The sequence below is a fragment of the Argiope bruennichi genome, chromosome 7 (assembly GCF_947563725.1).
Source record: "Argiope bruennichi chromosome 7, qqArgBrue1.1, whole genome shotgun sequence".
NCBI lineage: Eukaryota > Metazoa > Arthropoda > Arachnida > Araneae > Araneidae > Argiope > Argiope bruennichi.
In genome coordinates this window covers 106,413,959-106,486,047 of record NC_079157.1, presented here as the reverse complement: position 1 = coordinate 106,486,047, position 72,089 = coordinate 106,413,959, and the positions used below count along the sequence as shown (strand labels likewise).

Sequence of the window (72,089 nt, the reverse complement as noted above, 5' to 3'; positions counted from 1 at the left end):
AGAGGCAAATGAAGTTGCTATTAAGAAACTGAATGTTCAGATTATGTCCTGACACTCACGACATAATCTGAAATTTCCCCAAAAAGAACAGTGCAGTCCTTTATGTTGAGAAATGTATTTTAACCCTCTATCAGGAAATTATAATGGATTGTTGCAAAAGTTACATATGATAATTCAAGGAATGCTCAAACTTAAAAGGAAAATTTATGTTCAATTTTTTAAAAATTTTAAACACCCACTTTGAGTTATATTAATTCATTATGAGTTAGAGTTAACCATTTCATTATATACTATTCAAGAAAAGAATAATTAAATAGTATATTGCTTTATAATTTTCAAGAATAAAAACAAATTCAACTTTTATCAAAATTGTCATCTCGTGCGGATTTCAAAATTACCTTGTTTCAGTACTAGGATAAGATGGTATATAAAAGAGCATTTTTGTATTATCACTTTAATGTGGCAAAATAATATGAAATATATTAAAGTAAAAATTGATCCATATAGGTAAAATACAAAAAAAGTCATTCCAATAATATATGCAAAGAAAAATAATTTAATTCAAAAGCTAAATTTATTTAAAATAACTAAGTATTAACACCGTCATCTTATCCAATCGTCATCTTGTTTTCTCTACTATCATTTGGGATAAAGAAATGCAGTTTCATACAAGTTGTTTGATATTACTGAATTAATACTAATATTATGGTATACTAAAAGCTAGTAGCCAAAAGAAAAATTATAACATTTTGTTTTTCCAAATTGTTGTGAAAAGTGAATGTCAAATGCCTTCTAAGTAGCAGTGAAAAGTAATGTAAAGAACTCAGTATAAGACAATAAAAAATTTAATATCTTTTGCGAATCTAGAGCTGAGTAAAGAATAAACACGTTTTAAATGTATATTAATAACAAATATCTAACAAACAAATATTGATGCTGCCTAAGACTTCATTCGTGTCTAATTTTACAATGGTCGTTAAAAGAAATTCAAAGATTTCAATGCTGATCTTCGTCCAATCGGAATAGTTGATTATAATTCATGAAAAATTATTAATTTTCATAAATTAATAAATACGAAATTATATCATGCATGTCTTTTTTTGTTGTTATTGTTTCAGCTTAAAATTAATAATATTGAAAACCAGCGGAATAGGTCCCTCCGAAATTTTCTCGCATTCTCTTTAGTAAAGCGAAATCTCTCATCCTCTAGCATAAAATTGTGGACATTGGATGAATTAGAACGCCATGAATGCTCACATATTCATTCTCAAAGCCCTTGCATTAAGTTTTATTCTTTACAGTAAAGGAACGAAAACCGAGAATACGTTTTGGAAACATTTTTTTTCTTTTGACCGAATAAACCAAAATTGGATCAGAACAACAATTTTAGTTAAAGATCACATACCAAATTTCGTTTGACTAAGTCGCTTCATTTTTGATTTATACTTTTACATACAGGCTGATGAACAGGTTGACGGACGGTCATCCCGCTAACGGGTTGGAACCAAATTTTAGATGTTAAAACGATGCGCCCCATTTTATTCATCTAAATCATTCCATTTTGTAGTTCTCGACTCGATTATTAAGAGAGAAAGACAAAATTTCACTGAACAACTTCCATTAAAAATTTAATAGAAATCTAAAAATTTGATGTTAAAACCTCATATTGAATTTCATCCTTTTAGATTAAAAAGGATTTTTTTTTTTATTTATTGGATTCAGAAACAGGCAGACATAATTCAAAAATTGTTTTTCATGCTCAAGGAGATCAGAAACGCAAAAATTCATCAAAATCTCAAGACATGAATTTTTTTCTTTCTTTCTTTTTTTAATGATTACAATATTATCTCTTTTTATATTTCATATTCGAGATAATAAAAATAAAATGTAAAATCAAATATGAATAGAATGTAATAGAATAAAAAATCAAAAATGAATCTTACAAATAACATTAAATTAATTTAAGTTTGGCTGTCATTTAATCTCAACTTATAACATTATTAATAAAAAAATTTAATCTAAGGAATTTTCTGAGTAATAAAGATTTTTCAAACCATTCTTAAAACTCTTATTTTACATTTTTAGCTAATTAAACGCTGTACCCATTTTTTTCCCTCTAATATCTACAATTCTTAAATTACCGTTTATATTTTCCAGATCCTTTAAAAAAAATTTTCAATTTAGTTTACCTTTTTCCTATAAATTTATTTAACATACTTTAAAAATTTTTCATTATCAAGGAAAATATTTTTTTTTCTTTTATTAGAACTATTTGAATTTTTAAAAAAAGCATCATAATAAAAAAATGCAAAAAATAAATGATTTGTTTGAACTTTTAGAAATAAGTGAATTTTTTCAACGACATTCTGCTTATTTGAAAAAGCTAATTATCGCAAAAATAACTTCGTCGTTTTTTCGATATTATAAAGTAATGAATATAATAAAATAATCTTAAAATCCAAAACCATTCTTTGCAGTATAGTTAGCATAAAGTAAGACAATTTTCATGGCAATATTAAAAATGTAATATGAAGACTCCAAAATTATTTCTAATGAACATTTTCATACAAATACACAGTGTTAATTTTGCTATTTTCATATCAAGCTCAAAATATAAGAAGGACCAAATAAGCAAAATAAATGACGTATGGCCCACTGACATTCAATGAATAAATATACATTTATCAGACATTTATTGATGTGTGAATAATATTTGTTATAATTTTATAATATTTTACACATCAGAGAAAAAAAAATCAAAATCAAACAATCAAAATAATATTAATGAACATACACTTTTACTGTTTCGCATGTGTGAGTATGCAAAGTATATAAAAAATATATTGTAATCGTCAAAAAAAAAAACTCAAATTCGAGATTTTGACGAATTTCCACATTTCAGACATCTTTGAGTGCGAAAGATACATTTTTTAAACACCTATCAAACCATTTACAGAAAACTGTAAAGCTGTCTGGTATTACTTGCTCCACTTATTAATGGAAAAAAATCAAACTTCGAAGATAAGATTAACAATAGTGACCTATCATTGTAGAAGGTGAATTTGAGAAATTTTTTTGAATACATTTAAGGTAATACTCATTTTTTTAAAAAAATTATTTACTTAGTAAACAGCGGGAGGGATTTCCCTGAAACTCTCTTGCATAAAGATACTATCATTCCTTTATATGGAATAAAAACTGAAGACTTTGAGCAACACCATGAACGTCAAAAGAGCTCATATTCTTATTTTTTGAGTCCCGCATATAAACTTTTTTTTATTCGTTATATAACAAAGAAAAGAAGAGTATGAATTAGGACCCTTTTTCAATAACTGGTTGAAACTGAAATTTAACACCGAATTTAGATTTTAGCAACAAATTCTCATGCAAATTTTAATCATCTGTTTCTTTTAGGGTTATTACATTTATATGCATGCGAAATAAAAGGTCGATAAATGGTTAAATTTTAGACGAATCTGAATTAAAATATAGTACGAATCTACAAATTCTAAAAACTAAATATCAAACTTTTTTCGTCTGGCTCTCACCATTTTGTAGTCAGTATATTTATACATCAAACAGACAATCGAATGTATATCATTCAAAATTTGATGTAAATCTACAAATTTCATCCGTCTAGCTGAATGCTTTCTTGATTTATCGGGTTCATAGACAGACAGACATAATTTAAAAAAAATCTCCTTGAATTGAAACAAGATTTTCGATTCAGAAGGCCTGAAATGCGAAAGATTCGCCAAAATTTGAATTCATATTTTTTTGACGATTACGATACTTTCTATTTGTGTATTTCGTATAAGAGAAAGCAAAAAAAAAAGACACTTGTATATTCATTCTTATCGAATGTTATAAGTGACATTTTTACATAAAAATATGAGAAAAATGGCCGAAAAAGTTTAGAATAGAATACAGCTGTTATTTATTTTGATGAACTCGATGTATGATCAGCTGCTCTTAAATTAAAACCCCTTTATTGGTTATTTCAAGGAAAGGGAAAAGCATGATTTTTCTGTGTGTTTAAGGTAAAATTCAATTCTTTTGAATGTCAATCGTTTCTTCATATAATAGAATGAAGCGAATTTTCAGATGTAGTAAACTAAAAAATTGATTTACGTAACTAAAAATTTGATTACGTACATCTATCTATTATGTCTAGATAGATGTATATAAACATCTATCTAGACATATTTCTAAAAAGGATATAGTAAATAAAAATTTGATTTACAATTGCATATGAACCTCTATGTAGACATACTTCTAAAAAAATCGATTTTATAATAAAATTCAGCGATTTTCAGACATAGTAAACTAAAAAGTCGATTTACATAAGCCTATGAACATATATGCAGACATATTTACATTCTAAATTATTGATTTTTAATTTCTTTAAGCATTCAGAATAAATACCTAAATTCTAAATCTGCTCTAAATATCTTTCATTCCTTTAAAATAGATATTAAAGATTAATTTATATGCATCTACTATTTTATTTTTAAAATTTTAAAAGTATGTTTTTTTTAAGTTGACACATTGAATTAGAATTGAAATTTAGCTTGTCATCTGGTTATGCAGCTTATTTACAATAAGATCGGAATCTTTATGACGTATATATTCGTCATACTGGTGATGGGTGCTCTTGTCTTGGATGTGACACAGTAATGTTATATAGTTCTGTTAATACATGGGCTAAATAATGGGAAAATGGCTCTTTTTTTATATTAAATAACCACCAATGGCTAACTAGAAAAATATAAAAGCCTAAGTTTGTATTTCTCTGCATATTTTCATAAAGTTAAAAAAATATAGGGAAATTGCATATGCGTAAAAAAAATATATAGGTAATTACAGGGTTATACATAATTTTCAAGCACTGATAGAAATTTTAACCTTCGAGTACAGCAAATATTTCAAAATGCTTAACATTTCCTTTAGTAGATTGCTTTTTTAAGACTAAATTTATGTTAAGAATTATAACAAATATATTGTTACTCCTTTATTTTATATTTTAAATTTAAATTAAACTAAATATTGCCCTCATTTTTAATATTTTTATTACATGTAGAAAAAAACATTTACACAAATGCAGCTTCATGAATATTTTTAGCGCTTTAGAAATCGTCTGTTAAAAGAAATGCCAATATTATATATTATTAATTCCTTCTATTCACGTTAAATCTATTTCAATATTCCAAATAATTTAATAATCTTATTTGACTCAAGAATTATCTAAACTTCTTAATTAAGGACAGACAAAATAATAACTTCAAAATTCCAACATAATTCTAATGTCAATACCCTCTTAAACTCAAACCCGTTATAAAGACAAAAAAGAATAATATAAGACTTAAACTTTCCCCATAAAGTTAAAAGATCAGACGAATTATATATATAAAACCGTAAATAAATTTTATTACCAAATGATTTCCGACCCTGAAACTGCGAGGAGAGGATGCGGCACGTGATGGAGACCGGCCACGTGATCCACGGAGGCAGAGAAGACATGCAACAGGCTGCTGGGCGCAACAGGTGGTTTCTGCCGGGGCTTTTCCGTCAGGTTGGAGGGCTGAGGCGTTTCTGGAGCGGTTCGGGAAGAGGGGCGGCCCTTTCAAAACCTTTTAACGCATGCGCTTTTCAGACATTGTAAGGGAGAGGGGGGAGATTTAATGATGAAAACAACCCTCCCAAGGTTCCGGGGAAAGGTACTTCCTTCCTAATCAGTATCGTTTTACCTAGGTTGCAGACGATCGTTGAAAATACGGCAGTATCCGATTCGATTGAGGAGAGTGTTTCATTTGAGGGCTCTGCATTTAAACCATAAAAGTTTTTATCTCTCTTAATTGAAACGCTAGACTCTTCAATTATATTATAAAAGAGTAGGGTTTCGCTGCTGGTTTTGGATAAGATCACGCAGCGTTTTTGTCGGAATTGGATTTTGAGTCAGTATTTAATAATTCAAGATGAGATGCGTTTTCGAGAAAATGTGATCGCCGTTATTAACGTAACGAGCACCTTAATGATCAAAATGCTCAGATTTTCAAAAATATGGTGAGTGAAATAATAATGTTTACAATCTTCTCTTTAATAGCGGGGTTTCAAATAACCCTCGTAGAAGGTAAAGGAATAACAAGGGCAATACAAGGTCACCGGCAAATGTTTAAGTTGAGAACTTTTAAAATTAAAACCCATCAATATCATTAATTACATTAATACTTAATAAGCATTTTTTTTTGTTAAGAATTTAACAAATTGTGTGACATTTGCATACTAGTGGTCATTTTCATTTTCTTCATTCGGATTGTGTGACCACCGGTGGACATTTTGCATCGTTTATTGAGTGCACATTTTCATATGTTAATTGATTATTCACTCCTGGTCATATTATCTTCCATGCAGACTGGGCTGATAAATTTATTTTTCTACTTTTTGAAATTTTTATAAAACTTAGATATGAAATAAATGGTTTTATGCTGCTTAAATATTTTACTTATTTATTTATTTATTAATAATCAAGTAAGAAAAAATAAATAAATAATGCTTTTACTCTAATCTTTATGAACTGGTTACTACATGTAACGAAGAAAAACTCTTGCATTTGGTTTCAAACGAAATATACAGGGTGTTCATTAATTATTGTCGGGATTTCCGTAACTTATAACTTTCGAATAAAAAATATTACGCAAAAACCGATTACGTATTCGTAAATTACAACTCAAAGAATTGTATCAATGATATTAAAGTGTAAAGCTTGCACAATTTGCACTTTGTAAGCATTCAGCTGAAGGCGATTATGTATTCGTAAATTACAACTCATAGAATTTTACTTGGCAACAATGCGATCTTAGCTCATTGAGTTGTAATTTACGAATACGTAATCGGTTTTTGCGTAATATTTTTTATTCGAAAGTTATAAGTTACGGAAATCCCGACAATAATTAATGAACACACTTTATATATATATATATATATATATATATATAACTCAAGCTTATTATTTTATCTTATGCAATAATATAAACTATATTTTCTATAACCAAAACAAAATTAATTCTATGTTTTTACGTGACATGAAATAATACTAAAACTAAAATGAATATGAGGTGGTTAATTCAATTCATATTTTTAAAAAATGAAATGCATATTCGTATTTCACCATTTTATTTCGGAATCCGTAAGTAAAAGGAAAAAACTTTTTTGAAAACTTATATATGTAGTCACTTCGTTCCCATATGAAAAGATAACTTTTAGAGCCGCATAAAGAGTTGTGAGCATGAAAGAAAAAAAAACAAAAAAACAAACAGACATTATGTAAAAAAAAGAAAAAGAAAGAATATTCTCTTGTTTTACCTATGCGTATAACAATAGTAAATCGTTTCAATTACAATCCTAAGAAAATAAAAATTTGTTCCACACCAGAGAATTTCACAATCAATAAATGTTTAATGTGATAGTTAACATTTACTGATTTTCTGATTTCAAAGAATCAAATATAATTTCTAATCATAATAATAATATAATACAATTCTGATTTCAAAGAATCAAATATAATTCCCAATCATAATAATAATATAATACAATTCTGAATAATATAATCAGATTATAATTCCGAATGATAAAGGAAATGTTTCAACATTTATTGGCCATGCCTGTGTCATTGGAAACAAAAATTAGCATATTGGAGTGGTCTTCTCAAACCTTTCTTGTATATTAACTAGTTATGCCAGAGAACGAATTTCATGGCATTGGCATACAATAGTCAAAAAAATATTAATTTTTGGCGTTAATTTCGAATTTTTACTGAATCTAACGTGTTATCTTTGGCGAGATTTGTGGCAATTTATCCTTAGTATAGTATCCCAAAATCGAATTTATGCATTAGACGCGTTTTTTTCAACCGATTGAAACAAAGATTTGATGCAAAAATGAACTTGTAGTGGAAACGTCCTGAACCAAATTTGATACATTTAAGTCATTACGTTTTTGAGTTATCGCGGTTGCATGTTTCTGAAAGTACAGACTGACAGACAGACAACTCATAGATGCATTTGACTCAAAATTTGACAGGTGTCTGCATTACAGATGTTAAATCTGTATCGAATTTTATGTACAAGTTCTCTTCGTTTTGTAATTATCGTGTTATTATCGTTTTGTATATTCGAGCAATCGAGCAGATGAACTTTTTCTGAGTAGATTTTTGTTGAAAATTTGATTTAAATCTGCAAATTTGGTGTAATGACCTTATACCAAATTTTAGAAGTTTCTGTTAGTTTTGTCACAGACATACAAACATAATTCCAAAAATCTATTTTCCGAACTCTGAGAGATCAGAAATGTGTACGTTCATCAAAATATCGAATCCGAATTCTTTGACGATTACTATACTTTCTCTATACAATGTATACAAGAAAGTAGAAACGCATTCAGTGCCAAATCATAACTTTTTGTATGGGAACAAAAATTGAATTGTAGAATAATTGAATTATTCTACAATTCAGTGGCCAGATCAGTTAATTCATTACCTTTGATGTCAATGTGGGCTTTAACCCAGTGTAATGAGATATTACCATCTACCAGACTTTTAACATCTTCTATTGAGTTATTTTTTGGGTTGAATTTTTGAAGAGCCTTTAATACACTAAGGCTGTCCGTGAATAGATGATAATGCAAATACGGTTTATTATGGTTTTCCCAATTTAAAGCTTACCATGTTGCAAAGAGTTCTGCTTGAAAAATTGAAAGAGATTTCCAACCCTATACTGAAACTCTTTAATTTTATCTTGGCTCTCAAAAACACAAAAGGTCACACCAACTTCTTCATTCATTATTATAATAGTATACCTCTGGCGCCATTTGTATTCGTTATGTCATTGCTCGTACTATGGATTTCTGACCTTTTACAAGTATGCCATCTTATAGCTGCGGCACTGTGATACCTTAACCCTTTAAAGGATCATTTTTTTTCTAGTCATATTATGTTTAAAAAATTTTAGCTTAAAATTAGAATAAGAAAAGGGATTCATTTAGCTTATTAGATAAATTTAATTTGATTAATTCATTAATTTGGTTAATTAATAATAAAGTAACAAATCAAGACACATGATTTTGTGTGAGGTAAAGAACTGAAGCATTTAAGTTTCTGTCTTTCTAAAAAAATTGTCAGAACTTATGCCAACCTACATAATTTCATACAAAGATTGATAAATTTGGTGGGAAGCATACTTCCCACGGCCTTAGAAAGGGTTAATATAAATAAAAATCTTTATGATTATGTATGCATGTTCCACGTTTCATCTTAATAACTTAGCTGATTTCAAGTAAATTTTGCATATTTATTATATAAGACAAGAGAATGAATGCTGTCAACTTTTCAAAGTTCAAAAGTTAATTAAATAGTCTGTTAATTAAAAATTAACTGAAATTTTGCCGTTTTTCTGTAAAATTTTCAAATTAATTGTATTTTAAAAGAAATTTCATATCATTTTAAAAATTAACAGCTAATTTTCAATGATACAGTTTCATTTCCTTACAATTATTGCTACATTTTTCAAAATTTAGTAAATGTTGAATTCCGGAAGACTTTTAAATAAGGAGAATTATAAATCTTCAGTTCCTAGATCAAGGAGAAACTTTGAATTACTCTACTTTCATTTATTTATTTTATATTTCTATTTTTTTTTTGGCAACGTTTTTTACTTTTCCGTAAAGCTTCCTACTCTCATTTAACAATTTTTAATTAATTTTATACACTGCTAATTCGTTATTGGAAGAACAAGTATATGTAAGAATAGTTGCCAGAATACATTATTAGATTTCTTGGGAAAACACGTACGAAAAATCTCAAAAGGAAAAGATTTACAATTTATATCATTTGATATTCTCAATTTTATTTTAAAATGTCTCAGACGATAAAAGGACTTTTTTTGTGTCATAATGTTTATACAAAAGTAGTTTTTTCATTTAAAATATTAGACATAAAAGTACTTTGATCCCGAGATACACCGGGTATATCAGGTAAAGCGTATACGAAATAAAATGAGTAAGCCCATTAAAGGCAAGGCAAATGCTTCCTTTATTAAACATGGTCGGCAGGAGTGGTCTCCAGAAACTTTCCCTCGTACTCTCCAAAAGAGATCTTATCCCCTTTCCTCAGCATAAAATTGTGCATCTTGGATAAGGTCGCAAATGTTTTGCATAGCACTGGTGAACAATACTTACGAAATATAGATCTTTGATCTAAATTGAGAACTTTACTGAATCTATTACAGGAATATGTATTTTGGACGTTTTTCTGCACCAACGTCCTTCTGATTGACACCAAAATTTGACATAAAACTAAATCTATAATCAAAAGATATACAGAATTTCATTGAGTTCTCATTACGTTTATGAGTTACTGTGATTACATTACACAAAATACTCGGCAGGCCGGTCTTGTTCAATGGCTTGACATATTTGGTTAAAAATTTGTTATCTATATTTGAGATGTTAAATCTGTGTTCCAAATTTCATCTACCTAGCTGCTTACGTTTTGTAGTTATTCCTGAACAGCTAAGGGCCGCGGTGGCCTGGTGGTATGGTCTCGGCTTCGGAACCGGAGGGTTTCAGGTTCGCGACCCGATTGCACCGAAGAACCGTCTTGTAAGGGGGTCTGTTGCACGTTAAATCCGTCATGACCAAACTCCCCCCGCTGGTGTAGTGTGGTGTGGAAAGGGGGGTGCCAGCTCAGGTGTCGTCCTCGTCATCTGACCGAGGTTCAAAATGACGAGGTCTGTCCCAAAATAGCCCTAGTGTTGCTTCAAACGGGACGTTAATATAACTAAACCTAAACCATCCTGAACAGCTAGAGTTCCTGTGAATAGATTCCAATCAACTTTTAACTGAAATCAACAAATTTCACTGTAATTTTATGTATCCAAATTTCAATTATCTAGCTCGAAACGTTTTTGAGTTTCGTGTTCACAGACAGACAGACAGACATAATACCAAAATCTTCACATTTCGGATTCCCCTAAATCCTAATATATATATATATATATATATATATATATATATATATATATATATATATATATATATATATATATATATATATATATATTATGTCTGTCCGTATTTTCTGTTAGTGAATATAACTTAAAAGCACTTCGAGCAAAATGGCTAAAATTTGGTATATGGTCTTTGCAACAAATCTGTAGATTTTTATCTATTTTTTAAAAAAATCCATTTATGGTAAGTTTACAGAAATGCACAATTTTATTCTAAAAACCACATTCCAAATTTCCACCGATAAACTATTCGCATTACATAGTTATTGTGTTTAAAGATAAGGAAACAAAAATTCGAAAATATTTTTTTCGAACTTAACGGGGATAAAAAAAAATCTAAGAATTTATCCGAACGTCCTGTCTGAATTTCTTGGCAATTTCAATACTTTATTCAATAATATATTAAATAAAAAAATGTGTATAAATTTAATCGAAGTAATTTTTAAAAGCATACTTTTATTAAATGCACACACACATACACATACGTACATACATACATATATATACTGTAACTGAAAGACTATATTTTCTGAGAACACTCAAATGATGTCTAAGTATACATTTGGTTAATACCATTTAAGAGAGGTCCTCTTTTGTATATCAACTCTTTAAAAACATGGGTTTAAGGGAATCAGGGAATTTTTCTTGTTTTTGAAAGAAAAACTCGAGCGTTCGAGTATTTTGAACTCGAATGATAATAGACTTGTTAATTATTTTTCAGTTCTCAATCTTTAATTATGATTCATTTCTAAAAATTATATTAGAATTTTGAAATCATTTCAGAATGAAATCAAAGTTTAGTTAAGTATTGAACTAACTAAACTTATTTAAGTTTAGTTATGTTTTAAATTTAGTTAATCAATTTAAATTGATTAATTAATGTCTGAAAATATTAAAATAGTGCTAGTCATCTAGAACTGACAAGTGTACAAAATTTCAAATCTCTAGAATGAAATTTCGATTTCAAAATTCTGTCTTCACAAACGGGAAAGTCATTATATAAAAGTGCAAAATAAAAAAAAATTGCAGAATGATTGAGGGATCCATCTTCCAAATTTCATCAGCGACTTTACGAAACAGTCTTGACTTGTTGTCTCGGTTTAGTTTGAGTTATTTTTAGGTCCCGTTTCAAAGTAACACACGAGCTGTTTAGAGACGGAGCGCATCATTTTGAACCATAGTCAGAAGACGAAGACAGTGCTGAAATAGCGCTCTCTCTCCAATTTTCTTGTTCATACCAACGGGAAGACATTTGTTCGCAACAGACTTGGCATGCAATTAGTCCCTTTACTCGGCGGTCTTTTCGATGAAATAGAGTCTCAAGCTTGGAACCTCCGATTCTGAAGCCGAGTTCTTACTACTGCGTCTCCTCTTGTTCTCTATGTTTCGAAATTTTAAAAAGGGATAGTTGAAATTTCACTGTTGATCAAGCCAATAATGATAATGCTTTATCCAACCTTACATGCCTATGTATAGACTGTGTTGAGACGAAATTGCCGAATGGCTCATTTATTTAGCTCATTTGTGTCGACTGGCGCTGCACAGGCACGATAGTTTAACCTACAGCTAACACATTTGGCACATGTGCACCTTAGAGAATGGGAATATTTGTTTGTTTCTTTAATTAGAATTAGAATTAAAATTTTTATTAATTAAAAATTAAGTGAAAGTTTAAATTTTTAACAATAACTTCCGGAAATATTGCGCAAAAAAGAATTCTGCACCATTTCACGATTTTAAAACTTCTTCTTTCAATGATACCAATTTGGAAGTTGTACAAATTTTTTCTGAATTTTGGTAAATTTTTAAAAAGTTTTTTCCTCTAATTTTCAACAACAGATTACATTATTGCTCTGAAATTCAAAATGTTTTGATTGTTTCCATTAAATATTTAGTCTGTGATTCTCAAAAACGTTCTCCCAAAAAGCTCACTCAAAATTTAGTTGCTTTAAAATGGGACGTTAATATAACCAAACTAAACAAAATAAAACTCTCAAAAATGCTCAGAGTCATTTATAGTTAATACATATGCGATGTTTACAGCCTTTACAATTGTGAAATTTTGATACTTTTAACAACTACGGTGTACGAATTGCATTATGAATAATTGGATGTAGTTTAGTTTTTTATATTCGGACTATGCATGGAAAATAATTGTTAGAAAGTTTTGTCTCAGAAGTTTGAAGAATATTACTGAGTTACCGATTGGGGGGGGGGGTAAAGATAATATTCCCCCATTTTGCGTATAAAAAGACACGATATTTATCTAACAAAAAATAATTGGTTAGTTAGATAAAATTTGACGCATTTTTACTATAACTGTTGGTATTTATCAAATTTAGGACAAAGTCGTTAAGCTTAGTTTAATTTAGTTATATTAACATCCCGTTTTAAAACAACACTAGGGTTATTTTGAGACGGATCTCGTCATTTTGAACTACGGTCAGATGGCGAGGATGACACTAGAACTGGCATCCCTCTCACCACGTTTCCGCACCATACCAGCGGGAGAACGTTTGGCCCCGACGGATTTAAATGCACTAAACGACGGTTCTTCGTTGGAATCGGGTCTTGAATCTTAAAACCTCCAGTTTCAAAGTCCAGACCTTACCACCAAGCCACCTCGGCCTCCACCAAGTCGTTAACTTTACCTGTATGATTATTTATGATATGACGAGTAATATACAAGAAAAAAAAGATGAAGGGAGCTTATTAATAGGAATTTTTATTTCAGCAAGTATAGAGAAAATGTAATGAACAGACAATTCGATTTCGATATATTAATGAATTTCCACGTTTGAGGTTTCAACGAATACAAAAAAAAAAAAAAAATTTTTTTTTATTTTTGTTTTTTCGTCCTCTTGTTTGTGAATGCGATAACCCGGAAATGACAGAGACACATAAATAAGTTTTATATATGTAATTTATAGCAAAATTAATCGCCTCAAGTGACCAGTTGGTTCCTTGAGAACATTGGTTAGTTTCAGAGAAATCGTTTAGATATACTTTTATGTCCATAATTCCGCCAAATTGTTTATGTTGCATGTTACTTTAGTTTCTGAGGTTTTATTTATCATGCACTTGAATACTCTAATGGAGAGAGCGCCATGGCATCATAATGCTATTAAAAATGTAAATATCTGATTCATCTAGCTTTTAAATGTCGCGATATTGTGACTTCACTTTTTTATTTGTTTTGCTACATTGATATTAAACAGAAGCCTTTTTAGTGTTCAACAATTATTTTTCCATGTATAATCCGAATATCAAAAATAAATTACATTGAATTATTCATAATGAAATTTGCACACCGTAGTTGTTAAAATTATCAAAATTTCAAAATTGTAAGTTCGGTAAGCATCTTATATACATTAATTATAAATGACTCCGAGCTTTTTCGATAATCACAGACTAAAGTAGTCTTTTAAAAAAGTGAGTTTTTCATTTCCAAGGTCACGGATTTTCGCTGAAAGTCAAATGTTAGTTCGTTTACGGAATAATTCCGTTCCTAATTTGTTAAAAAGACACATCAAGAAAACTGAAACAAAAAAACAAAGATACAGAAAAGAGAAAAACAATTTTATGAAAACTGGAAACATTCGGAATAGAATTACTAGAAAAAAAAACTACAACGTGAGTATCAAGCTCTTTGGTCAAGGTTATCACAAAGCGAATGAATAAAAAGTAAATCTTGCACAGAACGAATGAAAATATGTGAATAGATTAAGACGTATTTAAAAGGCAGGTGCTACTAAATCAACATTAAAATGGCAAGTGTTTATTAATATTCACAGTGTGTTCTATATGTTTCATTACAACGGATATGTTTATATAATAATTGGCTATCACTACAATCTTTGTTTATAAAATAAAGTGTTTTTCATTACGGCCATCGCTTTGCACAGTAAATTCGTTTTCTGAAGATGATGTTTAACAGGAAAACTTGCTGTTCTTATCCACATTTGGCTTTGAAAAGATATATATATATATTGTGGCGGATTGGTATGAGCGAGGATAGAACCTGGGACCTTGTGGTTCGCAGCCGAGTAGCATGACCACAATACAAAAGCAATTGCTCGTGTAGCGTAGCTGTTAACTGACTTATATAAGCTTTCACCACAGACTCTCCCTCCAGTGAGTCGGAGGTGAGACGAACGGTATGGCTGTTGTTGGATACCAGGCCTTAACTGTAACCAGTTTTAACTGTGAAGAACTTTCCCTTCTCACCACCAGGGGTTTGTTGACTTCCTCTCGATTTGGCGGCAACCAACGAACGCGTTTTATACTCTTCTAACTTGTAAATATATTCTTAATCATGTAACCTATAATCAAGTAACTATTAAAATAATATCTTAAAGAGAAGTTCCCCATGTTAATGAGTCATACAGTCACTGAACCTGCCACTAATTAGATATTTGAGATTTTCAGCTGCAGATGGAGACAACAACACCAGTATGTAAATCAAAAGAGATTCCAACCAACAAAACAAAGGTAAGCGCATTTACTTGCCTTTAATTTGGAGATTGTTCGTGTTGGAATATTATTTGGCATCCCTGTCGGCATAATTGGTGTGGTTTATTCCAATTTAGAGCTGAAAAATATATATTAGAATTTTGAACTGATTTATTATTATTATTGAATTTATATATTATTGAATCTTACTGAATATAAATTTCGAACTGTTCAATTCTAAAAATGGATGATAAAAGTGGCAGGTTAAGAAAGAAACGGGGAGTATTGAGAACATCTGTTACCAAAATTTGTAAAACTATTGAAACAGAACTAACGAAATCAGATGTAAATGTCGATATGTTAGAAGAAATGTTAGAGCAGCTTGCGGTTGAGTCAAGTGAATTAAAGAATCTAGATTCACAAATTGAAGAATTCGTTTCCGAGGACAAATTAGAAAAAGAAGTATCGGAATACACCCAAAAAATTATAACTTGGAAATTTAGAGCGACCAAAAAAATTCGCGAACGAACAAAAAATGTTGATTCTTTGAATGTTCCAAGTTCCTGTTATAAAGAATCATCGAACATTAAATTGCCAAAACTTGCGATATCTAAATTCTACGGGCAATCAAGTTTATGGCTTTCATTTTGGAACTCCTTTGAATCAGCCATACATGAAAATGATTCATTAAGTGAAGTCAGTAAATTTAATTACTTAAAAGCACACCTAGGTGGTTCTGCCCTTAGTACCATAGAAGGATTTGCATTAACACCAGAAAATTACGAAATCGCCATAAAATTACTTAAAGAACGCTTCGGAAGATCAGATGTTCTCATTAATACCCATTTGAATAATTTACTGCGTATCTGCCCATTAAAGAACTCAGATGATATTGTATCATTCAGAAAAATGTTTGATAATATACAGACAGAAATCCGATCTCTTGAATCTCTTAATGTTTTGAAAGAAACCTACGAAAACCTACTTTGCCCAATCCTGTTAAAATGCCTTCCCCCCGATCTCGTTTTAGAATATAATAAAAACATGAAATCGGATAAATATGAAATAGATGAATTGCTCGACTTCCTGTCTCTTCAGCTGAAAGCAAAAGAACGATCGTTAATGTATGCTTCACCCGTGAGTTCGAAAAAAGAAAAGTATTCATTTCACCCGTTGCGTTATGACTCATCTAGCGTAAAAATAAAAAATCCTAGATGTTCCACTGCAAAGAGATTTAGCAGTTCAGAATTGATTAGTTCTGAAGTAAAAATAAAAACACCGGAATGCTTATTCTGCAATAAATTTCATGATGTTGTTGATTGTGAATACGTACGTACTTTAAGTTTGGAAGAACGGAAACGTATACTGTCTAAAAAAGCTGCGTGTTTTATTTGTGCAAAGCAATTTCATGTTGCTAAATTTTGTAGGTCAAAAATAGTTTGTACTCTCTGTGGTAAAAAACATTTATCCATATTATGCAATCAAGATAATTCTGTTCCGAAAAATAATACCCATTTTAATGAAAGTAAGGATGAGAATAATCTTTTAAATGAAAATTTCACGTTGGCGAATAATTTATGTTCCAGGGAGGTTTATCTGCAGACTTTAATTGTTAGCGTCGAAAATAATGATTTAAAACACTATGTTAGATCGATCATTGACCTCGGGAGCCAGAGGTCGTATGTCAGCAAATACGTAGCGGATGTAATGAAATTGAAGTGTCTTGGGGAACAAACGGTGACTCATGGACTTTTCGGAGGACTGAAAAGGCGGGAAAACCACAAGATATATTCCATTAAATTGCGTAATACAGAAAATAACTTCTGTTGTAATGTAGAAGTAATGGATCAGAATAAAATTTGCACTTCTCTTCCCAAATTAGATTCTAAAAACATCGAAGAAGTAAAACAATTGGGTATATTTGTTAGTGATATTTGCTTAGATGAAAATCTTTGTTTGTATGAAAACGATCCCAAGGAGATTCACATATTATTAGGGGCAGATACGGCAGCCAGATTATTTACAGGAGAAATTAAAAAACTTTCGCCTGATCTAATTGCGATGAACACCAAGTTAGGGTGGACAGTTATTGGAAGATCAGGAATTAATAAAAATGATAGTTCCAGCACGCTAATGTCGCTACTTGTCAACGACGTAAATATATCCGATCTTTGGAGGCTTGATACATTGAATATCAATGACCCTGCGGAAACTCAAAGTAGAAAAGAACTAGAAGAAGCGGCTAAGGAACATTTTGAACGCAGTGTAACACGAGATAACGAGGGGCGCTACATTGTCAGTCTACCGTGGATACATGATCATCCACCTCTTCCTGATGGCAGAAAGTTAGCTGAACGAAGACTTAACAGTTGTATTAAAGCCTTAGAACGTGTCGAGAAGCTGGCCGATTATGATGATGCTTTTCAGGATTGGCAGAATGAGGGTATCATTGAAGAAGTTGATCCTATGCAAGAAATCAAAGAAGGACAGCATTTCTTACCTCACCATCCTGTCTTCAAGGAGAATTCGACGACCAAAGTTCGACCCGTTTTTGATGGTTCAGCTAAAGAAAAGAATACACCTTCTATTAATGACTGCCTCGAAAAGGGACCAAATCTTGTAGAACTCATTCCATCTCTCATAAATCGCTTTCGTGTTGAAAAATATGGAGTGATATCTGACATTAAGAAGGCCTTTCTGCAAATTGGATTACAAGAACGAGATAGACCATATCTCAGATTTTTATGGAAGGATAGAAGAAAAGACGGAAATATCAAGATCCTGCAGCACAAAAGAGTTGTGTTCGGAATCTCCTCCAGTCCTTTCCTTCTAGGAGCTACATTAGAACTTCATTTAAAAAACGCCCCAGATCATCTCAAGGAAACAGCCCAGCAACTTATGAGGTCCTTCTACGTTGATAATTGTGTTTTCAGCGTCAACAGAAGAGAAGAACTCGCTAGATTTATTTCGGAATCACAAGCACTATTATCTACTGCCAAGTTTGAACTTCGAGGGTGGGAGCATTCTCCTACTGAAGACAAAACTGAAGAAAGGCAAGAAGACCGAAAGGTTCCAGTTCTTGGGCTTCTGTGGAATTTACCAAAGGACACTATATCTCTAGATTTGAAAAGTTTGATGAAAGAAGATAAAGGACCTATTACAAAAAGAAAAATCCTGTCAACCGTTCATCGAATCTTTGATCCGATAGGATTTTCTTGTCCAGTGACTCTAGAGCCCAAATCTTTGTTGCAGGAATGCTGGAAATTGGGTCTGTCCTGGGATGCTGAACTCCCTCTGCTGATAACTGAAAGATTCGAACGCTGGAAGATGAAGTTACCGAAATTGAATGATCTTGAAATACCAAGATGTGTACGTGAGGACTTTGCAGAAGATTCCAAATTTTCCATCCATGTTTTTTGTGACGCAAGTCAGAGTGCCTACGCTACATGTATCTTCTTGAGAGCTGAATCTGCTGATAGCACGTCGTGCCAGTTAATACAAGCTAGAAATAGAGTTGCTCCTTTGAAAAAGATCTCTATTCCACGCCTAGAACTTTTGTCCTGTACTATTGGTGCTAGATTGGCAAAAGCAACCATATCCGAACTTGGACTTGAGAACATACCAATCTTCTACTGGTCTGACTCTATGAATGCTTTGTATTGGATCAAAAGAAATGAGAATTGGGCCACGTTTGTTTACAACAGGGTACTGGAAATCCGTAAACTCACCAATCCTGAAGACTGGAGGCACATAAGTGGAACATTAAACCCAGCTGACCTTCCATCACGAGGTTCCAATGCAGAGGAACTTGTGAAATCTCTTTGGTGGAAGGGTCCAAATTGGCTGAGAATGCCTATAGAAGATTGGCCTGTTTCGGAAACTATGCCAGATTTCGACGTTGTAAACTCCGAAAAAAGAAAATCTATTGTGTCTGTCACTAACACCACGACAGAGCAATTAGAGTACTTTTCTAAGGTATCTTCTTTCCGAAAAATGACCAGAATCACGGCTTGGATTTTTCGTTTTTATAAAAATGCTAAAACCCAGAAAAAAGAAAGAAAATTCGGTACCCTAGATTTTGAAGAAGTAGAGGCTGCAGAAAAGTACATTTTAAAACAAGTTCAAAGTCAATGTTTTTTGGGGAATGAAAAACTGAACTTACAGACATTCCTGGATTCAGATGGTTTATTAAGAGTAAAGACCAAAATTTCTCAAAGAAGTGATCTACCAACATTTAGATTTCCAATTTTGCTGCCTTCAAAGCATGATGTTATTGGAAAACTTATTTTTGAAAAGCATGTTGAACTTAGTCATGCTGGGATACAGATTTTGATGTCGAGTTTAAGAGAGAATTATTGGATCTTAAAAAGCAGGAAGACAATACGTCAAGTAATAAGGAATTGTGTAATATGTCAACGTTTTTCATCTCGGCCATTAGAAGTAGCAAGTGCTCCACTACCCGAAGATCGCGTCAGAGATGCTTATGTTTTTGAAGTAGTAGGAGTTGACTTGTGCGGACCACTATATTTGAAAAACAAAAGCAAATGTTGGGCTGTACTTTTTACATGCGCAGTTTATCGCGCAGTCCACATCGAGCTGGTAACTAGTTTATCAACAGATAGTTTTATTCTAGCTTTACGAAGGTTTATTTCTAGAAGAGGAAGACCAGCTACAATTTATTCAGATAATGGAACCAACTTAGTGGGTACTTCTAATGAGCTGAAATCTGTTGATTGGGTGAAAATACAAGAATATGCCTCAGTAAAGAAAATCCTATGGAAATTCAACCCCCCATCAGCCCCATGGTGGGGCGGATTTTGGGAAAGGCTTATAGGTATGTTGAAATCTATCTTAAGAAAAATTCTTGGAAAGGCCTCCTTACAATTTGAAGAATTGTACACTGTACTATGTGATGCTGAGGGCATTATAAATTCAAGACCTTTGACATACTTAAGTGAAGACAATGAGGACCTTATAGCATTAACACCTGCTATGTTTTTACAAGATGTAAAAGAAATTTTTTCTGAATTTTGGTAAATTTTTAAAAAGTTTTTTCCTCTAATTTTCAACAACAGATTACATTATTGCTCTGAAATTCAAAATGTTTTGATTGTTTCCATTAAATATTTAGTCTGTGATTCTCAAAAACGTTCTCCCAAAAAGCTCACTCAAAATTTAGTTGCTTTAAAATGGGACGTTAATATAACCAAACTAAACAAAATAAAACTCTCAAAAATGCTCAGAGTCATTTATAGTTAATACATATGCGATGTTTACAGCCTTTACAATTGTGAAATTTTGATACTTTTAACAACTACGGTGTACGAATTGCATTATGAATAATTGGATGTAGTTTAGTTTTTTATATTCGGACTATGCATGGAAAATAATTGTTAGAAAGTTTTGTCTCAGAAGTTTGAAGAATATTACTGAGTTACCGATTGGGGGGGGGGGGGGTAAAGATAATATTCCCCCATTTTGCGTATAAAAAGACACGATATTTATCTAACAAAAAATAATTGGTTAGTTAGATAAAATTTGACGCATTTTTACTATAACTGTTGGTATTTATCAAATTTAGGACAAAGTCGTTAAGCTTAGTTTAATTTAGTTATATTAACATCCCGTTTTAAAACAACACTAGGGTTATTTTGAGACGGATCTCGTCATTTTGAACTACGGTCAGATGGCGAGGATGACACTAGAACTGGCATCCCTCTCACCACGTTTCCGCACCATACCAGCGGGAGAACGTTTGGCCCCGACGGATTTAAATGCACTAAACGACGGTTCTTCGTTGGAATCGGGTCTTGAATCTTAAAACCTCCAGTTTCAAAGTCCAGACCTTACCACCAAGCCACCTCGGCCTCCACCAAGTCGTTAACTTTACCTGTATGATTATTTATGATATGACGAGTAATATACAAGAAAAAAAAGATGAAGGGAGCTTATTAATAGGAATTTTTATTTCAGCAAGTATAGAGAAAATGTAATGAACAGACAATTCGATTTCGATATATTAATGAATTTCCACGTTTGAGGTTTCAACGAATACAAAAAAAAAAAAAAAATTTTTTTTTTTATTTTTGTTTTTTCGTCCTCTTGTTTGTGAATGCGATAACCCGGAAATGACAGAGACACATAAATAAGTTTTATATATGTAATTTATAGCAAAATTAATCGCCTCAAGTGACCAGTTGGTTCCTTGAGAACATTGGTTAGTTTCAGAGAAATCGTTTAGATATACTTTTATGTCCATAATTCCGCCAAATTGTTTATGTTGCATGTTACTTTAGTTTCTGAGGTTTTATTTATCATGCACTTGAATACTCTAATGGAGAGAGCGCCATGGCATCATAATGCTATTAAAAATGTAAATATCTGATTCATCTAGCTTTTAAATGTCGCGATATTGTGACTTCACTTTTTTATTTGTTTTGCTACATTGATATTAAACAGAAGCCTTTTTAGTGTTCAACAATTATTTTTCCATGTATAATCCGAATATCAAAAATAAATTACATTGAATTATTCATAATGAAATTTGCACACCGTAGTTGTTAAAATTATCAAAATTTCAAAATTGTAAGTTCGGTAAGCATCTTATATACATTAATTATAAATGACTCCGAGCTTTTTCGATAATCACAGACTAAAGTAGTCTTTTAAAAAAGTGAGTTTTTCATTTCCAAGGTCACGGATTTTCGCTGAAAGTCAAATGTTAGTTCGTTTACGGAATAATTCCGTTCCTAATTTGTTAAAAAGACACATCAAGAAAACTGAAACAAAAAAACAAAGATACAGAAAAGAGAAAAACAATTTTATGAAAACTGGAAACATTCGGAATAGAATTACTAGAAAAAAAAACTACAACGTGAGTATCAAGCTCTTTGGTCAAGGTTATCACAAAGCGAATGAATAAAAAGTAAATCTTGCACAGAACGAATGAAAATATGTGAATAGATTAAGACGTATTTAAAAGGCAGGTGCTACTAAATCAACATTAAAATGGCAAGTGTTTATTAATATTCACAGTGTGTTCTATATGTTTCATTACAACGGATATGTTTATATAATAATTGGCTATCACTACAATCTTTGTTTATAAAATAAAGTGTTTTTCATTACGGCCATCGCTTTGCACAGTAAATTCGTTTTCTGAAGATGATGTTTAACAGGAAAACTTGCTGTTCTTATCCACATTTGGCTTTGAAAAGATATATATATATATTGTGGCGGATTGGTATGAGCGAGGATAGAACCTGGGACCTTGTGGTTCGCAGCCGAGTAGCATGACCACAATACAAAAGCAATTGCTCGTGTAGCGTAGCTGTTAACTGGCTTATATAAGCTTTCACCACAGACTCTCCCTCCAGTGAGTCGGAGGTGAGACGAACGGTATGGCTGTTGTTGGATACCAGGCCTTAACTGTAACCAGTTTTAACTGTGAAGAACTTTCCCTTCTCACCACCAGGGGTTTGTTGACTTCCTCTCGATTTGGCGGCAACCAACGAACGCGTTTTATACTCTTCTAACTTGTAAATATATTCTTAATCATGTAACCTATAATCAAGTAACTATTAAAATAATATCTTAAAGAGAAGTTCCCCATGTTAATGAGTCATACAGTCACTGAACCTGCCACTAATTAGATATTTGAGATTTTCAGCTGCAGATGGAGACAACAACACCAGTATGTAAATCAAAAGAGATTCCAACCAACAAAACAAAGGTAAGCGCATTTACTTGCCTTTAATTTGGAGATTGTTCGTGTTGGAATAGCTGTTGAGTGGTGATGCATTAGCTGTTGATTCTAATGCGCCTGTACCCATTTGAGCAGCGCTACGCGTTATGGCGAGTGTGTGTGGATGAGTGATTGCTGATGTTGCATGAAGTGAGTCTGACGACTTTGTGTTGCTGCGGCCTTTTTGTGATGCTGCGTCAAGTGAGTCTGACGATTTTGGTTTGCTGTGGGTAGATGGCGCCACAACAGCTGTACGAAGGTTAAAGGATCATCGCCCAAAGTCACCAATGTGGTGGATAGTGAAGATAGAACCTGGGACCTTGTGGTTCGAAGCCGAGTAACATGACCACAATATAAAAGCAATTGCTCGTGTAGCGTAGCTGTTAACTGGCTTATATAAGCTTCACCACAATATATATAAAAAATTTAAGAAATTGAAGATTTAGTAATGGATTAGTGAAAAACAAATAAATCATTGCATATTGTGTGATACCCAACTACACGTTGTGTTACGATATATTGTGAAGTATCGATTTTTTTTCCTCTTAATAGATGAGCAATGGATTCCTAAACTTAATAGGCAGGTATCACACGAATATAAATTCACCACATTATTACTTTCTCGTATAAGTAATAAAAGGACAGTATAGTAATCGCCACAAAAATTCGAACTCGAAATTTTGACGTATCCCTACGTTTTAGACCTCCCAAAGTACACATTTTTGGAAAATGTCCGACTGTCTGTCTGTGACAAAGATAACTCAAAATGTTCTGAGCTAGATAGATGAAATTTGGTAGACCGTCTTTACACCAAATTTGTAGATTTCTATCAAATTTTGTGTAAAATCTGTTCGGAGGAAGACCATCAGTCCGGCTGCTCGAATATAAGTAAAAACAATAATTACAAAACGAAGAGAACTAGATAGATAAAATTCGGTACACTGATTTACCATCTATAATGTAGACACCTTTCAAATGTTGAGCCAAATCCAACTACAACCTGACTGTCTATCGGTCTTTACTTTCACAAACACGTAAACGCGATGATTTAAAAGTGCAGTAACTTAAATGTATTAAATTTGGTATGTGATTTTGTGACTGCAAGTTTGCGTCAAATTTTTGTTTCAATCGGTCGAAAAAAACGTGCCTAAAACACATATTCGACTTTTGGATACTGTTAATGCACACCAGTGATTAATCGCCAAATAATTTGCCACAGATGACACGATAGATTCAGTAAAAATGTTGAATTCACGCCAAAAGTTAATATTTCGTAATTATTGTACGCCAATACCATGTAAAGCATTCTCTGGCATGAAAAAATTATTAAAAGATATGCAAGAAAGTTTTGGGAGAAACCACTACCGCTGGTTTAATTTCTCTTATACGAAATATACAAAAAGTATTGTGATCACAATATTTTGATGAATCTTCACATTTCAAACCTCCTGAGTCCGTAAAACACATTTCTAGAATTATGTTTGTCTATCTATAAACACATTAGATCAAAAACATTTTGTGCTAGACAGATGAAATTTTTTATGTGGTCTCTACTATAAATTTGTAGATTTGCATCAAATTTTGAACGACATTCGTTCAGAAAAAGTCTGTCTGTCTCTTTGTCCAAATACAAATTAAGATAGTAATTACAATACGAAATGAGTTAAATGGATAAAATTTGGTATACTGATTCAACATCTAAAATGTAGATTTGTATGGTATTTCGATTCCAATCCATCAATAAGTTCACTGTCTCTCGGTCTGTTCTTTCATAAGCATGTAAATGCTCAAAAACTCAATGACGTAAATAAATAAAAATTCAGATGTGATTTTCAGACTAAAATTGTAATTCCGTGTTTTGGTTTCAGATGGTCCTAAAAAAGACACCCATATCCAGTTCTCTGGTACCTGTGTATTTACCGCATTCAAAGCGATTATTCAAGAAATATTCTACCAATACGTTTTCAGCTAATATGTATTCCGTAATAATTGTGACTACTCCCACTGATTTCTAATTAGAAAGCATTTTCATAAATTAAGGCTTTATCATAGCATAAATTAAAATTTCAGTGGACGATTGTATAAATCTATACTTATATAAAGCTCAATGTGTGTGTGTTGGCGCTCTACAGGTCAGACCGTTTGACCTACAGCTACCAAATTTGGTACATGTATACCTTGGTGGTTGGGAATATGCACCTGATGTCACTTTTTTTGAATTTTTAATTAGAATTTTAATTATTAATAAAAAACTAACTTTCCCGCCAAAAAATCTTCATTCCCCCACCGCAAAATGAGTAAGGCTTCCTTTTTTCCCCCACACTAATAAGGTTAGGCTTAGCGTTATTCGAAATATTATTTCAAACGATTCTGTTTATTTTCTTAATGTTTGATGCATTTAAAATTAACAAGTGTTAATTAATCCATGTTTCAGATTCATTCTGAAGTACTTTTGAATTAAAATAAAACAGAATAAAGGAAATTAAAAATTTCTAATCTGCATAGCGTTACCCCAACTGGTGTAGAAAAATTCACGCGTTTGCGTTACCATAACTGGCGTTGAAAATTCACGCATTGTGTTCTGATTGTTGACAACTATTTTCAATGGATGCGGACTTGATTAAAATTATTTTTAGGTTAGTTGTATGCTTTTGTAATTAAATTGTATTTATGTTAGTTATATATTTTTTGTATATACTTATAGTTTTAAGTACATCGTTTTTAAGTATTTTTTTAACCTGTTTTCGACCGATTATTTTAAACGATTCTATTTATTTTCTTAGTGTTTGATTCATTTAAACTTAAACATTGTTAATGAATCGATATGCTCATGATGAATCTGATAAAATTTTGTTGACAAATTCTTGAGATATTACATAAATTAAGAAAGATATTCTTTAGTGCCCATAAGGTTTAAATGCTCAGTGACTCTGTTTTCAGTAATCATATTATATAAAAAAAAATGCTTTGTTTCAGTAAAAAATATTATTATATTAATCTTTTCACTTTAATTTAAAGCATAAATTCTACGGGAGCTAATAGAAATTTAGAGATACATAGTACGTTATGACTGAAGACCTTTATAATATTATGAATGAATTAAATGACTCAAAATTTGAAGTTTTAAAATATTTTGATAAAGAAGCTATTAAAGTAGGAAGTACATAAAATATTTAATTATTAAAATTTTAAAGAGCATTAAGATTGCTTGCCAAAGGCGGCAAGTATAGAATAACATAAAAATATTTCTTATTCAATTAATTTAAAAAAAATAGGCGATGTTGAGGGAATGTTCAGTAAGGTTCAGACAAAAAAAAATAATTCTAGAATTAATTACTTTTGAAATGGCATACAAAAATGAAAAGGAAAAAATAGCTCCAAAATAAAAACCCTCGTGCCATTTTTTTAGATTATTTTTTTTATTTTAATATATTATAAATGCATTTTAAATATTAGTATATTGAATATATTTAAAATATTTTATATAATAATTAAGTATTTTCTAAATTTATTGCATGAAAATTTCGAAATAAAAGACCATTAACGACCAGTGAAAAAAGTAATTTTAGACACTTTTTCTTACTCGTATCAATCAGAAATATTTAATTATTTATCACTCAGGCAATATTATTTTCGAATGGCAATTAAAAATAATATATTTATGTGAAATTGCGTAAGAAAATCGCTGGAAAGCGGAGGAGTATTCTTGATCCCTTTTAAGAATCGAAAATTGATGCTCTTTCACCTCCGATCAAAAAAATATAACTATCGTGATTAAAGTCACAGTTATCTACTTCGAAACATAATAAATAGAAAATGGCTTTCAACTTTCATTGGTTTCTGAAGAAAGCAAAAACAAGATGAAGAAACCAAACGATAAAATTGTTCTTTTTTTTACCGGTCGAATAGAATAAATTTTATTCGATTATCCAGGTAGCGTTTGTTTTGCACCTGTAAAAAAGAACATCATAGTGGCACGCCATAATTTTTACTGCAACAGCGATATCCTCATTAATTGCTTAGCTCATGGTCTACTTTTAATCTTTTCTCCCGATCGTAAATTCCGTCTGAATCAATACTACGATCGGAATGGTTTCCAATAAAATCACTTCTTTATGCTTTCTAATGGTGAAAATGATGACTTTTTTTTATTGTTCATTCTGTATGACAGTTTCATGCTTAGTGAGAAATATTTCTTAAGACGTTACGTGATTGTTTTGAACTATTTTCTTCGTGATCTGCAATAAAATTTCAGGTTATTTACAATTAGAAGCTGTTAGTGATCAGTTGATTCGTCAGAAATATAGGTAATGCTTAATTTCAATTAAATCCTTTATGCCATACTTGATATTCTTGATTCATTCAATATGTTTTAGAGCATCAAATCATGATAGCCATTAAAGATGTGGCATTATTTTAATAGCTTTACACCTATTTGACATATTGTGTAAATCAATCGTCTTAGCGGAATCCATGGCATTATAGCTCCATTAAAATATAAGCATTTGAGCAAATTATTAAAAATTGCTCGCTGTCTTTTGCAGGAATGCAATTTCATTTTCTTATATGAAATGCCCATATAATAAGCAGAATCTTTCTTATCTGAACAGCTTTCAACAATAAAGAAAAATCGCGCAATTAAATATTTGAATAAGATCGGTTTGAAATTGATTGCAACAATGAGATCAATTGTTAAAAATTATTCAAAAAAATTTTTAATTTTCAAAATGCAAGAAATGTAATTAAATGCGCATCATTAAAAAAAATTTTCATAATTATTAAATGGTACAAAAATCATTTTTTGCGCAGCTTTATTTTTGAGAGTTGTTACAGAAAAACGCAAACAGTCCACTTAATTTTTAATTAAATAAAATTATAGAAAGTTTGGTTTAGTTATATTAACGTCCCGTTTGAAGAAACACTAGGGCTATTTTGGGACGGACCTCGTCATTTTGAACCACGGTCAGATGACGAGGACGACACCTGAGCTGGCACCCCCCTCTCCACACCACACCACACCAGCGGGAGGACGTTTGGTCATGACGGATTTAACGTGCAACAGACCCCCTTACACGACGGTTCTTCGGTGGAATCGGGTCACGAACCTGAAATCCTCCGGTTCCGAAACCGAGACCTTACCACCAGGCCACCGCGGCCCAAAATTATAGAAAGAATCAGATTGATGTGTACATTTCCACCCTTCAAAATATATCAACACCAAATTTAGTAGCTTTGACTTATGTCACCCATTCTGAAAAGCCCTAGCACATTCATTCTTTAAAGAAGAATGATTATTAGCAGTAGGGACTGTCTGTCTATCTGTCTAAGATGTCTATAGATGGACTATTTTTCTTTTAACAGTATCCCAGATCTGAATGTCTCACAGATTAACAAAAGAAAGTTACAGTAAAAAAAAAATCTTATGAACATTGATGGAGTGCTTAAAAAATAATTTTTAAAAATTATTATTTGCTTTAAATACTTTAAATGTAAATATATAATAACATTAGAAGATTTGTTTCCTTGCAATGGGATTATCTCTGTTCATAATATTCAGAACACTCAAATCAAAACTAGTCACTAAAATCGGACTGAAATCAATTAACATCCATTAACAGAAAAAAAACGCAATGAAGATTAGAAATTTTTTTTTAAAAAAAAATCTTTAAAAAAAATAAAATATTAGCAGTAATCTTCAATTTGGTTCGTGAAAGAAGAATATAATGAATCAGCATCAAAATATAAATCAATCAATTTAAAGATTAAAAAATATATATATCTCAGTTGTTAAATGTCAAAACGGAAGTTGGGATTTCCTATTCGATAATGAAACATTTTAAATCTTGACTGGCATTACAGACGGCTGCGAGCTATTATATACACTGATTACGATAACGTCCTTTCTTAGTCATATGACAAATTTTGTTATCTATTTAATCTTACAACATGCTGTCTTGTGCTATGTTGCAAATTACGTTCTTTTCCCATCTCCAAAATGCACAGTATATTACCAAATTTATTTGGTTCGGTGCATTTGATATTACTTCTATGTGAGCATTAAAAATTTCATTTACAAAATCAGATTTTTTATATATATATAATATTTATTCGAAACACTTTATTACATCGGTAGCACTTAAAATAAAAAATTATTTTAATATCATATTTGAAAGAATAATAAAAAAAAAAAAAACTATGACTGACCGAGACAGATTGTTTCTAAAACTTTGTTAAAGCCAAACCAGCGGGGGTGGTGTCCTGAAAACCTTCTCGCAAAAATTTTACCCAAAATTACACTTGTAATCACAAAATCTCATACCAAATTTGATATATTTAAATAATCCCATTTTGGAATTGTCGTCTTTTCTTGTTTCTTATCACCATAATTGGATTTGACTCAAAATTTGAAAGGTGTCTAGACTATAGTTGATAATTCTGCGTACCGAATTTTATCTATCTAGCTTTCTTCATTTTGTAATTATCAAGTTAACTTATGTTCGTAGAGCCGTCTCCGAACGGATTTTGTTCAAAATTTAACTGAACTGTGCGAATTCGGTATAAAGACAATATACCAAATTTCACCCTTCAAGGTTGTTTTTGAGTTATCTTTGTCACAGACGGACAGACATTTTCTAAAAATGTGTCAGATCTTCCCGAGTCCGAAGAAACATAATTTTCGAATTATGTCTATCTGTGAACACGATAATTCATCAACGCTTTGAGCTAAACAACTGAAATCTGGTATATATTCTTTACAGCAATTTTGTAATTTCTATCAAATTTTGAACGAAATTCCTTCAATGGAAGTCTGTCTGATTTTTCGAATATAATTTATCACGATAACTACAAAACAAAGAGAGTTAGAAACTAAAATTTGGTACGTAGATTTAACATCTAAAGTGTAGATACCTATCAAATTTGGAATAAATACGTCAATGGATTAATCATGCCAATCTGTATTTTCGCTAGCATGCAAACGCATTCATTCAAAAATACCATGACTTAAATATATAAAAGTTGGTGTGTGATTTTGTATCAACAATTGTATTTCTGTATCAACTTTCTTCTGTCAATGGGGAAAAAAACGCTCCAATATACATATTATCATAGATCTTGTATATTAATTGCATCCCAGTGATTAATCGCCAAAGATAGTATGTTAATAGGATTTTTCGTAACTATTGTTCGCCAATAATATGAAGTTAATAATATACAAGTACTTTATTAAGACAGTATACCAGAAAGTTCCGGGCAGACTATCTCTGCTGGTTATTTCATATGAAAATTCATCACAGTTAAATGCATCATCAAGTCACCTGCCTCCCCCCCCCACACACACACACAGACACATTATTTTTTTACAGAAATACCAAAAACATTTCTTCTCTCAACACTCTATCCGTTAAAAAGTTCTACAGAGTCCCTCATTTTCAATAACTGTACCGATTTCGCCTCTCTGCAATCATAGATAAACAAACAAGTGGTACGAAAGAAATTTATAATAGAATATTATTAATTAAATGAGAAATGGAAAATAATTAAATAAATAATTTATTGTTTAAGAGAACTTATAAAAAACGTGTTTGAAGAATCGTTCGATTTTTATTCAATTTATGCTTCAATATTAATTAAAAACGATTTTTTGCCCATGAATTTTAGAAGTCATAATCTAAATATTTAGTTTAGTTTTAGTTATATTAACGTCCCGTTGTAAAGCAACACTAGGGCTATTTTGGGACGGACCTCGTCATTTTGAACCACGGTCAGATGACGAGGACGACACCTGAGCTGGCACCCCCCTCTCCACACCACACCACACCAGCGGGAGGACGTTTGGTCATGACGGATTTAACGTGCAACAGACCCCCTTACACGACGGTTCTTCGGTGGAATTGGGTCACGAACCTGAAATCCTCCGGTTCCGAAACCGAGACCTTACCACCAGGCCACCGCGGCCCAAAATTATAGAAAGAATCAGATTGATGTGTACATAATGCTTCCTAATAATGCAGTTATTCCTCTGTAGATGCTAAGGAATATAGTATGCATTGCGTTGCATGCATACTATAATCTTAAGAGACTTAAATTTCAATTTTTTATTGAAACAATATGGACAAATTTTTACTGAGATTCCAATTACTAATTCTTTCTACTCAGAACAATTACATCGTGAGCATGAATAAAAAAAAATTGAATTAGATATGTTTTAAACCTACAGTATGTATGTCTGCAACCCAACGTCGCCATCTGGGTGCTGTTGGAGTGCTCAAGATTTAATATCATCGTAGTGTACGTATGTATAAATGATGTAACCAAAATAATGTGGTCCCGTTTGAAGCAACACTAGGGCTATTTTGGGACGGACCTCGTCATTTTGAACTACGGTGAGATGACGAGGGCGACACCTAAGCTGGCACCCCCCTCTCCACACCACACCAGCGGGAAGACGTTTGGTCATGACGGATTTAACGTGCAACAGCCCCCCTTACACGACGGTGCTTCGGTGGAATCGGGTCACGAACCTGAAATCCTCCGGTTCCGAAGCCGAGACCTTACCACCAGGCCACCGCGGCCCAAAATTATAGAAAGAATCAGATTGATGTGTACATAATGCTTCCTAATAATGCAGTTATTCCTCTGTAGATGCTAAGGAATATAGTATGCATTGCGTTGCATGCATACTATAATCTTAAGAGACTTAAATTTCAATTTTTTATTGAAACAATATGGACAAATTTTTACTGAGATTCCAATTACTAATTCTTTCTACTCAGAACAATTACATCGTGAGCATGAATAAAAAAAAATTGAATTAGATATGTTTTAAACCTACAGTATGTATGCCTGCAACCCAACGTCGCCATCTGGGTGCTGTTGGAGTGCTCAAGATTTAATATCATCGTAGTGTACGTATGTATAAATGATGTAACCAAAATAATGTGGTCCCGTTTGAAGCAACACTAGGGCTATTTTGGGACGGACCTCGTCATTTTGAACTACGGTGAGATGACGAGGGCGACACCTAAGCTGGCACCCCCCTCTCCACACCACACCAGCGGGAAGACGTTTGGTCATGACGGATTTAACGTGCAACAGCCCCCCTTACACGACGGTGCTTCGGTGGAATCGGGTCACGAACCTGAAACCCTCCGGTTCCGAAGCCGAGACCTTACCACCAGGCCACCGCGGCCCCCTAAAATAATGTGGAAATAAAAATCAATGAAATGCTAATTTTTCTTTTTTAAAGTGGTGTAGAAAAAAATTCTCAGATATTATAAGTTACTGAGGAAAATATTAACATTTTGATTGATTTCTTTTCTCAAAAAATGTTTAAAATAGATTTTTTTTTCTTTTTGTATTATACACATCATATTATAAATGATGTCATTTACAAATAACATCCAACCTATAAACATTATTATGATAAAAAAAAACTCAAATTTAATTCTGAAGCAAAACTTTTTAATTTAAAAATAATCTGTGAAATAAAAAAGTTATAGATATATGAGCAAAGAAAATGCAAAGTTTATTAATTCATAAAACACAATCTAGTTTATACACTTTATAAATTCATCATCTTATCACAATCATATTGAGGAAAATGAAACTCCAAGATAAGAAAGAGCAACATCACATGGAATTAAAAGTAATGCAACTGAATTACAATCCACTTACAGTATTAAATTAGAGGCTATTTACAGTAAACAATAATCCACTTGCAGTCAAAACTGATAATTTAAAAAAATACTTTTTTTAGAATTCATTTAATATTCAATCAATTTAATAAAACAAATTGCTACCTTTCTTCATTTTAGGTGAAAGCAAAAGAATTACTGAAATTTTTCTTTAGTTTAGAAAAACAAATAAAATTGGAATATAGAGATAAATTAGAACTTTGGGGAAAGTGTTTTGAAATGTAATTAGATTATTTATCTATTACTCAATGATAACAACACTAGACTCTTTGTCACAGTCAAAGTAATCCAAATAATAGCTACAATAAAATAAAAAAATTATACTCCAATCGAGATTTTATTTCATAATAAAATTTTAATAAAATAGCAGATACAAATATTATGATAATTTTGACTTTCGTTTGCTTACAAGTATACAGTAAGAAAGATTATTTTTTTTTTTTTTTTTTTTTTTTTTGTATAGAAATGAAAAGGGGGGGAAAACTCTTTGCCAAATATAGTTTCAAAACTAGAATTTAGCTACAAAAAAAAAGTGAAGAAATACACTAATTGACTATGTCTATCCAAAAAAAAAAGTCCTTAAATAGATTGAAAATAAATACATGGATTTTAATAAGTCTAATTCAAACTTTCAAGTTAAATTCATAATAAACAGTATAATTAATGCAACTCATGCTGAAAATCTTACTCTAAATTATGCAAAAAATTAATCCAAAATTCAATTACCTACAAATTATTTTCAAATAATAAAAATACTAATTATAACATTTCATTAACCATATTTCATTGTCAAAATTTTATTCACATTTTCAATTTAAAATAAAAAGTAATATTCAGTATGCATGAATCCATATCTATTTTCTTACTGTGACATACAGTAAATTCTATATTTTTAAATTAATTTCCTTTTTACTTCAAAAGCATCAAAATAAACAAAGAAAAAAATTCTTTAAAATAAAATTAGGTTATTGAATTTTAAAAAAAGCCCTTAAAAAAAGGCCCAAGCTCACAATTATTTATTAATGTGCTTTTGCAGCTTGTGTTGTTTGTTATATGTGCTGAAGACATGGTGAATATTTCACCATTTCAGGTTCACTTCTCAAATTTATTAGAAGAATAATGAAACTCTGACATAAGATGCGATAAAAAAAATGCAATCAATTTAAAATATTTTTATAAAGAAAGGATCTGGCAGCTTGAAGCTTTAGTTTAGCTATAACTGGCCTCAAATATCACATGTTATTTAATGTTGAATTTATAAGGGCCATTTAAAGTCTATTTTTAAAATTAAGTACCACAAGAACAAATTCTCATATTAGAAAATAAATTAATATGTTAAAATTATATGTAATTCTTCTAATTATATAAAACAATATGCATTTTATAAAACATATACTTATAGAATATAGCATATCTGTACTTATAAAACCAAATATAAAAATATATTAATTTATGTTTTTCAATTTCCTTTCTCAAAATGGCATATATAAAATTATACAGTAATTTGTTTATCATAAACATTTTATATACAAAATTTTCATTGTGCTATGAAAGTTTTGAAAATTTATTATAATTAAGGCAAAAGCAATTTTTCTAAATATATAATGTCAAGAATAAAGAATAACTCTATATAACAATTCAACAGAAATTTTCTAATAGAAAATTTTTTTTCTCCATCTCATAACCCTATATCCATTTGACAAAGCTGATCAGCATCCAAAGCTAAAATCAGAAAAGAAAATGAGAGAGAAAAGAAAAGAAAAAATTAACTAATAAAAAAAAAGAATTATTCAACAAATTCTAAAACAATTCTTTAGGTCAATATGACCTTATTTTTTTTTTCTAAAAATCTTGAATAATGCAAAAGAAAAAGCTTTTATAACTAAACAGATTTCACACAACATAACTAAACTTGGAGTTGATATCTACAGTTTAAGAGGCTTTGTTATAAAACCAATAAATATCAAGGTAAAAACAAAAATCATTCCTTTATTTTACTAGCCATACATACTGGTTATAATAAAAACATTTCTGTGAGCTGAAATAAAAACAGATTATAATGAAATCATATCAAGAAAATCATTACTGAAATTCTGCTAAAAACATTACATAAAATATTTTCTTTTAAAACACAAGAATTCACACAAGTTACTTACTGTTTTAAAAAAATAATAAATTTCTATAAATTGATGTCAATATCAAATAATAACTTTACCTTATTAGAAGTTATGTGACACAGAGATGCATAAGAATATTGATGATTTTGGCACTAATCATTTAAGATTCAAAACTAAAATAATTCTAATTAATTTAAAATAGCTGTTCAAATCATCACATAATTCCATTAGAACCAAAATGGTATGCAATATTTCAGATCACAAATCATGTGCAATGAATAACTGTTTCAGGTTATTCCAAACAGTATCAATATTTGCAACAAAAAACTTCTAATAATTTCAAATGAAATTTAATTTCATTCATTAAAGTTTATGATTTTAACTGAATTTCATAAATTGAAATAATTTTTATAAGCCATTTGAATACAAGAAAGGTACATTCTGGATGTTATAAAATACATGAAAACTGAAGACTAAAAATAACAAATAATTAAGTTCTCAATAAGCACAAATTTAAACTTGTCCTTATTGATAAATTAAATCATTAAGATATTAAATCTTGTCCTAAAACATGATTTAATATCTTAATTTCCCTTAAAAACTCTTCAGTCAAAAATTATATTTATGAATCATCATCAAATACTTTATTTAATTAAAAAAAACATTTTTTTTTTAATACTTAAGTCAATTTTTAATCAAGAACAGTTTTATAAAGATATATTCCTAAATAAAGAAAAATGTACATTTTCAAATACCTTAGATCAATTATAAAAAATACAATCCATATCCTAAAATTTACTTATATAAATTAACATTTGGAGAAAAAAAATAAGAAAATGAAATTTAAGTAGAATTCTTACTGAGCAAAAATTGAGCTGGCCAACAGAAATAAATGAAGAAAAACTAATAACATAAATAAGGTTTTAAAATTTCCTTCTTGTGAGTAACTAAAGATTTACAGATAATCTGTCTTAAAGTGCTTCAGATATTTAATATTTCCAGCCTTCTATCCTTTTAGATAAGAGTGAGCTATAAACCATAATTTAATTTAATTAGTTTTTCTTTTTAATTTTAAAGACAAAAACAACAATGCAAAGTAATCATATCTTTAAACTTTCACAAAAGCAAAATAAATTTTTACAATAACTCTTAAAAAACATTAAATGCAGCACATTTTATATTTAAAAAAAAACTGAATACATAAAAAAAAGCATATTCATAGCTATCAAAAAGTTTCTTTAAAAAATCACCATTCAAGCAAATTTTTTTCATTAAAATAATAAATAACTAAAAACAATCCAAAAAAAAGCAAAGATAAAAAAAACCTAACAATTTTATCTACAAACTATAATTTATACATGGACAGACGCTATATACATTTCTACATGCTAATAATCAAAAACCGGGTATTTATTTGCCTAAAGGTACAAAATACTTGAAATTTCTTAAAAGACAAAAAAAATCTAATAAGATGATTAAGTAGCAAAATTTCTGTATACTATATAATATGGAAACGTTAGAGAAAACTACACACTAAATCTATCTTTTAAGAAAAACATTTTTTTAAACCTATTTTCAAGTTTACCATTTCATTTTTCATAGCATGCATTCTTTTATGATTTATCTACGAATTCTACAACATAAAGACATTTCTAAGTTTTCTATAGAGAATATATAAGTTTGAATTTCTACCAAAGATATCATTTTCTAAAATACATTACAATCCATTGCCAGCAGTTCTTTTGCTGCTTGCGCCGCTGCTGGTAAAATGACGAACAAGAATCTTCTGGGATGTCTGCAAGTAACACCTGAATTCTTGTCATAGTATTTCCATTCCTGTAATGGTCCTTAACTGTCTCATATGAATCCATAATAACAGATATAAACAGTGATATGACAACATATATGAACATGCTGATGAAAGTATACAGATAAATCCTACTGAACCACCAGATTAAGTCATTATTGGTGTTGGTAATAGCAAAAGTAGCAAAAAGGTCATCACCATTCATCATAGCAAAGAGGCACTCGGAAGTACTACTCAAGCTGCGGAATTTGATGTGGTATGGACCTAACACAACCCAGCCACAGAAACAGAACCCTGCGTACAGGAGGACACAGCAGAGAATAAAACGCATAACATTTGGAATTGCTTTTTTCATAGTAAGAATAAGGATGTTGTATTTGCTGAAAAATCCAAGATACCGTAAAACACCAGCCCATACTAGCAAGTTGCCAACACCCAAAAGGATAGCACATGTTGCATACTGATCACTTTCAACTGTCCTTTGCTCAATAGCAGCTTTCAAAACAGATGCTGCAATTATCAATGCATCATTAAAAACCATAGCACAATACCACATATCAAGGAATTCCATTTTTTCTTGAGTAGCGAGAGCCTTGTTCTGACAAAATTTAAAATATTTGTTGGTTTCCCGGCACAGATATCGACCTTTTGCTAGACAACGAATACAAAGCAGAAGAGACAAAATGCAAATGAAAATAATAAAGCAATTCAACACTTGCCTTAAAATGTAGCCCCATCTATCTTCAGGATTCATGGTCCCATTGTGATTGCAATTTAACTTTTCAGCTTTAGTATCTAAGCTAACCAAAACCTGCCCATCATGTTCCTTATTATCATAAAGAACATCAATATCAAACCTATAACAATCTGGATATTTGTTACTACCAAGAGATTTCAAGAAAATGGTATTCAGACTGAATGTTATAGTAGCTGAAATCATTTTATCAAAAGCCACAGTATCATTTTGGTCATCAAGGTAACGCTGGATAGAAAACTGTTTCCAACGAGGATCTCCTTCAGGAAATAAATCAGGAATCTTATGGCAAATTGTTTTTTTATGACTGTCAAAAACAACTGACTGATTAAATGCAACCATCTTGTTGAATTCTTGGCGACAAAAAGAAATATATGTCATTGTGCAATTTGGCCCATCATAACAATAAGTACCTAAAGCAATGTTAGTAATATTAGCATAAGTTTTCACCACATGATCAACATTAGCATAAAATTCAGGTTTTGTGTAAACAGCATAAGGACCAGTTGAAGGTGGATAGGAAACAACATCCCTCAAAGCAGTCCAATCCTTGAGAAACATGTGTTGAAAACTCGTACCAGTATTTTGTTTTTGCAGTTCATATATGTATCCATCAGATCCAAATACACACAACTGCACAGTGACAAAAATTATTTTCACCACCTGAAGAACAAGTTTCCAAGGAAATTTACCTTTTGCTCGCCATTTTTCAATGGGATTCATAAAAAAATATTTTAGTTTCCTTTTTAGTTCTTCCTCCGACCACACTAATCCACCTTCAGAACTCATGAGAAATTCTGTACTAGAATGCGCTTCGGGATGTCCAGCAAAAGAAGCAGCAATGCCACCATACGATACACCAGGATGGATTTCAAAGCTGCTTCCAAGCAGTGATGTGCGTTCGCCTGCTGGTTGATCCTGGGAAATGCCTTCTTTTATTCCCAATGTTTTTACCTCTCCAGATTTCTTTTTATTAGTAACTGTTCGTGGTCGTACAGATTGAGGAATATTTCCAACAGGTTCTGAAGGCACTTGTAAAGTGGGAGTCGTTTTGCCTTCTGCGGGCTCCAAATGCAGCTCTGCCACTGAAGTGGTAGTTTCTCTTGCAGTGTCACTCATCAATTCCCTGGTCAAGAAAGTTCTCTTTTCTTCAAATTTACCAGTCAGCTGCCCGACTGATTCAGCTGTTTTTACAACAGGTTTAGTAAATAATTGGCTAACTGATGTGATATTTTTTTCTGTTGGCTCAGTAACCAACTGCCTGTATAAAGTAGTAGTTTTCTCTCTTGGTTCACTGCTCAATTGCCTGACCAAAGTGGTAGATCTTTCAATCGGCTCACCAAAGACTTGTCCAACTGATGTTTTGGTACTTTCTATAGGTTTTGTAATTACTTGATCAATTATTGCAGTAGTTTTCTCTGCAGGTTCACACCTCACTTGTCTAACTAAAGAGGCTGGTTTTTCAATAGGTTCACCAATTAGTTTCCTAGTTGATATGAAAATCTTCTCATCTGACTCACTAAGCACAGGGTTGATTTTTGAAATAATTTTCCCTATAGGTTCATTAATTGAAACTGAAGTAGAAATTTCCTTTGCAGGTTCATGAATGAATTTTTTACATGTTGTGTCAGTTAATTCAACAGATTCTCCAATTGATTCTCTGAGTGATGCAGTTTTCCCAACCGGTTCAGAAATCAACTGATTAGTTGAAGTAGTGATTCTCTCTCCAGGTTTGCCAATTAACTGTTTGACTGTATTAGTAGATTTTTCAACAGGTTTGCTGATCAACTGTCTGACAATAGTAGTAGTTTTTTCAACAGGTTCACTAATGACTTGCCTCAGAGTAAAAGTTTCTTTAGTAGGTTCACTAATTAATTGTCCAACTGGTGTTCTAGATCTCTCAACTGGTTCAGTTACCAACTGACTGACTGAAGTAGTAATTTTTTCTGTAGGCTTATTAATTGGTTCTTTAAATGTTGTAGAAGTTTTTTCAATAGGTTCATTGCTTATTTGCTGAATTAAAGTATTTGTTCTTTCAACAGGTTGAGCAACTACCTGCTTCACATCAGAAGTGATTTTTTCATCAGCTTCACTGGTTAATTGTCTGATTGATGTTGTAGTTTTTTCAACTGGTCTTGTAGTTAACTGACCAAGTGAAGTAGTAATTTTTTTTGTAGGTTCATTAATTAATTGTTTGACAGGAGTTGTTGATTTTTCAGTTTGTTTACTAAATAACTGGCTTGCTGGAGAAACAGCTTTTCCTAAAGGCCCCCGAATCAACTGCTTTACAGTACTGGTAGATTTTTCTATAGGCACACCAGTTAATCGCTTACCTGATGTAACTGTTTTTTCAGTAGGCTCAGTAATTAATTGACTCACTGATGTAGTAATGTTTTCAAAGGGTTTACTTATTGCACTTGTAGATAAAGTTGACTGGTCTAAAGGTCTACTAATCAAAGGTTGAACAACTCCTTCAATAGGTTTAATAATAAATTCTCTGGTAATAGTAACAGTTTTTTCTGCAGGTTCAGTACTTGCTTGCTTGGCCAAAGTAGAGGTATTTTCTAAGGGTTCAATAATAACTTTTCTGTAAGTTGTAACAACCTTTTCAATAGGATCACTACTCGATTGTCTAGAAGTAATAACAGACTTTCCAACAGGTTTAGCACTTAATTCAGTAACAGTTTCCTTGGCAGATTCACCAATTAATTTCGAATCAGATTGAGCAGTTCCTTCTATCTCAGTACCAATCAATTGTTGAATTGAAGAGGTAGTTTGCTCTACAGGTCCACTGATAGGATACTGTACAGTAGTAACAGTTTCACTTACTGGTTTAGAAAACACTTCAGAAACAGAAGAAATGGTTTGTTTAATGGGTTCACTAACCAACTGCTTGACCGATTTAGTTCCTTTTCCTGCAGATTCACTAAGGAAGCGCGACGCTGAAGATGTTTCTTCAATAGGTTCACTAACTAATCGTCTTGTAATAGTAGTATTTTTTTCCACAGGTTTACCAGGCAATCTTATTACCGAAGTAGTTTCTTCTTCGGTAGGTTCTAATCGCAACTGTGAGATCGATGTTGTTATTTCTTCAATAGGTGATGTTCCCAGAATTCGTGAAACCGAAGATGAAGTTTCTTCTATGGGCCCACTGAATTTGCGGACAGTGGTAATAGTCTCTTGGATTGGCTCTGAATGCAATCGGACATTCGACGATGTAGCTCCTAATACAGGTTGAGAAGTTAAATTCACAGACGAAGATAAAGTTTTTGTTACAGGTTCAGTAAACAACTGGGTAGTCACAGAAGTGGTAGTTGTTTCTTCTTTGGGTTGCGCTTTCGATCGTCCAAACAATTTTGTTTTAGACTTCTTTTTCTCGCTTCGTTTCATCTTGGCAATACATAGAGTTATGCCTAAGACCGCTAGGCATAAATCCGCTTGTTGCAAGGTTTGGACCTCCAAAAACTCGTGAATATTGTCTCCGCGTCATTTTATAAGATTTTTTTTCCCAAAACAAAACAAACTTTCATCAGTCAAAAAGCAGAACAAGTTAGTTCACGTGATAAGTTAATGAAAATAGAAGTGTTTACTGCGTCACACATGATTTGCAGGAGTTATTTTACTTTAGTCGTACTAGAGCATCCAAAAATGTATTCATTGACACACTACGATTTATTCTTTCAATTAAATTCTCTTCTTTATTTTTATTAAAGAATACATCTTAATTGAGACATCTGTGGATATTTCCATCCATATAAGAATATAAAAGGCATCTGAGATTCTTGACAATGTTTAAGTGGATTCCGCTATTTTTGAAGAAATCAGAATATCAATATTTGATTCAAAACTTGTTATACATACCCCCATGTCATTGTACGCATTGAATTTGATTATACCTCATCAATTCAATCAATTGGAAATAATTTGGGGAATTTAAATGACTTTATTTTCGTTACAAGCAAAACAGGTGCAAGGCAGCTCCAGTGTGACCGCCAAAAATTCAAAAAAATATATTGTCTAGAGTCTAGAGGTGGATTAACAGATTAACTAGGAAGCGGATTATCTTTTAGACCATCATCAAAAAATAAAAAAATTTGTCACATTTAAATAGACAGCTCAGAACATTAACGGTTTGAGTAGCATTTTGGGAGAATTAGATAAGCGCTGCATTTCCTAATACTATTTATGATATTGCAGCAACTACAAAATCAGCAAGATTGTCAAGTTTAAAAAGATTGCAGTGAAGAATGTTACTTGAAAGAGCTTAGGAAATTTTTTTATTTTGAAGAGAGTGTTTGTAAAACAGCCATACAATTTCGAATATTTTACAAAATATAAACGGATTTGAAAAAAACTACAAAATAAGCAATGGAGACTAGAGATGCATAATCCACGATTTTTTGAATAACAAATAATTTTGCTATTGTTATTTTTAAATATTTGTTCCAAATATCTGTTATTTCAATCATATTATTAATTAAAAATTATTACTTAATATTAAATATAAAATTTATAAATTGTAATTAATATTTAATTTACTAATTTAAGTAGCGTGTGATTGAATTAATTTATCTATTTCAGTTTACTTCTTAAATTTGATTTTTTTTTTCAAAACTATTTATTTAATTTCTTTATTGGAGTAAACCATTTTCTGAAAAACTTGAATTAAATATAAATGTCATTTCTTTAAATTGTTTTCTTTAGTTCTATATTCTACCAATAGATGGCGCCAGAAGTAAACGAAATATATGCAAAGTCAAGTCACAAGCAATTAAAAAGGATTTGTATGGAATAGTGCATCATCAAATGCGAATATCGGAAAGTCAAGGTTACTCTCATGAAGTGGAGCGGCGACTTCACACTTTCCAGTGAAGTCACCGCTCCGATAAATTTCAGTGATATTGTATCGATTGTTACTTTCTATCGTGATCCAAAACCTGTAATCGAAATATCACCAGTAGATCATATCAAGGATTTGAATCACACCCCTCTTTGAAAAGTATTGATCACTGGTATTTGTGACTTTATGATATTGTTACGTAATAACCGCTCGTAAAATATTCGTCATCCCTAATGAAGACAATAATTTAACTGCACATGAAACACTGAAAGACAGCTGGAATCCCATAGTAGGATACAAGTACTTTGCAGACACCTATAGATGAAGAATAACTCATATAGGAGTGCACTTAAGTCTTTATTTTGCGGCAATGCATATTGATGCTTCTTTTTGATTACACAGAACACCAAGAAATCAGATAAATATGAGAAAATATTAATTTTGAGAAACTGGCTCATAAATCTTCGGAGGAAGACTATTGAAATCAAGAAGCTGAGCAATTTGGCTTTCTTATATCAAGCAGTAATAAATTAGGTAAGAAATAACTTTTTAACTGTTGTTCCCACTTTTCACTTTTGTGTATATAATGGATTATCTGAGATGTTTGCTGTCAGGGATTCAGTAGCATAACGATACTGCAGCATAGATACTTCCAGCATCAGACATGGGATCAATATGCAGTCAAAACATCAGTGCCTTATGACACTTTTGAGGAAAATATAATAAGGCGCAGAACAAAAATATTTTCCCTGGGAGGCATTCATATTTGCTGGTGGGAAACTGTGTTATAACATGGATAATGTTTATATTCGCTGCACCACTGCCAGAATCTCTGATTATTAAGATGCACTTTCATTTATAGCGAACATCTACTTTTTTCTATTCGCAGGAACAAAATTTCTGGATATTTCCATCTTTAATTTTTCCACCGAATACAACAATTCTGTGTAGGAAAACAATGAAGACAAATTAAAAATTATAATTATAATGAATTAAAATTAATTATAAATTAAAATTATAATGAAAGTAAACCATGTTCACAAGATAAATATCAATGTCAACTCACCTTGATATCTTGGAAAAGAAAGAGAAATACGACGCTACAACATGAATCAAAATAATTCCCTTTCATAAGTATTTTTACATAAGACTGCAGGGTCAGTTAAATTCACTCCATTTGGAATGAATACAATAGAATTTAATTCTGGATGCAGGTTGAAAAGGGAGACAGTATTTAGAAATTTATTTCAATTAATTTGTATCTCAATATCATCCAGTCAATGAAGTTCGTTTTAGACTAAAATTAGAAAGCATTGAAGAAAATGTAAGAACCTTAACTTAGTTTCCTCCCCTTGAACAAATTATATGTAAAACAGCGAGAAGATTTAATGATTAGTACACTACAAATCATATTTTGAGATTACAATATCGCAAAGACCATTTTTGCTTTGCAGTTTTCCCACTTATTTCACAACCCAAAACGGAAACAACCATATGATTCATAAAACGTTTTGACAAATATTGTATATACAATTTCGTTGAATAGTGAAAGTAATGCTCCAACTTCTTTATATGAGTAATTTTAGATATTATTTTTGAAAGTATGAATACATTCTAATTGCATCTAAATTACATTCGGAACTAAAACAAAATATTATTTAGTATTTTTACGATGTTGCATTGTATGTAAAGGCAAGAGTAAATAGGCAATGTCACACTGTAAAGATACAGTACTGTTTGTTGTGTTATTTAGTCCTCTAAGGGTTTTTTTGTTTGTTTGTCTATTTGTTTTTCATGCGGATTCTATTGATGAAATAAAAATGAGTTTAATATTTCTGGCATTTAAAAAAATCATTTTTTTTATTTCATATATTTGATTTTTATTAATTTATTAAAAATTCTTCAATAAAATAAATCCAAATATTTTAATCTGTATTATGGTAATACTAATATTTAAGATATTAATAGAACTGCAATTGTTGTTAAATAGATGCATTCAACTGATAAATATAGATTTGTAAGAAATCTAATTCTTGCGTGGTATTCGTAAAAATTATGAATTAAGAAAGTGCATATTAACATGCGACCTTTAACGATTAATAGTTGGCATGTGATTAATACACAAGTAAAAGAAAACTGAATATGCATTTTGGAATATTTTTTTTCTTTTTCAACAGACAAAAATCAAAATTTGGCAAAAAAAAAAAAAAAAAAAATGTATTTCATAAGTTTACTTACCAAATTTAATTTATTACATTTTCGAGTTATGATGTTTATGTGCTTGCGAAAGACGGTCAATCCCTTGATGGATCCGGTTCCAAATTCGATACAGATCTCCAATTTGGATGCTAAGTCTAAAAACTATTTTTATATATCTTGCTCCTTCTGATTTGTAATTATTTTATTCTGATAGACAGATAAACGTCTTCTGCATCAATTGCGTTCAAAATTTGACAAAAATCTACGAATTTGATGAAAATATCACTTACCAAACTTTTCAACTGCCTAACTCAAAGCGTTTTTGAGCTATCGTCTATTTTACAGACAAATTTAATTCCAAAAGTGTTTTTATTTTCTCGTATATGAAGTGTAGAAAAAATATTGTAATTAAAAATATTTAATCTTCGAGGTTTTAAAGAATGTTCTTATTTCAAACCTTCTTGAGTTTGAAAAACATGTTCCTGTCATTATGTCTGTCTACCCGCCTGTTTTCTAGATCTCTAGAGATAACTCTAGGACATAAACTTTGAGATAGATGGGTGAAATTTGGGACATGGTCTTTACACTAAATTTGTAGATTTCTATCAAATTTTGAACGAAATTCATTCAGAAGAAGTCCGTCCACCTGTTCAAGCATAAGTTAAGACGATAACTAAAAAACAAAAAGAGCTACAACGGATAAAATTTGATATAATAATTTAGCATTTAAAGGGCAGATACAAATCAAATTTAGAATCGAATCCACCAAGGAGTTGACTCTATACCGAAACCTTGAACAAGCATATAAATACGTTAATCAAAACACCATGGTTTCATTATATCGTATTTGATATGTGATTTTGTAATATGTATTTTGTATGTGTATTGCAATTGTAGTTTCGTGGAAAATTTTGATTTTTATCGATTGGAATAAATGTATTTCAAAATAAATTCGATCTTCGAGAACTATTAATCGCATCCTAGGTATTAATCGTCAAAAAAAAAAAAAAAAACTCGTCAATGATCACATCGATAATTTCAGTAAAAATGCTAAATTCAAGCTAAAGATCAATATTTCGTTACTCAATACCATGCAAGGGTTACGGGCCAAAATTTTATGAAGATTGAACGGGATCACATTTATTGGAATGTATGCAAAGAAGTTTTAGTAAAATATTCCATCTGATTTTCTAATTGTAAGTCTGAAGCTTGGAGATTCGTCAAAATTTCGAATATCACGTTCGAAATATCACGTGGTTATGATGATTGCGTGGAGTATTTGCGATGAGCGAGGATAGAACCTGGGATCTTATGGTTCTCAGCCCAGTAACATGACCACGATACAAAAGCAGTTGCTCGTGCAGTGTAGCTGTTAACTGGCTTATAATCTTTCACTACAATTGCAATATTTTCTTTTGTAAAAAAGTAAACAAGTACAACTCGGCAAAATCTCAATTGGTCGTGAAGTATTTTATCATGAATATTTTGAAAAATAACCTGAAGTGATTTTAAAGCCTTCTCGGTTACAATAATTTTCTGATTCCTCTTGTGGCAGAAATATTTTATTCAATTCTAAAATTGGTAACAAAGAAGAAAATGAAACATTAATTAAGTACAAGTTAAAAGAGAGACAGTTCAAAGTAGTCATTCGACTAATTTCAACCGAATTCTCCTATGTCAGAATCTTTTACTTGTTTCTTTTTGCTTGGAAATTATGAAGAATTTCCTAAAAGTTGAGCCTATAAGCCTAAAATTTTCTCATCACCTATCGACTTATGACTTACAAAATCCTAAAACAATGTAATATAATTTTCTTTGAGATTTTCAACACAAATCCAAGACAGCTCCAACAAACAGTTTAATTTTTTTTTACTAGTAGTTTCAATTTTAATTAACCAAAATCATGGCTCAAACTTTTATAATTAATAATTAACACACAATGCTTTTAAGATTAATATTAATTCGGAGAAAAAATTTGGAAAATCAATTTATATTTTCACATTCTGTTTATAAATTTTAATTCCTTTTTAAAAACAATAAATCATTTCAGAATTTTTTTGATTTATTAGATAAATTAAACATGGCTTAAAAGTTACTCAAGAAAAGTATAATAATACCAATAATAAAAAATATTTTTTTGTCTTCCTTCATTTTCAATTTCCCAAATACAATATGCATACAAAGAGAAAGTTCTATAATCGCCAAATCATTCGAACTCGAAGTTTTGAAGAAACTGTTTTTCTGACTTTCCTGGGTTTGAAAAATGCATTTTAAAATTATCTGCCAGTCTGTAAACATGTTAACTCAAAAACCTTTGTGCTAGACAGATAAAACTGGTTTATGGTCTTTGCATCAAATGTGTTGATTTCTATCAAAATTTGAATTAAATCCATGTGGAAGGGGATATGAAACTATAAAAGAGCATAACAACAATATGTTGTAAAGGACTTGTTGCTATTGGCGATAGGCGAGGATCGAACTCGTAACCATATGGTTCGTAGCCGAGTAACAAGACCACAAGACAAAAGTAATTACTCATGTAATTATTATCTATCTATCTATCTGTCTTATAAAGCTGCACCACAGACTTGATAGATAAAATTTGATACACAGATTTAACACTTATAATGTAAAATTCCTAACAAATTAGAGTACTTTTTCCGTTAGCCGGGCACAAGCGAAAAATCGCCAAATAATGTAGAATGCCACCAAATTTCTTACGCTTAATTCGCGTTTGGTTCACAATTCGTTAGCCGGGAGCAAGCGAAAAATCGCCAAATGATGTCGAATTCAGCCAAATTCGCGTGTAGTTCACAATTGGCGACATTTGCGCCCGGCTAACGGAAAAGTACCCAAATTTGGAACCGAATCAGTCAATGGGGACTTTTGCATGCATTTAAATGCGATAATTTAAAAACACAACAATTTAGGCAAATGAATTTGTATGTGATCTTGTAATCAGATTGTAGTTTTGTGTCAAATTTTGGTTTCAATCGGTCAGAAAAAAAAAAAAGGCGTGCAAAATACATATTTGCTTTTCTGGTGCTTGTGTATAATAACCGAATGTCAGCGATTGATTGCCAAGGATAGTATGTTAAGTTTTAATAAACTACCAGATTCTCGCCAAAGACCATTCTTTTACAATTATTGTCCGCCGTTATACAGTTAACACACAAGAACGGATTTTCTTTACTATTCTTTGAACTATCTATCTTTGACAACTATCAAGATTGAAAATAAAAATCTGAGCCCTCGTGGCGTTCGCGACCTTTGCTCAAGGTTCGCAACTTTATACAGAGGAAAGGGTTAAAATCTTCAATAAACTATGCTAGAAATTATCGAATGACTATTTCCGCTTTTTTTTTTTATTTTATTAAAATTGTATTCTCTATTTCATTTGCAAAACTTTTCATTTACCGACTTTTGTCTTACAAATAGAATGACTTTCTTTTTAATTTCTTGTTCTTGGGATTTTTTCCAAAACAAGATAATAATGCCAGTCTCCTTGTTTTAATTTAATTTAAATTGGTACTAATAGAGGATTTAAGGAGCCTTTTCCCATCGATTCTAAGACCAGTATCACACGATTTCCTATTATATGGAAGTATAAATCGTTCTTTATTATAGGATACAGTATTTGTGACTCTAGTTTTTACTAAATAAAAATCCTAAATTCCGAAAAGAAACAAAATTTAGCTGAACTATTTAATCTTTTATATAAAAATGAATGTCTGTTTCTCTTCTATATGTTCCTCTATCATTCATCTGGCTTCAATGAAACTTGAACGAGTTGTGCGTGTATCCGCCAAAGTTCTGAAAGAAAAAAAAATCAGTGTCTTGCTTTGGCTTATTATAATATCTTCTTATGTACAGCCGACTACCCCGCCACCACTGAACATAGCAGTATCGACAGACTTATTATAATACTAGTCGGTTTTAGCAATCAACCGGCTCGCCAGTAATAATGCTCTCTAAAAAAAAAAAAATTTTAATATTTTATGTAACTTGGTCTCAATAGGTTTTTCATCAAAATATTTTCAAACTTCAAATTTTGATAGTCATACAATTCACTTATACTATTATGTTGGTCCTAAGCAATTCTGTTCATTGTACTACGAATCTCTCTCTAATTTTCTATCAGCGGCCATAAAATTCAGTGTTAAATTGCAAATGATTAAACTGCAATCAATATGAAGGCACTATTTTACTGCAACCAAGCAGATCTTTAAAAAAAATGAGAAAGGAAAGCAGAGTCGTTCGACATCGAAGTCTTGTGTGCACTACAGAATAATTTTCATAATTTATAATATCTCAAAGAAGTATTCAACAAAAATTTCACGGATTCATCGTAAAATTCAGTTTTTAATTTTATTTTCAAAAGGATTTGAATGAAGTCAATATTTTTTTTGCAGTCTATAAATATATTTCAAAAAATTATGAAGTTTAAATTTTAGGCAGTATTTTGGTCCAAAGGAATCATTCTACAAAATATTCTTGACACTCCAACTTTTAAATAAATAAATAAACGTTTCTATCTTATACGATCAAATTTGAGCGAATCATTAAGTTTTGAATATTGCAATTTTAGAACAATAAACGTTTTTGTAGTCTCTCCACTCTTGAGAAAACCCTGAGAGATGTTTAGCTTCTTTGAGACGATCGATGAAGTGGTCTATAATTATCCATATTATAGAATAGTAATATTCAAATTTTCAGAAATAGATCAACTTTAGTGATTGAATTAGTTGATTGGAGTGCAATGCTTTTTATTATTTGCCTTAAATAAAATAGTTTATTGAATTAGTAATATAATCATTATAAAATATCGTAGAAATTTTTTCCTTACATTTAATTTTTTAAAAAATATCATTTTATATTTATTTCATTTCATATAGACATGTGATGAAAATTACATTTTTGTATATTTTGTATGTTTAATTTACTTAAATATTTAACTCATTTTTTTTTATTCGAGTTTCTATCAATGTGATTGTAACATGCTGATGAAAATTGATTTTTTTCCCTATTGATGCGTAACATGCTCATGCAATTTAAATTTTATTTTTATTTTGTGCGAAATGAATTGTTGAAAATAATCAATCTAGCAATGGCAAGTATTATCGGATTCATCTATTATTATAAAAAAGTTATAATGATAATAGTAAAAAAAACATACAGAAATATTTTGTGGAGAAAATGTTTATTATCGGAAATAAATCACGACACAAACATAAGATTTTTCTTATTTATTTTTTTATATTATAGCTTTTGCATTGACTAGCTATAATCATAAAAAAAGAATCACCATCAAAGTTTACATAGGAACATAAGTAATTATATACAATCTATAAAAGTGAACACAGTAACTAGAGAGCCGAATGAAATGAGAATTCTCTCCCTAAAATTACATTTAAAAAAAAAAATAGGGCGGTATATCAATAAAGGCAAGAAGGGGAAAACATTTAGCCATCACATAATCTTTTCTATGTAATTAAATTAATAAAATGTATATAAACACAATAGTACTGTGACATAGAAGTTGATTTAATTCAAAAATAAATTTAATTAAATTAATTTTTGAAAGTACTCTTTTATTAGTTTTCTAGTAATATTTTTTATTTAAAATATTTTTTAGTTCGATTTAAAATGTATTAATATTAATTTTATTTATATTAACAAAATTATAAATTCTCTTAACTAAATATTTATTAGAAGATTTAAATTGTTTTATCCTTGAGATGGATTGGAAAAATAATCATCTCTTGAAAATTTGAAATTTTTTTTCTTAAATTCACTACGAAGCAGCTATATTGGCATGTATTAAAATACTCAATTATTTTAGTACATTAACTGATAATTAAATTTTGAAATTTTAAAAGAATGTATTGTATAAAACCGTATGACGGTGCATAAAATTAAAGTATGAAATTTTAAAATTCTAGAATAAGAGAAAAAGAAAGTAAATTCGATTATAAAATTTTGTCTTTATAAATATGAAACAAAATTAAATAAGATCTTTTTATAAAAATGCATTATAAAAGACTATTGCCATATAAAGCAACGTTTTTAAATAAAAATGTATTATAAAATTCTGAAAAATTATCAATTAAACTGAAGGAAACAAAAAAAATTAAAAATCCTATAGATGGTTTAAATTTGCTACATTCATTGATATGCTTTTATTCTGCAGGAAAAAAAATCATAAACTTTTGATATAATCATTTAACTTCAAAAGAAAAATTTTTACAAGAAATTCAATTTTTTATATTTAAAAAAAATTAAATAAACATAAAAAAAATATGCAATAATCAGAAATTACTGTAAAAAAAGATGAATCTTGAAAAATCATCTACACCAATTTTAATCAGTTAAACTGATATGAAAAAGGTAAATAGTAATCTTAATTAAGCCACGGCGTTTATAATTGTTTCATCATAAATAAATAAAAAATATTTCTCTAGATTGGTAGATTATTTACTAAATCCTCTAGCTAAAAAGAAGATTCGAAAAAATAAACCTTTTCTTTTTTTTTTAATTATCTGAATTAGGAACTTTTGATAAGAAGTGTTTTTTAAATGCACTTTTAAAGTGATATTAAAGCAATGACTTATATCAAATTTTTTTGGTATCAAGTGCAATGGAAGAATTTCCTTTAAATCTTAATAATTTCTAAATAAAATTTTGTCAAAATAATTAAAGAAACAAAATCATATAACATTATAAATTAGATTCCTATTCATAAATACCCAGAAAAATTGAAGGAAGCTAATATTTTACTTCAAATGAGTGTATGCTGATGTAGGCTTAATGCATAAAATAATTAATATGAAAAGACTTCTTTAATTTATTTTGCCACAAAAAGAAAAAAAAAATGTGTTGCGTCTACCTCAAAAACTGCGATATCTATTTATCACGAATGCGTTTTAAATGAATTATAGAAGAAAAATATGCACTAAAAATTGTTTTACAAAGCTTTGAAAATACGCATAAAACAACAGCAACAATTAAGCGAAAATATTCTAGACGAACAACTAAGGCGAAAGACCATAAATAACACAAGCGAATTTACAAAGAGAACAGAATTCCATTCTGATTCACACAGGAACATATTTTGAACAATATTCTGATATGACAGAAAAAAAAGAAAGAATAAAGTGTTCTAGTACAAATAATTATTCTATTCACTAAACCAAATCAGACGATAATCTCATTTCGGTAGAACTGCTGCCACGAATTTGAATATGAAAAATAGAACATTCACCATCCAGGTGTTGTAGCGCGAGCCACATCTTTTCACAGGCAATCTCATCAAATTGTTCCAATTGGCTGAACTCAGCTGTAGAGTGCTCTGCTCAATTTAAGCTGGAAGTCTTTGTAAAGAAGTTTTCCTCCTAGTGGTACTCTGCTGACAAACATGTCCATTGACATCAAACATAGGGCTTTTCCATTCATGGCAAATCGTTCCAAGTGTACTGTAGGTAGCTGATGGGTAGTGCTGACGTATTGGATCCATCTGGCTACGTCCTCCCGGCTCCACTGTCTAGGATCTAGAAAAAGCAAACGATAATTTTAGAAAATGTTTTCGGATTGACAGGACGAATTTATAAACGAAGAAGAATAATTTTGCACAAATAATTTATAATCAGCCGTATTCCACAATAAATGAAAATTTAAATCTTTTGATTTCAATTCATAAGCGTTTGTTTCATGCCAGTGATCTCGGCACATATCGCAATTATTTTAATATTTTACGTTTAGTTTCATATTCGAAATTCTTTTACGTAACTCTAAAATCTATTGAAGCCAACTGCTTTATGGCCATAATTTGAAAAACAGAAACATTATTTAAAAAATAATAAATATTTTTATATTATTAAAATATTAATTATTAAATATATATATAATTGTGAAATATTTTTTGAAATTATTAAAAAGAAAGAAAGCATGCTATTTTTGTAGTAACATAAAAAATTGCAAGAAATATAGAAATTTATTTAAAGAAATTTATGTAGAACTCGTATAGAAATGCTGTAATACAGTTAGGAAAGAAAATGTTAAGAACTTTTATACGCTTGTAACAGAAAATTTACCAAAAAAATTTTAAAAAAATTAAAAGATTTTTTTAGGTTGAAAAAATATATTTTTGTATTATTTATTAAAAAATTATTTATTATAGCAACGATAACGTGTACACAAAAACAATAAATATATTATCTTAATGCCCCAGTATATAAACGCAGTTATTAAAATAATAAAAAATGTTATAAAATATATTTTGCAATATTTTGAGAAATTTATTAAAATTAGAGAAAAAAATTGTTATTACAGTGAAATTCATTTTTTGGATTTTAAAGTAGCATAAAAATAGTTTTTTGTACAGCAATGTTCTCTGAAAATGTTGAGAGAAAAATTTCAAAATTTCGAATAATTTCAAACTAATTAAAATTTTGAAAAACTGCTTCTTACTAAACACCGATTATTGAAGATAGAATTATCTAATAATTTTGGTAACTTTGAGTGTAAGATCTGCCCTACAGCGCGTTTTGAATGTATTCTGTGATTTGTAGATGTCATTCAGTCTATAAGCATTGTCGTATCAAACAAAAGTTCCGATCAATAACTTCGTTAAACAGTGTTGATAAAACGCGGAAGCCACTCATAATCACATGAACTGCTCTGAAGCAAATATAATTGGAAAGTCAATATTTTGAGCAGTTTTTATCTGAACTTTGAGCCTTTTTATTTTTTTTTTAATTTATTTATTTATTCTTCCTCTCAGAAAAAAAAATACAGCTGCTTCAATGATGGTTTTCATCAAATAAATTTTAATTCTGTCAATAGTTATCGTAGATAAGAGAAGCGTGACTTAAATATTATCTATTTTCTGATATTAGGACCACTGACTTACAACTGAATAATATGATTACTAGATTGAGTAACAGATAAATATCTCTTAGCAGAAATCGATACTTTGCAATCACTTAAAATTCAAATAAGATAATTTTGAATTCAAAATATAGAATTGTTAAATTATTAAAACTACATTTGCAAATAAAATTTTGATATTCAAATAAGATTCAAGGAAAAAAACAAATCATTTTTATTTTTATTTGAATTTTTAGGTTTTTCAAAACAATCTTAACATTAGGTGTAATATATAAAGCAAAATAATTATCTTACCTGAAGGTAAATTCGGTTCATTACAGTCTAACCCACGTGACGTCAGCAAAGAATTGTTAATTTTCTGCGCATGTCTCTGCTTTGAATAATCCTCAATGATTTTGTAGATAGAGGAATACCTCTGCTTTTCCCATATTTTGGTTGGGGTTGGAAGAATACTGAGGGAAGAAAGACCCCTATCGGGCCACGCCACTGAAGGCAGAGCACCACATTCTACTGGACACAGCATCTTGCTAAAAACATGATATGTATATAATATATATAATCACAATAATACAAGTCATAAAGAAAAATCAGAATAATTGATTTTTCACAAGCTTAATTTCTATGTAAGTTGCATCAAAAATATAATTACATATTTAACTGGGGGGGGGGCGAAGACTGTTCGAATAAAATGTAGTCATTTTCTTATCAACTATATTGGTATTGTAAATTGTATAGGAAGAATAAATATTTCTAACATTTATTTAAATATGAAATTTTATCTTAAAAATATGTCTTTTTAAACAGATCTTCTTTCTAATAGTTAATTATATATCATTTATTATGAAAAATTCTAAAAGAACATAAAGTGGTCGATAAAAAGTTCAGTATAAGAAACATAATTTATATTTCATGTGCTTCATGAAATATAAAAGAATTATATAAAAGAAACTTAGCAATACTAATGTAAAGTGATTTCATCATCTAAAATATGAAATTTAAAAAATAAAATTCACCTCTCTTTAATTATTTAAATTTATAAAACTATGTATCTCAGCTGGATTAAAAAAAGGTTCATTGTAATATTAAGAAATAATTTAAAATTGAAACCAAAAATCAAATATCTTACTTCAAATTCAAATTCAAATTCCAATAATTATCATTTATGGCCCAATAAAATTGAAGAAATCGAAAATGCAGTACTTCAAATTTATAAAAATTAATCTTTCCATACAAATAAAAATATTTTACATAAATTTATCTTGCATACAGCATTAATCATGAAATTAAAAATACTACTGATATAAAATAAAATACATATATTTCTTTAAGTCACTGGCAACACTTACAAAATTAAACAAAAAGCAGGGAAATCGTCTGCAGTCCACATAAATGAAGTGCAACCCATTAAATGACGAAAACAGCGCCAAAAATAAAATCGTTTGTGAAAGAGGATATTTGTAGTAGAGGGTTGAGGAAGCTCAGCTGGGTGTATCACCTGGAAGTACGGGGGGTGAAGCAACACCTGCCCGAACCTGGCGGGTTTCCTGTCCCCTCGTGTTCGAACAATGAATGAGGTACGTCTCGTTCGTAATTACAAGGAAGGGAAACGGATTCCAAAAATGGGAGGAGAACAAATTTTATTGATTGAATATCCGCATAGAGATGTTCGACACGTTCAAAAAGAATATCAGAACAGAAATATTGCAAAATATCGAAAAATCTGCACTTTAGAATTATATTAGTTATTAATATATGTATATATATATATATAAAAATGTAGCGTTTTTTAAGGGAAAAAAAAAACCCATCGCAGCTGAATAGTTCTTTCAGCATTCCAATCATTTCACAAATTTTAATGCGTTTCCACGGCACCGAGATAAATTATCTAAAATTATTTATTACATTTTTGTAAAAATATTAATAATCTATTTGGCAAATATTATTTTATAAATGCATATATAATATATTTGTCTACTCTTAGGTTTTGTCTCAAAATAGGAAAATTACTTAAATTTTTTGTATTTAGTTTAATATGTAAAATTCTTAAACCACGATTAATATTTTATAAAAAGAACTCCCTAAAAAATCTCGCGTAAGCTTTTGTTTGTGGCCATTGATTTTCTAAAAAATTCTATTTTGCTTTATTATATAGTTCTGGAATTGAGATGAAAAAAAGAAAATACAGTTAAATAAAGACTTTTATCTTTTATCCAAACGCTGTGATAGCGAAGACCGCCTTTTTTAAATTAGACATGCCGCTAATCCATTAGAAAATATTCTATGTACATTTCCGCCAAACCTTGACCTAATTTTCATATCCTTTTTTTTTTTTTGTTGCTTTCTGTCTCCCTCAATAATTTGATAATATGGCCAATTATCGAGGTTCAATAATAAAGATAACGAGTTTGTTTAATAAAAAAAAATTGAAATATGTAATAAGGTAGATTAGATATGAAAGAAAGTAAATTGTTTCCTTTTAAGGGTAGGGTTGGGGTTTAAATATGTAAAGCTATGATCTCATTTCGAAAAAATTGTTTACATAAATATTTTTTAATGAAATATGTGTTACAGAATTAAAAAAAAATCTGAAAATGAATTATTGGAATAGATGCATTATGCTTTTTTTTTAGAGGAAAACTATTGAATAAAAATGGGAAAAATTCAATTAGTGTAAAGTTTTCAATTTAAAGCAAAAAATATCATTTATCGTGAAAGATATGAGAATAAGATAATATAAAAAAATCAACTCGTTAAACCAAAAGAGTATTCCTGTTTTTCATTAAGATAATGAATGGTAAATAGCGGGAAAAAATGAAAGAATTCCATAATTTAGAATTTATTAAGAGAAACAGAGTATATATAACTAATAAAAATTTCCAAAAACTTTTTGGTAGCAATGGATAAATTCATTATAAATAAAATTATTGATATGATATAGCAATTATATTTATTTTCCCTTGGAGAATATTGTTACTAACCGCCATCTGTCGACAACTAAATGAATTTATTACTATTGACTTGTGCTGCCATCTACTGTTAATTTATTAAAACACAGATGCAGTTTTATGTATTGGCCTGCATTTAATAGATAAACAGCAAAGAATTTTTACAAATATAGGAAATATACTAAATGGTTGTGATTTTTTATAAACTGTAGAGAGGATTCAGTATTGTTTCAATCAATATTTCATCCAGAAAATGATTAATGCTACCACTATTGGAAATTAGATAAACAATTTTGAACTAATTTACTATGTATTGAATCCATGCGTTAAGTAAAAAGCTAATGTATTCGGATATTTTGCTTTTGTTTAAAGGATATTTTTTTCGTAAGAGAGTAATTTTAAGATTAAAAAATTATCCACTCCATTTTTATTTATTATAGCCAAAAATTATTTTGTCAAGCCCAATTATAAGATAAAATTAAAATGAAATCAACGGTCGCAAATTTCAGTTATCATGTGAGAACATTATTTTTTAAGTCATCATTTGTCTTAATTTATTAACCAATTTAAACCGGTTTGAAACAATCAATAGACTTCTCTCTCTCTCTCTCTCTCTCTCTCTCTCTATATATATATATATATATATATATATATATATATATATATATATATATATATATATATATATATATATATATATATATATAAATATATAAATGTGATAATTTTTTAAACTTTCATTTTTAATTTTTCTAGCTGACAAGTTTGGAACTCGACCGATTTTGAGATGAAATAACAGCTATGATGTCATAGCTCTACGTCAACCTTTTAAAAACGCATCTGCTTTCAAAGAAGCATACAAAATAATAATGCAGTACTGGTAAAAGCAGGTAAAAAAATATGCGATTAAAAGATGATGATGAAAATTGCCATTTAGGCTTTATTCATTGCCTATGCAATTTCGTGCTTCAATATTCATTGCCTACGCTATTTCGCGCTTCAGAACTCCCTAACCAAAACATCATCATGTTCTCACACGATCAAAATAAATAAATAAATGAAATATCAATAAATGAAGTATAATTTTAAAAAATAAATAAAAATTTAAAAAAATAGTTGTTATTTGAATGATATGTTTCGAATTAAGATAATTTAGCACGCTATGCTTTATTCTCATTATTACAGATATAGCAGAAAAAAACAACGGCTATTTCAATGCTAAAATCTTATTTCAACTGTTTCTGGAGCCCTTTGAAAAAAATCGAGAAATTCTCTACTATCAAAAGCTAACATTAAACATCCTTTTATGTTCAGAATAGGAAGACCCAGAGTGAAGGAAGATACTCTGTGTGCTAAGACCTTAGCAAAGCTTCAACAAATAGGTGGGGCAGGTCGTCTTCCTGGAGGGCTTGCAGGCAGGAGGAGGAATTGCCCCATATTTGTGTCTCGCTTGGAAGAAAACCCTCCAAAAATCAGCTTGGCAACTAAAAATAATTCGTACTACAGAGGATTCGTTACTCACAAAAGCAATTCATTAATACAGATTATTACAAGAATTCGATTTACTATTAATTTTTGTAGGAAACCCACCACGGTTTTACGCATGCTTAAAGGAGCGTTTATTTAGTCAAAAAGGGGGAGGGGGTGAGAAAAGATGAAAGGTGGAGGTATTTACATTTAGCAACAGGATGAATTCTGATTATTTGCGGAATTAGGAGCCGTAATACTGCTCCTGTTTCTGCGTATCACCCCTTAACGAAGAACAATCGTTGAAAAATGCTAGTCTCAGGATCCCTAAATGAGCACTGCCTACAAATTGGAACTCTATTTGTTGTTAAAGCTTGCTATGCCATTTGTTGGGAAGATATTAAATGTTTGGCTTTAGAAGGAAATTATTGCATTTATAGCAGCGGTAGAATGAGTGGCATAAGTAGACATTTTGCACCTCTGTACAATGTACATTATGAGACCCCTGATTTAAAGCAAACTGTTCAATTTAGATTCACATTTCATCATTTTTTACAAACTTAACCTAAAATATATAATTAACATGTTAATTAATTTTTTTATCTTAAAAACTGTACCGTTTATCATTGATTTATGACTGTAATGTGTCTACATAGTACACCCTATTATTTAAAGCAGAAGATCTGTTTACATAAATTGGACAATATCTAATTGAACATGATGAAATAGATAGGAAACTGACTATTGGAAAAATATTTTTATCCTTTATATTATTTAATTCATTGTAATAATAGTTGTAAATTTATTCGTCAAATACACCAATGGCATATTTTTAAACAATTTATCTGATGACTTATTTAGCATAGTGTCTTTTGGCGATTACCTGGTTGGAAATTTGCGCTTTGGACGTAAATTATCAAAATTAAATTCTTTTGTTTTCTGAGATGAAATGCATCACATTCTTTCGTTGATGTTATCATATATTTACATTTTTTGCACGCGGTTAAATGAATTTGGGTTAAACTTCGCTGTGTGTCTGTGAATTATTTTGAAACAATCCATGTCTCCACTGGCTGATGAAAAAAAATGAAAAATAATAAATTATTCTTTCAAAACATAGGACAATTATAAGTAATATATTACTGTGCACTCTATACTACAAAATACACGTAGATTACAAATGATTACAAATGGATGCAGTTCATGAACTATATTTTATTTTGATAATACAATCAGGGCAGAACTATCAAGTGAAGAAAGCCTAGGGGTCTTACAGAATTGAAGGGCCTGAAATTTCAATACAATCTGCTCCTTTTATAACAGATACTAATGCATAGCTTGATTGAAATCAAGTAGGGTTTAAATGTTAATATAATATTCAAAATTAATTTTTTAGAAGTTTTATATTTTATAATTACCAGGAAATATATTGCTTTATAATTTAATAAATGTCAAAATCCATAATTAAACAGTGCTTAAAAGTGTGGTGAAATGTGTTTTTACTGTTTCGTTCAAAATTGCTTTTAAATTTGAACCTTGAATCTTTTTTTAATATGTAAAATATTGAAACCAAGTCTCTCAGAAGGGATGAGTAATTAAATGTTTTTCAAGTTAAACAGATTTGTTACCTAAAACTGCTTTAAATAGAGAATTAAATTTAAATATCTGGTATAGGGAAAAGGGCCCCTAGAGAGCTGAATTCGGCCCTGGTTATATGGAATAAAATGTATCATCTAATAAGTAAAAAGACTAAAAAGTGTTAAAATTCTAAATCCAAAATAACATAATGCACATAGAAAGATGATTATAAAGCATCGATGTATATATTTATTGAAATATAACATGCATTTTTATCAGTAAAATCAGCACCTGCCCAACTGGAAATCTCGCATGCCTTTTCAATTTTAACCTCTTAATGTACGAGTTTACTCAACTTTCTAATTATATGATGTTTCCTACTTGTTATTATTATTTAAATTCACATTAGAATTTAAAGGATAATTTAAATACTTAAATGATTTTTATTTATGTAGAGACGGATGCTTGTTTTTCCAAAGAAATCTATAATTTTTTTTTCCGTTCTTGATGAAATTCGGCACAAAAGCTCTTCGGAATAAAAGAAAGGTCACTGACAACTTTTTCATTTCAAAAGTTCATTAAAAAAATAAGAAAGTTTTTTTTGTGTTTTTCAGATATATCTTACAAAAATATTATTTTACAAAAAAGACTTTTATGTTATCTTAAAATTTATTAAAACAATATATATATATATATATATATATATATATATATATATATATATATATATATACTTTTTTTTAATGATGCCAATTTCCATTTTAAATTTTCTCTTTGTAACTTTAAATTTCTTCTCTGTAATTAGATGCAAAATTTGTAACAATATTTAATTATTAAGATGAAATTAAAATTAATTTCATTGTTCTATAAAACCATTCAATGGTTTGTTTCTATCAAAATTAAGATTAAAAAAAATTGCTTTCTTTGTACCAAAGTAGAAATTCCACTTCCATTTCTACTTTTATTTCCAAATATGCACAGCTTTAAGATTCCCCGAATAATAATTTGCATGAAAAGGACTCAATTAATTTAAGTCTAATCAAACAACACGTGACATTTTTTTCTGAGCATATTTTCTGAGCAGAAAATCTGGTTGCCAAGGGTAACAAGTAATTTCATATTTAATAATAAAAAATTTCTTTAATTCGATATATAAGCCAGATAATAAATATATAGATAGTCGGATATAATTGTTTTAGATAAGCTTACAAAGTTGAGATAAGGGATACTGATTCAGTGAAGCATTTGCTATTAAAGGTTGAGCAAACACATAAGTTTTATTTATTTATCATGACTATATTTTTATTTATTTATTTATCATGATTATGTTGTTATTTATTTATTTACCATGACTATATTTTTATTTATTTATTTATCATGATTATGTAGTTATTTATTTATTTACCATGACTAAGCTCTTATTTGTTTATTTATCACGACTCATGACTGTACAAAATCCACATTTGTGCATAATTATGTTTAAGTTGATACTTTGTGTATATAAATATTGTAACAACTAGCTGAATATAATAAAACAGAAGAGAATTTGATCAATTTTACTTGACTTAGTATTGCTATTATGTCAATATTTTATAACGCAGAAATTCCTGTTTTTTGCAATTTCTTTTATTATCTAAATAAAAATTTTCAATTCATTTGACTATGTCCCCCACCTCCCCAGCTCTAAATATCTGCTCAATCCGTGTAGTTGAAATTCCGCCAATGGATTTATCGCGCAGAATTTTTCGAATATAAGTTGCAGACGAAAAGTTTGATTTTTGTACAGACAATTTTAAAATTCAAATAGATATTTTATTTTACCTCGGCATTAACAGAAGGCCTTCATGAAATATTCATTGCCTTTAACGCATTCGACGCTATTTGGAATTACGACTAGACCTGGAATTTGCTGCAGGGGATCGTTTGGTCCCTTCAGAATGCAATAAAAATTCTTTCTTTAAGGGCAAAAGTTCTTGGAAAAAGATAAGAATTTTTATTACAGCCTTCCTTCAAAGACCCCCTAATCCTTGTCAATCTACGTACCTCAGAAACGAGCGCCGAAAGCAAACCAGCTCATTTTCTTTCTTGACCCCCCACATTTTTAACCTGACCTCCCACCCCCTAAAAACCTTAGCCCCATCCATCAACGAGTATCTTAACAGTAGCAATCAGGGTGGGTCCATTCAATTAAAAAGGTAGGACAGGAAATGAAATGGGCAGGTAAGAACTTCGCTGGAGATGAAAAGAGGAGGATTCTGCCTAAGAAAGGAAATGTTCCACAAAGTCGAACCTTTTCCCTCTTCCCCCACATCTCCAAGGATCTTTGGAGGGGTGGACTCTCGCTTTTCGAACACCGGAAACGCGAGCTCCACCCCACCTTTTTTTTACAACAGACCGCGCCTGGTTTTTATTTTTATTTTTTTATTTTTACCTGCCAAGAGGCAGAAGAAAACTTTTGAAGTGTAGCTTGTTTACCTGAAATTATTTGTTTAGGGGTCACTCGAAACCTTATTTCTCGGAATATTATAGGTCACAGCTGCAAAGGGGAAGGAATAAAGAGGAAAATGCACTAATTCATTTAATCGTAAAAAAATTACAAAGGTAGCTAGGACAGTAATTTATTATCAGAAAATTTCTTAATTATTTGTCATTTATACTTCTACTTCAAATAGAAAGACATTTTGGTAAACTATTTTTTATGGCGCAGATAAAAAGCTGGCAATTGCAAGATATTTTTAATGATTGATTTATAACACACAAATCATTTATATAAAAGCAATCTTTGATAAATATACAGAATTCTAAAATTATTATTCAAAATTTCATTTATTTGTCATGAAAATTAATTCTATCTATTGTTTTGCAACACCAACAGTAATAAAAAGATTCCAATTGCAAAACATTTTTGTATAAATAAAAGTATTAATAATTTCCGATATTTTGAAAGAAAAAAAACTCATTAATTTTTTCTTTCTTTTGTTATTTTATCTATTCTTATTTTAAGATTGCCTTAACAGAACATTTTGAAATTCGAAGAAAAAAATTGATGTTGAGAATTTTATATATATATATCTATATATAATATAACTGACCTCTATTTTAATTTATAGAGTGTATTCTATATTTTAATTAACATGCTTTATGTTTTTGTTCTTCAAAATACAAAAATTGATTCTTCATTTAAATATTATTGCAATTTATATTTTATAATAAATCATTTCTATTTAACGGTACTTTTTTCAGAAATATTTTATTAATATTAATTTTTTAGAAAAAAAAATCCGTTTGATTAATATTTATGTAGATGAAAGAATGAAAAAAAATAGACATAATTGGATTAAAAATTAAGCTAAAATTGAAACAAAAATTGTTATGAAACGAGAATAAATACTATTATAAAGCAAAATCGAGAATATTAAACTACATATCTTAGCTACCAAGTAGCATATTTTTTGAAGGAAAAAATAATTTATAAAATTGGAATTATTAGTAAAATAAATAAATTTGATTATTTTAAAATTTAATTAAAGCCGAAAATTTTCTGAATGAAACAAGTACGTTACACTGAAAATAGAACAAATGCCATTAAGCGTTTTCTGTCAATAACCACGTGTTTAAACGTAATTCGTTTGACATAAAGACATCGATAAATAAAACTTAAAAGCGGATTATGAAATGAAATCCACACTTTTTCGAAACAATCGGCTTTTTTGTAGGTCAAATGTAAATCAGCTTAAAGGCAAAAGTCTTAAAACGAAAAAACACTGATTTATAAATCTGAAATTAATATCCAAGATAAATAAGAAGTGTACTTAAGATTTGAACGTTTTATGTATTTGAAAATACAATAATTTTATACTATATATATATATTCTTTTTCTTTCTTTTCTGTTCTTTTTTTTTTTCTTTTTTCTTTTTTTTTTTGATGTTGTTGAAGGTGCATTATAAAATCAGGAAAAACATGATATTTTTTTTCAAGATTTACTTAAAAATAGGGAATTTTTGGATTTCCTGTTAATTGAAACTTGTTTCGCGATCTTTATCAATTCAGACCAATGTGCAAAAATTTTTTGATAATCCACATAAAGGAGATGGTTGTAGAGGCGCGAATAATTTCCAAAATGGCCATAAAAGGGCACGAATCACGTTGAAAATGCTTTTAATTAGCTTTTATTTATAAAAGAGGACCTACACATTCAATTATACATAAGTAAACGGTATATTTGTTTTTACAAGTTGTTGACTTTCTTTAATAAAATAATAAATAAAATCGGTTTTTGTTTTGTGTGAATGTTAAATAAACTTTTCTTTACTAGTGCTTAAAATTTTAACAACATTTAGGTATTAACAACTGTGAAAAATCGTGCGATTGTTACATTTCAATTCTTTGATTGCATTTTGATAAAAAATAATCCTTAATATATCCTTTTGATAAAAAAAAAATCCTTATACTTAAAATTTAGCATTATTTCAGTTATTTGCTAAGCAATATACGTGCAAAAAAAAAAAAAAAAAAAAAAAAGAGTCGCCATTAATTTGTTACAAACAAATATAAGTAAAGGAAAATATATTTTGGAGCGAATAATAAGGAATACAAGACAAAACGGATCAAATATCACTTAAAAGCAGAGATGGGAGGATATATACATAAATTGGTATTAAAAATATCCTATTATACTAAAGGCGTGGAGTTTCTGTATTAAACCCAATTATCTGAATATTTATTTATATTAATACAATAAAGAATTTATTTAATAGAATTTTAGTTTGAATCTTCAAAATAACTCTTCACGTTCAAAGTTCATAATAGCATTTAGCTAAATAATATACATTTTGCTGCTAGTTACATGGAATATGAAATGTATAATACTAATTAAAATATTATTTTTTTGAAGAAAAATGGAATTTTTACAATATTAAATCAATCAAATTATTTCAAAATGAACCAAATTCCAAAATTATTAAGACAAACAAACATTTGAGTAATCAGAAAGTTAAATATGCGAAGAAAAATTAAGTTTGTTTTCTTGGAACTAAAACTAACAAATCACATAAATATCTTAAAACAACCTGTTACATATGAGCAAACTTTAACAAATAAATACATTTCTTCCAGCATCTCAGTTCCATTACTAGTTACAGCTGCCCTTTTATACCCTCATTTTGGGCACCAGGTGCATTTTGGACAGTAACACCTGTTGCCGATATATTTCAATCAGTAGCTTAATTTACATTTTTTTCAAAAACAATAAAGCAAGCAACATTTTGAGTAAAAAAAAAAAAAAAACGGTTCACAGACTGAACCAACATTTCAAATGAAGATGCAGAAATCTGATGGGACTTACCTGTGTGTGTCAATAGCAAATGTACTTTTTCAGGGGAAGGACCGAATTTCGCGTTGCACCTCTGGGGTGGAAAGAAGTCGTCTGCAGGATTCTCGAGGTGTGGTGATGCGGATCTTAAACTACCGGAAGGGAGGGGGATAAAAGCTTCCTCTTCACCCCTGTTCTGCTCTTATTCTTTTCTTTTTTTTCTTGTTTTCGAAGACAGGAGACGGTGAATTTCCGCCTTCCTACTTTTAGGGAATCACGTGATCTGGGAGAGGGGCCGTCAACATAGTTCGAATTGGAACGTCGATAGGCATTCGGAAGAGTTCTAACTCCTTCCCCTCCCCTTCACTTTCAAATTCAGCTAAGATTCTTTTTCGATAAAGGGATGCTCTAGATAAGACAACCAGCACTGCTGGATTTGGGATTTGTTTAGTTAACTTGGTTTGACTGTTTATTAAGTGTTGTGAGAAAATAGTCGTAAACAATAAATTGCCATGCTGATAAGGTAATATTATTTTATGTCTCTGAAATCTTCTACCGCTAAAAAGAATGCTGAAATATAACAATACATATCGAAATATTTCAACGAAAATAAAAGTGTAATTCCATAGTTTAATTTTTTTTATCGTAATTTGTATTCATGTCATATTTTATTTTACATTACGCTTCATAGCATATATCGAAATGCATATCTACATCTACATTTCAATATCTATATGTATTTATAGTTATTTATATGTATCTATATCTAGATGTAGGCATATTAACATTATATCGAATATAATATGTATTTACCTAATGTATTTTAAATGGAATAATATTTAATAATAATTGACTAATTTTTGAATTTCAAAGATACCTATTCATCTGCCAAAAGTCATCGATCTAAAGCTCATACAAGACAAAATCATAAGTCTGCCAATAACAAACTATCGCTCTTTGGCCCAGAAAAATTCAAATTATTTATTACTTGCATTATTCAAAACATTAATTTCTCATAAAAAAGAGTAAGAATGCAAAGGAAATATGGTAATCGTTAATAAATGCGAGAATAATTATATTTTGAATATTTTCGTAAACTTTTATTTAAATAATGAATAGATAAACTGTCTTCTTATTATTTTGTTTTACTCCAAGACTTGATGCCAGATAAGCAATTTGGATGCCAAAACAACAAAATAAAATTTCAATTATAGCATTTTCTTCATTTTTGTTCTAAAGTATACATAAGTGTTTCAAATTTTAACGAATTTTGGGCCAACATTTTATACTAATTAACAGTTTTGTTTTAAAAACTGTTTATAGCGCTGGCTTGTTGTGATTTTTATTTATTGTATTGTATCATATAGACAAGATATAGATATAGACCTAGATATAGATAGATATATACCTAGGGCTCTGGACTTTTGAATTTTTTTGCTGTATTTTCAGAGTTATTTCGATATTTTTTAATTGATTTACAAAGGCCACGTGGTTGCCCTTATTCAAATTAAATCAAATGTCGTTTAAATTTAATAGCATTATGCTTGAAATTTTTTCATGGCTTTCGCGCTCTTAGATTAATGGGGCGTGTTTATTTTTTGGACAGAATCTTTGGAGAAATCTACAGATTCTTAAGGAATGCTTAATTCTTAATAGATGTTCCAATGATTAGTGCTTTTAGCGACAAAAATGAAGGTTCTGTAAAATGCACGTATCCATCTCTGTTAGAAGCCGAGATCTGAAGATTCTGCGTTAGAATTCCACATGACGTCAGAACACTTGTAACCCTCTCAAGTGCACGGGAAACATCATGCACTTGAGAGACTGAAACAATTCGGACAGTTCTCTTTTTTGTAATATGTATATGTATCGCTATTGTCTGTTAGTGACTCACTATTTGCTTTATGTTGTTGTTTTTAATGGCACTTGTCATTGACAAGTCTACAGACTTTAAAAGTCAGTCATTTTAAGCCAAGGGTCCAATCTAACGCCCTACCAATCAGGCCATCCCTGCCCCTGTTTGCTTTATTGTTAACTAGCCGCCTTTGGCGACCTGCTGGTTCGCCAACCTTAATGTTCGTTTAAATTTTAATAATTAAATATTTTACGCACTTCTTACTTTAATAGATTCTTCATCAAAATATTTTAAAACTTCAAATTTTGATAGTCATATAATTCACTCATAATATTATAAAGGCCTTCGGTCATAACGCAATATCTATCTCTAATATGTATCTCTAATTTTCTGTTAGCTCCCGTAAAATTTATGCTTTAAATTAAAGTGGAAAGAATTAATCTGCAATTAATATAATAATATTTTTTACTGAAACAAAGCATTTTTTTATAATACGATTACTGATAACAGAATCACTGAGCGTTTAAACTTTATGGGCACTAAAGAATATCTTTCTTAATTTATGTAATATCTCAAGAATTTGTCAACAAAATTTTCTCAGATTCATCATGAACAGATCGATTCATTAACAATGTTTCATTTTAAATGCATCAAACACTAAGAAAATAAAATGAATCGTTTAAAATAATCGGTCGAAAACAGGTTAAAAAAAACTACTTAAAAAACGATGTACTTAAAACTATGAGCATAGACAAAAAAATATATAACTAACATAGATACAATTTAATTACAAAAGCATGCAACTAACCTAAAAATAATTTAAATCAAGAATCATCCGTTGATAACATTGTCAACAATCAAAACACAATGCGCATGCGTGAATTTTCAACTCCAGTTACGGTAACGCAAATGCGTGAATTTTTCTACGTCAGTTGGGGTAACGCTATGCAGATTAGACATTTTTAATTTCCTTTATTCTGTGTTATTTTAATTCAAAAGTTCTTCAGAATGAATCTGAAAGATCGATTCATTAAAAATGTTTAATTTTAAATGCATAAAACAATAAGAAAATAAACAGAATCGTTTGAAATAATCGGCCAAAAAATTTTAACCCTAGCCTCATTACTGTTGGGGGAAAAAAATGAAACCTTATTCATTCGGCGGTGGGGAAAATGGAAGATATTTTGGCGGGAAAGTTAGTTTAATAATTAAAACTCTAATTAAAAATTCAAAAAAAGGGACCCCAGGTGCACATTCCGGACCTCTAAGGTATACATGTACCAAATTTGGTAGTTGTAGGTCAATGGCCTGGCCTGTAGAGCGCCAACACACACACACACACACACATTGAACTTTATATAAGTATAGAAGATGTCAACAAGCGCTGTTCTTTACCTGCCTCACGAATATGCTTTTTCGTACCTGCGTTGCTTATTTTCTGGTGAGGTAAAACGCCGTTTCCCCATTATCCATTTAAAACTTCATTCATCGCACATGATTTTCTTGACGCATGTAAATATATTATAACTTTGATAAAAAAAAAATCCACACTATTTCAATATTTTCTATTTGTATCAACTAAAAGGAAAAGAGGTTATGTAATACCTTATATATAAGGTTAAAAAGTAATCATAAGAAAATTAAACATATATTATCCTGATGTATTAAACAATCAACATGTGTTTTGTTTTATGCAATAGACAGAGCCTGACTAAGGCAGGGGCATACGAGGCAGTTGTCCCGGCTCACACATCAGAGGGGGGGAGGCAAGTCAACCATTTAACTCTCCGACCCGCCCTAAGGCACACGGATTTAAACCATAAAACTGAATGACCGGACCGCCGCAACAGCAATTGGCGGGAACTGTGGTTGAGTCCTAAGGGCCGTCACCGGCTACGGTACAACCCTCCCCGAAGGAAGTACGTCCCGTCATCGATGGGAGGAGCCATCGAATAGAAAGTTTATTTTACGTTTATTTTTTGTCTGACCATTGGAGGGAGGGGGAAGACTTTATAGCTATTTTAGGTTCCTGTCAATTTTCTTGTTATATATCTATAATGAGATGAAAAATTTAAATACCTCCATAAAGTTCGATTCTTCATTACTAAATATTGAAGCAGAGGGGGACCCCCCAAAGAAGTTTATGAACCGGACCCCAATTAGGCTAAGTCGGGCCCTGGCAACAGATTTACTTTCGTCATTAAACTGTATAAATTATTATTAATAGTATATTAATAGTATAAATAACTTTTCCAAGATATCTAATATAACGTGGTATTGTTTATAGGCTGTTTTATTATTATTTAGGAAAAGTGTCACGTCATGTGTATGATGTCAAATTTAGTACGATCCTTTATACCATTTTATTTTTATTAAATTATTTTTTGGATATTATGTACTTATAAAGAAAGGTTTTTCAAGATTTTCATTAGGATTTTTCAAATCAAAATCAATAAAAAATTCTAACTTTTATCCGCAATTTCAGAGTTTATTATTGCACAAAAATCACTGTTCAAATCACTACTTCAAATTCAACAAAAATCATTACTTCAAAATTCGAAAAAGTAACTTTTATTTAATACCAGTATTCACTCCGCAATATTTTTCTATAATGTTAGTATATTTTTAAATTTTTGAAAAAAGTGTTTTGCAATGATTTCATTGTTTCTGTTACTGAATTGACACTCGCCAGCGATAAGACGATATAAAATATATGTATTATTTTTTGTGTGTGGGTTAGCGCTACTATGTAACTAACTGCAAATTTTAAAAATAATAACATAAATATAGAAAAGGTACAATTTTTCAGACTGGAGGTTCGTATATTCTTGATTTTTTTTTTTCGTACCAAATAAATATTTAGTTACATAACAGTCACTGATGAGATGAATTGAACTTTTATTTTTTTATTGAAATTCTGCATTCACTAATTCATGGTTTTCACTAATTATTGTAGGCAAAATTTTGTAAATATTTATTTCATCTTGAAAGGTTTGGATTAAATTCGTTGAGATCATGATTTTTAATTCAGTTTATTTTTATTTATATTTATAGTTAATAAAAACGACCAGCTGATTTACACAGGATGTTGGTTATATTTAATTTCAGTTCCTTTTCTCAGACAAAGCTCCATGTCCATAATTCCATCAACAATTTTTCAAAGCATGCAACTGTCTGGCTGTCGTGTTATTTAATTGCTTCACAAATATTCTATTCCTTTTGTGCGTGAATCTTTCTATTGGTGACCAGTCCCATGGCGTCAAACCATTAGTAAAAGCGCAACTGTCCGATTCCTCTATCATCTAGCTTTCGCTGTATTGTAATGTCACTTTCTTATTTTTCTTGTAAAATACACAGGTGTTAAATTCCTTCTTTAGATTTCAATAATAGAAGAAAATCACAAAATTAAATATTTGATGAAACAATGAAAACGGCTTCAATTCTGAGGTAATAATGTTATCCATTTTTGAAGATTATACAACACACACACACACACACACACACACACACACACACACACACACACACACACACACACACACACACACACACACACACACACACACACACACACACACACACACACACACACATATATATATAATATAAATTGCCAGAATTTAGAAAAAAAATTGCACGGCTGTTAAATTGGTATAATAACAAGGCTTTTCACATTTTGAAAAATTGTAAATTATTTTTTAGGTCAATAATATTTTTGGAAGTTATTGAAAAAAATCCTCCAAATATAATTTAACTAGAATTTTAATTAATTAAAATGAAAGATTTAAAGAAAAAACAGCAATGAGGTGCAGATTCGAACTCTCCATAGTACACATGCGCCAAATTGGCGAACTGCAGGTTAAGTGGTCTGATCTCTAGAACGCCGCACACCCACACGCACACACGCGCGCACACATACACTCACACACACCTCGTTATCAGGAGAAACATTTTAATGACAAATTTCAATTCAACCTTTGTGAATGAATGAATGCAAAATCCATATATAAAATTTCATGATTATAAATCCTGGTGCAAGGGGTGAAATAAAGATTAGAGATATTTCAAAACACTTGCTCTATTGTTCAAAAAGTTCTTAATAAAAGGTATATATGAAACCATTTATTTTTGATGTCCCCAATCAGAAATTTGATATAAAAAAATAACGAATAAAATCGTGAAATTATTTGACCTCGAGTGTAGCGAATTTCTGCAATTAAGACTTTCTATTTAAAAATATGCAGTTTTGGAGTTATGTCTGTGAATACAATAACGGAGAAGGCTGATTGAAGAAGATTTGATATGTGGCTTTGGCGTTAAATTTGCATTTTTCTATCGAATTTCGGGTGAATGTTGTCAAAGGAAATCTACCTTTTTTTTTTTTTTTTTTTCGCATACGAGCAAAAACTTATAATTGATCAAGGCAATGAGCCGGTAGGAGATTTATAGAATGTTGTTACATTACTAGAAGCCCGCGGTGGCCTGGTGGTAAGGTCTCGGTTTGTGAGCCGTAGGGTTTCAGGTTCGACACCCAATTCCACCGAAGAACCGTCGTGTGAGGGGGGTCTGTTACACGTTAAATCCGTCATGCCAAACGTCCTCCCGCTAGTGTGGTGTGGTGTGGTGTGGAGAGGGGGGTGCCAGCTCAGGTGTCGTCCTCGTCATCTGACCGCAGTTCAAAATGAACGAGGTCCGTCCCAAAATAGCCCTAGTGTTGCTTCAAACGGGACGTTAATATAACTAAACTAAACTACATTACTAGAATCGGGTATCTGAATCACATTTTAAACTAAAACACATCGAAGGGATGATTTTCTATGGGGTTTTCAACTCGTGCTTATTTCTAGCCTTGATCGTTTAAAATAATCAGTTAGATGGTTGAATTTTAGTTTAAGACATATGCACCATAAATATAGGTCTGTATCTAATTTTGGATCAAATTCTTCAACATATTGATTTTCTGTTCATGTATTTTGGAAAGTAATCTATAAAATTCAATAACAATGTCAATAAAATCTTTCGAAGTGTAGAATAATTATAAAACTGAATAACATTGATTTGTAAAATATTTATAGAATTTATGCAAATTTCTGTAGAATACTTACAGAATTCGAAAATGAGGTTTTTAAATAGTTGTCTATAGTAACATTTAACATTTATAGGATCTATGAATCACAGAAGTCAATAATAATGTCTATAAATATGCCCTTACAGTAACAAAATCTATTCATATTTTTGTAGAATACCCTCTGAATGCGATGTCTATAAATATGTGTCTACAGTAACATTTATAGAATCTGTCTATAGAATACCCAAGAACTTTTATGATAGTATCTATAAGTATTTATGCATTGTAATATCTGTAGAACTGAACAGTT

At 30.3% G+C, this 72,089-nt stretch overlaps 3 protein-coding genes across 3 annotated transcripts; 1 reads left to right on the top strand and 2 right to left on the bottom strand.

Annotated features, from left to right (window-relative positions):
• The first annotated feature begins 17,219 nt into the window (after positions 1 to 17,219).
• On the top strand, positions 17,220 to 21,333 carry LOC129975514 (uncharacterized). Its single transcript, XM_056088576.1, has 3 exons — positions 17,220 to 19,487; positions 19,677 to 20,519; positions 21,199 to 21,333. The coding sequence occupies exons 1-3, from the start codon at positions 17,220 to 17,222 to the stop codon at positions 21,331 to 21,333; spliced, it is 3,246 nt and encodes a 1,081-aa protein (XP_055944551.1).
• Positions 21,334 to 33,418: 12,085 nt separating this feature from the next.
• Positions 33,419 to 41,182, bottom strand: LOC129975167 (titin-like). Its single transcript, XM_056088134.1, has one exon. It carries the CDS (start codon positions 41,017 to 41,019, stop codon positions 36,769 to 36,771), a length of 4,251 nt encoding a protein of 1,416 aa, XP_055944109.1. The 5' UTR covers positions 41,020 to 41,182; the 3' UTR covers positions 33,419 to 36,768.
• Positions 41,183 to 51,192: 10,010 nt separating this feature from the next.
• LOC129976108 (transcription factor ETV7-like) lies at positions 51,193 to 65,065 on the bottom strand. Its single transcript, XM_056089491.1, has 3 exons — positions 64,890 to 65,065; positions 53,849 to 54,081; positions 51,193 to 52,215 (listed from the first exon to the last, which is right to left on the bottom strand). The coding sequence occupies exons 2-3, from the start codon at positions 54,075 to 54,077 to the stop codon at positions 52,001 to 52,003; spliced, it is 444 nt and encodes a 147-aa protein (XP_055945466.1). The 5' UTR covers positions 54,078 to 54,081; positions 64,890 to 65,065; the 3' UTR covers positions 51,193 to 52,000.
• Between the last annotated feature and the right edge of the window lie 7,024 nt (positions 65,066 to 72,089).

Bases quoted from the DNA above. Each gene is read 5' to 3' on its own strand.
- LOC129975167 (XM_056088134.1), bottom strand. From the start codon at position 41,019: ATGAAACGAAGCGAGAAAAAGAAGTCTAAAACAAAATTGTTTGGACGA.
- LOC129976108 (XM_056089491.1), bottom strand. From the start codon at position 54,077: ATGCTGTGTCCAGTAGAATGTGGTGCTCTGCCTTCAGTGGCGTGGCCC. The intron at 52,216-53,848 runs GTAAGATAATTA...TGCTTTTTCTAG, and splicing joins TGAACCGAATTTACCTTCAG to ATCCTAGACAGTGGAGCCGG.
- LOC129975514 (XM_056088576.1), top strand. From the start codon at position 17,220: ATGAAATTGAAGTGTCTTGGGGAACAAACGGTGACTCATGGACTTTTC. The intron at 19,488-19,676 runs GTATCTTCTTTC...CTGAACTTACAG, and splicing joins AATTAGAGTACTTTTCTAAG to ACATTCCTGGATTCAGATGG. The intron at 20,520-21,198 runs GTAAAAGAAATT...AACTACGGTCAG, and splicing joins CTGCTATGTTTTTACAAGAT to ATGGCGAGGATGACACTAGA.